The sequence below is a fragment of the Ipomoea triloba genome, chromosome 8 (assembly GCF_003576645.1).
Source record: "Ipomoea triloba cultivar NCNSP0323 chromosome 8, ASM357664v1".
NCBI lineage: Eukaryota > Viridiplantae > Streptophyta > Magnoliopsida > Solanales > Convolvulaceae > Ipomoea > Ipomoea triloba.
Genome location: NC_044923.1, coordinates 13,585,598 through 13,636,897, shown reverse-complemented (window position 1 = coordinate 13,636,897; position 51,300 = coordinate 13,585,598). Strand labels below are relative to the sequence as shown.

Genomic DNA, 51,300 nt, shown 5'->3' with positions numbered 1-51,300 from the left:
GGGGTTTTTTTTTTTTTTTTTTTTTTTTTTTTTTTTTTTTTTTTTTTACATTTTCTAAATTTCAGGAATTGATGAATTACAGCACAAACTTCAACATTGATGAAAGTGGAAATGAGCAAAAACTAAAAAGCCAGCAATTCAGACAAATTAACAATTAACAAAATATCTAATGGATTTTAGGATTCACTCACAGTGATGTTTAGCTTCAGACTACAAATTCATATATGCTACGGAGTATTTGTTTCACAATTAAGCTAAACACAGACAACTTTATCTTTACATTAGCTAATAGCTATGTACAAAAATAGGTTGGTTCAGTTTGTGACGTTAACGATGAGACCATTTCAAGTTTTATATTTAGAGCTCTATTTCCCTTTCATCATCTTTCTTTCTTTTTCAATCTTCACAATCAGTGGTTCACTGTCGTCTTCCGGAGTGGAGCCGTGGAGGGCTGCGTGCTTGCATTGCTAGGACTGGTTCGCTGCGAGTGGGCTGCGTCGCTCTCGTCGTCTTGTCGATCTCAGCCTGCCTGCTCGCCTGCTGGCCTGCTCAGAGTGCTCGCTGTCGGCTTAGAGATTAGGAATTTAGGATTTGCCGATTTAGAGATTTAGAGAAGAGAAGAGAAGAGGTGTTTAACGGCTGTAGAGGACTAAGAGAAGAGAGTGAATGAGTGATTAGGAATTTAGGACTTTTTACTCTTTTAGCCATGTAAATCTGTAATATTTTTTTTTTGAAAAAATGGCATTTTTTCTCCTTATGTTATATGCATATAGCACTTTTTTTTTCTTATGTTATTAAATTGGCAGTTCTTAAACCCTAATGCTGCCTCCTTTTTCTCTCTAAAACCAAACGCCTTTCTCTGCTGCTCAACTTCGGCTTCCATCGCCGGCCTCCGGCCGGAGCTCTAATGGAGCTTTGAGTCGGCGGTTTTGGTCACCTTCTATGTTTGCTCTTGCTCTTCTTCCGCCCCGACCACCGACGCAGCTCCGTCCGCCTCCGACCACCGCCACAGATCTTCTTCTTCCGTTTTCTCTCCCTTTGAATAAAATAATAGTAGGTAGGTATTGGGATTTGTGTTGGTAGTCTTGAACTCCCAACCCTACTTTGACTTTACCCACTTTTTATTTTTTCTATTATTATGTTTTCCTCTCGTTACTTTCACGAGCTTTTCATTTTCATTAGCATAAATCGTTTAGTTTGGTTTCGACAAGTGTTGATCTTATCCTGGGCGAGCAAAAAAGAACGATGACGAAGACCCAGATCTTTGATGAAGCTTTAAGCTCCCTGAAGGAACATAGCTTCATAGTTATGAAACAGTCTGCTATTCAAGTTTTCTATAGCATAGTTAGAAAAGTTGTTTCTATGTCTGACTGTAAGGAATGCTTTACCATTTCATTGATCATTGATGTAAACGTTTTATGTTATGAATTAATAGAATAGTTACGTTCACCTTCAAAAAAAAATTAGCAGTTCTTCCCCTGAAATGTTAAATTGACAATTTTACCCTTAAAAATAACTATTTCATTTATTTTTCTTCTCCAACAAATTATTACTTATATGTATGGATGATCACGATTCGGTTCGAACCTAACCAAACACTGTAGCAATAATTAGATTGACTAATATAATTGTCTTACTAATTGATTTTTATGCTACTATGATTTGTACATTTGAAGACTTTTTATTATCAAGCTAAATATCTGTGTACTAAAAAAAAAGAGTTAAATATCTGTTAATTGTCAAAGACCTTGTGGTCTAGTGGCACCTGGTTGCACCCCCACATGAGAGGGATGGGTTCGAGCCTCAGTGGAGGCGATATTGGCTCTTTGTGCTTCATTTGGTTGAGACAGTAGCTATGACCATACTACATTGTAACATAGTCAATAGTACTTAATAAGATATAATATTATTAAACCCAAATAATTAAAAATAATGTGCCCACAATACAAAAGATTTTATAATTAACTATTAATTTTATTGCTGAATACAAATTGACAATTATTAAACATTATTTGCAGTAACTATTGTGTCTCATGTAATACTAAACCCAAATAATGTGCCCACCATACAAAAGATTTTATAATTAACTTAAAATAAAAATTAACTATTAATTTTATTACTGAATACAAATTGACAATTATTAAACATTATTTGTGGTAACTATTGTGTCTCATGTAATACTAAAATTATTAGGTATTTTTATAATTAAGGTATAATTTGATTAAATCGAAATTATTAAAAATAATGTGTTCACAGTACAAAATAAATTATACTTGCCTTAATAATTAATTATTAATATAATTGCCTAATTTAATTTTACAATTATTAATAATTATTTATGGTAATTATTAGGCATTAAAAAAAGGGATAATAAAGAATAAGAAGAGGAAAACATATAAAAGATGCCATACAATATCTTACTTCGAAATCAAATACATGAAATATTGTAGGAAACATTGATTTTATACACACGGACCCCAATCTTCTTAAATTTTTGCTCATTTGCCTTCTTTTGCTTCATCCACACGGACCCCATTTTTCGGTTCCGCCTCCACTTCCACGTACTCGACATGTGGATTTCCTTTTGCAACTAATAGATTTCTCCTTGCACACCGCTAGATCGGTGAAGACCTTGACGTTCTCGTGGTGGTTTATGGTGGCTTCCTGCTACGACAATTAATTATTACCACAAAGCGATATTGTAATATGATTTAGAGAATTATATTACCAATTAAGTGATGTTGAATAATTTGTTTCCATTATTCTAACAAATATAATGGTTTAATTATTCTCAGAATTTTGTGAATAAAATTTTGTTACCAATTAAGCTTTATTAGTTTTTTTTTTTACCAATTAATTAGTAATATTAGTTTGGGTAGGAAAGTTGAAGTGGAAGATTTTACTTTTATTATAATCTTGGCCCCAGCTGTGTGGACTATATTATCAAAAAATGTACATTCAATACATAAATAATGTATTTTTAATATATTAAAATGTATATTGTATTCAAGAAATGTACATTATTTGAGTATTAAAAGTACATTATTTTATATAATATATATTCAGTACAAAAATAAAGTACTTTTAGTATATAAAAAATGTATTTTTTGTTATGGTACATGGACAATAATTTGCCTCCAAATATCACAAGTACTTATTTTTCTACTTAAAACTTATTTTATAGAGACATCATCTATGTTTTTTGCCATTTCCAAAATGAATATTGGACTAGAGGTTGACCAAAGATCCATTGAGGTTGCTTTTAGAGGTGGACAAAAGATCCAAAATGAATACTGGACTAGTTTGCTAGTATATATAAAATAAGTAATATATTTTTATTTAGTAAATTTTAAAGTTCTGAATCAAATTACTTCAAATTTTAAAATTATTAACTGAAGCAACATAATATATATATATATATATATATATATATATATATATATATATATATACACCATCCAATTTAATTCAATATGAGAAACAAAAGTTCAAATTTCGTATTTAAAAAAATCCTCTACCAATAGTACCATACTACCATAGGAGATTAAGCCTCGGGGGGTTATAAAAAGAATTTAAAAAACAAATGCCAGTAAGTGTGTTAAGCAGAACATATCAACATACACGGATAATCAAGGAAGAAAAAACTAAACAAAAAGGGAGAATCATATAACAGTTTAAAACTTCTAAGTTGACAAAAATAAAAGAATCAGAACATTGAAAATCCAAAACAACTCCTTGCCCATGTAAACAACAAATACAGAAAAGAACGGTAGAATATAAGGCAGTGAATCTGCATCCGTGACTTGATAGGATATAAAACTCATCATCATCAAAATCATTGTTCTTTAAAATTTAGAAGCACTTTCTGTGCACAATTGATGGACCAGCCTCATCATACTCTACCTTGGCAATCCACATCTGCACACACCAATAAAAAATTAAAATATAAAATCACAACAATAAACCTAGTATTACATTGTACAAATCAAATAAACTATTATGGGGTGACCCAGCCAAGATGGTTAAAGATACAAGCTTGTAACCACAAGGTTACAAGTATGAATCCCAGCCTTCTTGGTTTGAGCCGGTCAGTTATGAGTAACCTAGGCTGATTTACCTCCTTGTGTTCCTTTGCCATTTAGGATCACAAGGCAAAATTTACCCAGTGCACAGATAGTGGTGAGGGTTTCCCTTATCACTCAAAATAATTCGGAGTAATAATAATAATAAACTATCGCCACATGAATAAACACACACACACACATATTATATGTATACACACACACACACACACACATATATATATATATATGTATATATATTGTTTTCTTTTTGGGGATGGTTAATGTCAAACCTGTTGGAATGTGCTGAGGGAGGCTAAGATGGAGCCTCCAATCCAGACACTGTATTTCCTCTCAGGTGGTGCCACCACCTTGATCTTCATGCTGCTAGGGGCCAATGCAGTAATTTCCTTGCTCATTCTATCAGCTATACCAGTGAACATGGTAGTACCACCACTGAGTACTATGTTTCCATAAAGGTCCTTTCTTATATCGACATCACATTTCATTATAGAATTGTATGTGGTCTCATGGATTCCTGCTGCTTCCATTCCAATCATCGATGGCTGGAAAAGGACCTCAGGGCATCGGAAACGTTCTGCTCCTATGGTGATAACTTGTCCATCTGGGAGCTCATAGCTCTTTTCTACAGAAGAGCTAGTCTTTGAGGCCTCGAGCTCTTGCTCATAGTCAAGTGCTATGTAAGAAAGCTTTTCTTTCATGTCTCTCACAATTTCCCGCTCAGCTGAAGTGGTAAACGAGTACCCACGCTCTGTGAGAATTTTCATCAAATTATCTGTCAAGTCACGGCCGGCCAAATCAAGACGAAGGATAGCATGTGGAAGAGCATAACCCTCATAAATAGGGACAGTGTGACTGACACCATCACCAGAATCCAAAACAATACCTGAAAAAGAAAAGCAGAAGCAACACCAAGGACCATGAGTGGGCAGACTGTAGATGATTGTATCAACAGAAGTTCAAATTAAGAAAATCTCAAAAATTTTAAGACAGCAGCACATACACCCCTACCCCTCTTGGGAATTTTTCTGTAATGAACAGCTGCTAATGAACTTGAAACACTTCTACAAAGTGAAATCAATAAGATGACAAATAGGTATAAAACTCTTACCAGTTGTACGCCCACTAGCATATAGGGAAAGAACCGCCTGAATGGCAACATACATTGCTGGGGCGTTGAATGTCTCAAACATAATTTGGGTCATCTTTTCGCGATTAGCCTTAGGGTTTAGAGGTGCTTCAGTCAAGAGTACTGGATGCTCCTCAGGGGCAACACGAAGTTCATTATAAAATGTGTGATGCCATATTTTCTCCATATCATCCCAGTTGTTAACAATACCATGCTCAATGGGATATTTCAAAGTTAAAATTCCACGTTTTGACTGGGCTTCATCTCCTACATATGCATCTTTTTGACCCATACCCACCATAACACCTGTGTGACGGGGGCGACCAACAATGCTAGGGAACACAGCCCGTGGAGCATCATCTCCAGCAAACCCAGCCTAGAATTTGATCCAATACAAACCTTTGCAATTAATTGAATTGAGAAAACAGAGCCGCCCAAACTTTACAAAATAATTAAATAACATAGCAGCTCATCAACATATAATAGTAAAATCATTCACTTTGTCCAAACAAAATGAACCTTAAACCAGTACCTTGACCATTCCTGTTCCATTGTCACAGACGAGTGGCTGAATATCCTCTCCCTCTGCCATCTTATGCTACCTCCTGCAAGAAAAATGCAACTTTGATGAAATGGGAAATAAAAAAAGGTAATACAATGAATCAAGTCATATAACTCTAACATCTCGGTGCTCTATTACCAGTCATAAATGTCTAACTAATGTCTAAACTCTTGATTAACTTTATCCATGAGTCCTGAATGGCACAAAAGCTATGAGAGATGCATTGCCATCTTATAAACATATAATGATACTATTAAAAATATACGGAATCCAAATGAATAATCTTTAATTCAAATAAAAACCTATAATGACGAACAGAAACTATGATATCTCAGTGTTAATTGTTAAGAAATAGATATGACTTATGAGCTTTCCGAACTAATGACTGTGTAAGCAAGCTCTTAGTTTTATTTATGAAAATCAATATTTCAAACCATTTAATATCATACATTTCCAGGGAAATCTGAAACCTGTTAGAATGAAATCCAGAGATAGTGCAAGGGCAGGTGCTCAAGGCGTGCATATATTTTTGATAAGTAAAATCAGACATTGAGAACAACCAATCCTTCAGTAATTTTCACTCCAGCAATTAAAAAAAGCTCTTACTTTTATTGTTCTGCTACAAAATTCAAAGACATAATATTCAGAATAATGTCAACACGTACATACATCTATATATCTATATATATATATATATATATATATATATATATATATATATATATATATATATTGGTTCAGGTGCGGCCGTGCTCTCCCCTGCGGTCACACATCACTCAATGTTACGAAACACACCACACAAATATGCACTGTGGTGTGTTTCTTAATATTGTGGTGTGTTTCTTAACATTGAGTGGTGTATTTCGTAACATTGAGTGATGTGTGACCGCAGGGGAGAGCACGGCCGCACCTGAACCAATATATATATATATACGTACATATCACCATGTACCATGTATGCATATAAGACAGATCCGAGATAAAATGCAAAGTTTTCACATAAAAGCAAAGAACTCTAAAGGATGAAAATGATGAGCCACGTTTCATTAAAATTAAACGCCAATCCGATCTAAGAAAACATCATTCAAATCAGAATGCTAAAATTATCATTTTAGAGAAATTCAAAGCTCTCGAGCGTCAAAGCCAAACTAAAAATATAAACATACTTGAAAGGAAAAAAGGAGAATAAAATCTCAAAGATTACGATTTCTGATTCATATCCACAGACCAACATGTCTTAACTAACAATCGAATGTAGGAAACAAAGCGATCCATGAACGGATCAGTGGATCGAAAACGGAATGCAATTGAATCTACCTTTGTGAAAGTGGAAACCGGAGAGAGAAAGACGAGAGATAGACAACGCTGCGATGGAATCGGAGCTCCAAACTCTGCACTTCTCAGAGAGAGTTAGAAGGCGTAGGGATTATATGGAAGAAAAAGAACAAACGTGAGCCGTTGGATGAAGAGGCAGTCTGGATGTACGGACGTGGGAGACACGTCGTAGGACTATCATTAGGGATATTTTAGGAAAATCAATTCTTTCCCTCCAAAAGAAGACTGGTGAAGTGGTTAATAATCATGGGATGTACATAAATTATTTTACTTCACTAATTTATAAAAATAAAGTATTCAATCGAATAAAATAATGTCATGTAAAAATAAGAGAAAATTAGAATGTAACATTTTTGGATGATGAGTAGTATTGCTCCTTACTAAAATACAATAAAATGACGTTGTCGGGGCAAAATAGGTTTCTTTATTTCTTTTATAGGCAAATGTGTTTGATATTGTTTTAGAATATTAAAAAAATTAATTACGACCTTTATTTTTCATTTGAGAAAATATCAAACACATTTTTAAAGGCCATTGGGTGTGGAGGTGGATGTTGAATATTAGCTAATATAAAATTTAAAGAAAAAATCACAATTTTGGTTCCTCAGTTGTTTGCCAACTATCAATGTAGTCCGTAATTTTCAATTTCAACTAATTTGATTCTCGAATTGTTTAAAATTTTGTCAATTAAACCTTTCTAAGGGAACCTAAATGATGATTTTCCATTTTTTTTTTTAAAGATAAACGTAGCTATTCCATTAATTCATAACATAAAACGTTTACATCAATTATCAATGAAATGGTAAACCATTCTTTACGGTCAGACATAGAAACAACTTTTCTAACTATGCTATAGAAAACTTGAATCGCAGACTGCTTCATAACTATGAAGCTATGTTACTTCAGGAAGCTTAAAGCTTCTTCAAAGATCTGGGTCTTCGTCATCATTCTTTTTTGCTCGCCTAGGATAAGATCAACACTTGTCGAAACCAAACTAAACGATTTATGCTTATGAAAATGAAAAGCTCGTGAAAGTAACGAGATGAAAAATGATCGTGAAACTAACGAGAGGAAAACACAATAATAGAGAAAAAAAAAGTGGGTGCGAGTCACGGTACAATGGAGAGGCAGAGATAGATTCACGAAGATATTGAGAGGGCTAGAGGGGTGACTGGGTGCGAGTCGAAGAGCCAGAGAGAGAGAGCGATGGGTGGGTGAGAGCAGCGAAGGGTGAGAGATAAAGACAGTGAGTATGAGAGTGGTGAGTGATGGAGAAGATAAGAGAGAGTAAAAGAGAATTTTATGTCCGAAACCCTAAAATGAATCGTTCCAAAAAAATTACAGTATTTTTTAAAATTATAATGTGATAAAAGTATTATATATTTGGAATTATGCTAAATATTATACTTAAACCTATTGTTTCATTCTAAATTATGCATTTAAAAAATTTAAAAATATTGAAAATTTTCAAAAACTCATATTTAAGCCTACAATTTGTTATTTTACATTTTACTAAATATCTTTTTTATATGTACTTAAAAAAATAACTTTTTTATATTGATGTTTAATTAGGTGTTTTGTTGAATACAATTTTTTATGACTAAATGATAGCACTCAATACCAACAATATGACCATGGAAATATAGTAGAGATCTTAACTTATGATTTTACAAAGAAATGTTGGTTGCAACAAAGAAATATGTATCGTTTTGAAAATTGAGGGGCGACATTTACACACCACTAATAATTCAGGGGTGACATTAATAATTGACATATTATTGAGGGGCATAAATTACAATTTTTCCTTAAAAATTATCTAAAGATTATTATTTTACGTCTCATTTAGATTTGTGAAAATAATTGTGTTGTAATAATGTGTGTTTATTTTAAATAATTTTTAAATTGTGTTGTAATAATGTGTGTTTATTTTAAATAATTTTTAAAAAGTATATTAATAATGTGTGTTTATTTTAAATAATTTTTAAAAAGTATATTAAACAAATGTGTTTATTTTAAATAATTTTTAAAAAGTATATTAAACAAATATTATACTGTGTTAGAGTCAATAGTACTCAAAAATTATTTTTTGAACAAATTTTAAAATTTTAAATTTCTCAAAAATTATTTTTTGAACAAATTTTAAAATTTTAAATTTTAAATTTATAATAGAATTTAATTCTTCGTATTATGTTAGAATATTTTGAATTTATTATTGATTTTTCTCGTATTATGTTAGAATATTTTGAATTTATTATTGATTTTTCTTATTAAAATTATGAAATTATCATAATATTACATGAATTTTATAATATGTTCTATTTGTGCATCACAAATTCACAATATATAAGTGTAATTATGTAGCTTTTTGTACATGTTTTATACTTAATTTATTATTTTTCAGAAAAAAAAAAAGAATTTACATGCAATCACATATTCATATCATTTAGTTAATATTGTATACTATCGCTTAATACTCTTGGAGTATATTCTTATATAATTGATCGAATTAATATTGTGTATCGCACGGGTGAAATTTTAAATACTTTACATTCAACTCTTTTAATATAGTTTATTATTTTAGTAATTAACCACCTTAAATATCAATTTATATTTTAATTACAAATATTTATGTTCATAATTTTATCATATCAAATCAACATAATTTTTAAATAATAAAACTTTATAAATGAGTAAACATCATATTTCCTTATTATATATGAAATTTAATAATATTAATAGTTTTTAATAACATAGAATTATTTTAATATTTCAAATATTTAGTCCGTGCATCGCACGGGTAGCATACTAGTTTGATCAGAAGGACCAAAACTGATAAAAATAACAAAGTTAGACACCAAAATTGAAAAAATTTAAAATTGTGCACAAAAATTGATAAAACTTAAAAGTCGAGAACGACCAAAAGTGATATTAATTCTTTTTTTAACCACAGAAACCTTAAAAGTAAGTTCGTGAACCAAAAATGATGTTAAAAGATTGATGTCAGAATATCTTATGGATTTTTAAGCAACATCAAAGCCACAAGTCCCATATTACATTATTACCATACCCAGGATTTAGTTCTAGTTGAACCAAGGATAACATCTAACAATGACATAATAATGCTCAAATGTGAGAGTTATGAACAAGGATAAAAGTAAAAGACATCAACATAATATCATAACCAGCAATAGTTAATTAGCCTAAAATAGGACATGAAGAATAAAAGAATTCCCAGATAAAACTAGCCACAATATCTAATTCCTCTTCAACATAGAAGACATACTATGTGGAACAATACAATACTATTACATCAACATGGCTCGTCTGCAAAGCCATGGACAATTGTGAAAAACTACAACATATGCTATATTGCCAGAGGTGAGATTACAGAGTCAAATTTTGGAATCAATTGAATTGCATCCCACGTTGAACAATTTCTAAATGAAATAAAATGAATACTCCATCAATATACCAAAGCACAAAGCACCAACACAGCAAATAGTATCACCATTTGATGAATTACCTCTAGCCAGCCAGCCAGAGAGCACAACCAAAACAATGTCTAATCTACCTTCTTCTCTGTTTTCTTGTATTCCTCCAACTCCTTCAACCACAAGTCCCCAAAGTCACAGTCCTTCCATGCCTCAAACCAGGGTCCCCCAAGGGTATAGTGGATTGCCTTGGGAAGAGTATAAGGATTGCCCTCAACAACCCGATTGTGCCCTACAAGGAAATTCCATACGAAAGGGACATCTCCGATCTCGTGATCTTCTAACCACATGAACCTATGAAGAAATGCACCAGACTCAGAATTCACCACCTCAGGGGTTAGCACCTTATTCTTGGGATGTCCACAATTGTAGAGAACCATGGATGACCAGTTCTTCCTCGGATAAACTGTTTGCACTGCCCCATCCATTTTTGTGGTCTCCTTTGGAGCATAATCATGTTGTACACACATTACAGCATACTTATCATCAACCAAATCCCTCAATTCCTTAATGTCACCCAAGTAGAGGAAATCACAATCCACAAACATGGCCCAACCCTCATAATTGGCAAGGTAAGGGGTCAAGAACCGCGAAAAGGAAAACTCAGTGCTCTCCAGTTTCCCTCTCTCACGCCAATAAAGGCCCTTCTGCCTCAACTCAGATTGTTTAATGGGGTGGATTTCAATGGGGATTGAAGATCTTTTCAAAAGGGAATGGCAGCAGACCTCATAAGCAACATCTTCACGGGGATCATAGCCTATGAAAATCTTGAATGGCTTTGAGGCATTGCCATTCTCTGGTTTAGTAGTTCCACTATTCGTATTCATTGAAACTGGAATGGAAGTAGTCTCAGATTTCTTTACCTCCACGCCATTCACAGACAAATCTTGTGCCACGGACGACATTCTAGACCAAGATTCTCAAACCTGCAAGATCAAGAATTAAAATTACATTAAAGAAATGAAAGCAAAAAATAGGAATCCAGATGGTAAAACTAGAAAAGGATGAAAATATTACCAAAGGAGAAAGAGCGGGTAGATCTGGGGCGGACGAAAAGTAAATGTAACTAGATACTACTTTGTTTGATCTCAATGAACAAGCTCAAAATAGCAGTACTACAAGTTCAGCCTATAAGTCTAACATCTTGGTTCTCTATTACAATTCATAAATGTCTTAACTATAGAAGCTTGTGCAACAGTAATGTCTAAACTCTTGGTTAAATTTATCCAAGAGTCCTGAATGAAACAAAAGCTATGACAGATGCATTGCCAACTTATAAACATATAATGATACAATTAAAAAAAAAATACGGAATCCATATGAATAATCTTTACTTCAAGTAAAAACTATAATGCAGCATAGAAACTATGACATCTTAGTGTTAATTGTTAAGAAATAGATGACTGATGAACTTTCTGAACTAATGACTCTGTAAGCAAGCTCTTAGTTTTATTTATGAAAATCAATACTTCAAACCATTTAATATCATACATTGCCATGTATGATCTGAAACCTGAAACCTGTTAGAATGAAATCCAGAAATATTGCAAGGGCAGGTGCTCAAAGCGTGCATATTTTTGAGAAGTAATATCAGACATTCAGAAAAAGCAATCGTTCAGTAATATTCATTGCAGCAATTAAAAAAAAAAAAAGCAATTATTTTTATTGTTCTGCTACAAAATTCAAGGACAATATTCAGAATAATGACAACACGTACATAAATCTATACACTTACATGTACATATGTATACATATAAGACCGATCTGAGATAAAATGCAAACTTGTCACTTAAAAGCAAAGAACTCCAAAGAATGAAAATCAAGAACCACGTTTCATTAAAATTAAGCGCCAATCCGATCTAAGAAAACATCATTCAAATCAGAATGCTAAAATTATCATTTTCGAGAACTTCAAAGCTCTCGAGCGTCAAAGCAAACTAAAATAACAAATATACTTCAAAGGAAAAAAGGAGAATAAAATCTCAAAGATTACGATTTCTGATTCATATCCACAGACCAGCAAGTCTTAACTAACAACAGAATGTATGAAACAAAGCGATCCATGAACGGATCAGTGGATCGAAAACGAAATGCAATTGAATCTACCTTTGTGAAAGTGGAAAACGGAGAGAGAAACACGAGAGATAGACAACGCTGCAAGGGAATCGGAGCTCGTAACTTGCGAGAGTTGGAAGGCGTACGGATTATATGGAAGAAAGAAAACAAACGTCAGCCGTTGGATGAGGAGGCAGTCTGGATGTACGGACGCGGGACACTCGTCGTGGGAGTCGGTGGGACTATTATGACGGTATTCTAGTATTTTACTAAAATAGTTAATTCCATTTTTTATTCTAGATTTATAGGTGAGAGTGCATTTTTAGTCATTTTTTCTAAAAACATTCAGGGTGTGTTTGGTTGGGGGGTTTAGGCATAAGGTATGAGTATCAAAGTGATTGCTAGTGTTTGGTTGATAGGTTTTGTGGATGCTACTATGGGTTTGGAATACCCCATTAATGGCAAAACTCATACCCTTATTAAATAAGGGTTTCATCTCCCTTCATCATTTTTTCCCCAACTATTAATAATCATTCCCATTCCACCCAACTACCAAACATGCTAAATACTTTCACCAAAACCCATTACCATTACCAAGTATTTGATACCCATTCCGATTCCGATTCCCATGTGCGAACCAAACGCACCCTCATTTTTTATCTTAGTATTATTCTGGCATGACCATTTTTTATCCTTCATCAACAAAACAGTTTAAATTTCGCCAAATACAAGAACATTTCAGTCTACAGTTTTAATTCTTTTCAAAAAAAAATAAACATAAAAAATATATCGGGTCAAACTACTTTGTACAAAAAAGATCGAAATGTCATTGTATTTAACGACATTTTAGTCCCTTTTTATAAAAACATTCTCATTTGGTCCTAGTATTATTGTGGTATGAAGATTTTTTGTCCTTTGTCAAGAAAATCATTAAAATGTCGTTCAATACAATGACATTTCGATCTTTTTTGTACAAAGTAGTTTGACCCGATATATTTTTTATGTTTATTTTTTTGAAAAAATATCAAAACTAAAGACTGAAATGTTCTTGTATTTGGCGAAATTTAAACTGTTTTGTTGATGAAGAACAAAAAATGGTCATGCCTGAATAATACTAAGATAAAAAAAAATGGAAGTTTTGAGAAAAAATGACTAAAAATGGACTCTTACCCATAAATCTAGGACCAAAAATTGAATTAACTCTTTACTAAAATGTGATCATATGAAATTGGCGTGTGAAAATTAGAAATTTTATTTTTGGTCATTTTATGTAGTATAGACTTAATTTCTGCGTTATATGTGTGAAATTATCTTTAATCTCTAAGTTATACGCGAAGTAATGATTTTAATTCAGGAGAATTATTCTACAACCAATTTGTCACTTTATAAAGTGGATGATTTGATCTGTCAGGACTAAAATTACCAGTCCACTCGTAATTTAGGAGTTAAAATGGTCTACGCATATAACTCAAGTGCTAAGTTTGTACTACAAGTATAACTTGAGAACCAAAAATGTAATTTTCCTTTTTTTTTTTTCTTTGAGAAGATAAAGAGGGGATACCCTAAAAACACTAGCTCCTCTGGTGCTCATCCAAAACAACCCTTCTAGCTCTTGGTATATCCATCTTGTATTCCGTCGAGATGTTATGTATTGTTCAAGGAGGGTGTTGAAACACACGTGAATTGCCATCGTTGGCCAAGGAGTGCTTCGCCATGGAATCTGCAACCTGGATTTGCTCCCTATTGACATGTACCAAAGTATAAAATGCAGGATACAACTAAGCACAAGGAGTAGAAAGTCATTTCCATTATTTGTAGTTGTTGAGAGCAGTTACTTTGTGGTAGCTTGTATATAAAGGTTGTAGCTGAGCAGAGTTTTATCAATTTCACTTTTTTTTTTCTCTCTGTAATATCTTCTCCATTCTCATATAATAAAAGCTCTCTGCATTTTCTTCTTCATTATGCTGAAATATCCACTGACTTTTCCTGAGTTCTGAAATGGTATCAAAGCGTCGCAATCTGAGCTTTGCGACGGTTCCCTCGGCAAATGCATAATCCAGCAAAGCTCCATAACCACAACATCCTCCATCAATATCGCCTCCGCAATGAAGTGCGAGTTCGAAAGACTATGAAAATCGGTTGTTCATGCATGTGAGTGAGAATCCGAATGAAGTGCTTGTATCTCCTCCATTGATAGCGTCTAATTACAACTCATGGAGTCGATTGATGAGAATAACGCTAGAAGTTAATAACAAATGGAGAATAATTGATGGCTCCATTCCCATTCCAAATGTTGGACAACCTCAATATGTAGCTTGGAGGAGATGCAACATGATCGTAAGTTCTTGGTTATTAAAATCAGTGTCCTTCTATTGCTCAGAGTGTTATCTATTTCAGAAAAGCAAATAACACATGGGAGGACTTAAGAAGGAGGTTCTCTCAAGCAGATCCACACAGAATCTCAAAACTCCATGATGAAATCTACAATAATAAACAAGGAGTTTTGAGTGTTATTGACTACTACACAAGGTGCAAAATCTTGTGGGAGGAACTCCTAGATGTTCATGTGAGCTTGTGAGCTTGTGAATGCACTCATAGATGTTCATGTGATCTCGTGAACAAAATAATAAAGGAATGTGACGATGATAATAAAGGAACAAAATAATAAAGGAACGTGACGATGATAAGGTAATCCAATTTTTGAAGGGTCTAAATGATGATTTTACTAGTATTAAATCAAGAGTTCTAGATCTAAATCCTATGCCATGTGTCTATAAAGTGTTGGAATGGCACTCTAACTAGAAAGACAAATCAATGGCACAAATATTAGATGCTGTGGGAATGGTATATTGCAAGCTAATGCCAATCAAGGTAACCTCACAAAACAAATGAATGAAGAAGTTGTGGCTGTTGTTTCTGGTTCAAATAATACCAATAATTTCAATAACAAAAAAGGTTTAACACTAACATTATATTGGAAGCAATTCTGTAGCAAAATGCACATTTTGTGGAATAAAGGCCACTCCATAAACAAATGTTATAAAAAGCACGGATACCCCCGGATGGATTGCAGGCTATAAGTCCAAAGGGAAGCTAGCAAGCAATAGTTCAGGGACATGTTAATCGGTTAGTAGTTTCTGCAAATGCAAACCAAACTAGAGATACAAGAATATCAAACGAGCAACTCTAGAAATGGATCACACTTATCCATACTTAGATTAGACAAGATTCATCCACTGTTGCAACAGTTTCACTTAGTCTCCCTAGTCCCTACTCCAACTCTGGTTCCAAACTTTAAAGCTACGACAGAGAATCCACTTGAAGGCAAGTTTACTTCTATAGCTCACATTAATTCTATTTTGAAATATGCGGCCACATGGATATTAGACATAGGTGCAACAGATTATATTACCTGCTCTTTGGAATATTTTGATGGATATAGGGTTGTTCAGGGAGTTGTGGTCAACTTGCCAAACGTGGAGACTGTTAAAGTCTCACTTATTAGAAATATTAGACTATATGAGAACTTAAGGTTAAAGAATGTTTTGTGCATCCCCAGTTTTACTTTCAATATTGTGTCAGCCAGTAAATTAGCCAAACATTCAAATTGTAGCTTAAACGTGATAGCAAATGAATGTTTGATCCAAGATGTTCATGAGATGATGATTGGTTTTGCTAAGGAAGATAATGTGTTGTACCTTCTGAAAGATCCTCCAACAAAGAAAATTTCTTCTTTAGTATGTCTAATAAGATACATTGTAATTCTGTTAGTATGGATGTTTGGCACTAGAGACTAGGAATTTTCCCATTACTAAAATGCAAATGTTGTGTGATTTTCATCAGACTTCTTAGAATAATTAAGAATTTAGCTGGTGATGTGTCATGTGTGTCATTTTGTTAAACATAAGAGATCTCCTTTTGCTATTTGTACTTCCACTACTGCAAGTTGTTTTGAGTAGATACATTTGGATATTTGGAATCCCTTTCTAGTTTGCTCAATGTAGGGACAACACTATTTTCTCACAATATTGGATGACTACAGTAGGTTCACATGGCTACATCTGATGAGGCATAAGTCAGAGTCAAAACCTTTGATCAAAGCATTTTACAACTATGTAGTAACTAAGTTTTCTACTAAAATCAAGGTCATACGAAGTGATAATGGGGCTGAGTTTAATATGACTGAGTTTTATGCAGAAAAGGGCATTTTACATCAAAAGTCATGTGTCAACACCCCACAGTAGAATGCAATTGCAAACAAGGAAGCATCAACTGATGTTTTGGGTGTACAAAGTGGAGATTTTGACTGCTAGGGTAAGACTTATGTTCATCTAAATTCTTTTTACCCCATAAGAAACAAAAACATTTTCTCTAAGTGTTTATGTGAAAATCTTTTGCCCTAAAAAAATTCAATTTTGTTATTATTTTTAAATGATTGCTATTTGAGACTCATGATCCTTGTAAAAATTGTGTTATTATGTAAACTATTTGAATAAATATGTATTAGCATGGAATTTAAGTCTGTATATTTGGGTACATGTGATATGATCGTAATTCGTGTATATGTGTGTTTAATAATCCATGTTAATTCGTATGTATATATAATATTAGGGTATGGTATGTTGTAAGGCTATACAAATATACATATATATGATATTAGTTTCTTTGCATTCTACATACATAGTTAGTACGTTTCCCTTATAGTATGTACTAGTTTTATACGCGCATTGCGCGTATGGGTTAATGCCCAATGTTTATATTTAAATAAATATTTGAAAGTATAACAATGCAAGATTATATAGGAGAAGTTTATACATGGGTAATTGAATGTCGATTTTTTTTATTTAAATATCTAACTCAAAGTATATGAATCCAAGATAATATAGAAAATTCATTATAATTATTACTAAAATAAATGTTTGCAACCTTGTAAAATCGATAGTATAAATATTTGGTCTAAAAATGATAGTCTAAATAAATACTACTTTTCATTTGAATTTTTCTAAGTGTTCTTAATTCTCTTTTGAGTAACATTGTCATTGTCTTCATCTTTACTATTTGTTCTCTTCCTTTTTGTTGGTAGTGTGTTATTTGCAATTCGGTTATTGTTGGTAGCATAGATGACAACGTCATGCAATGAGATTATGATATAGGAGCTATGGACTTTCCTTTAGGTGTTCTGCTTGGGGTTCATTTGGTTCAACCATTATTGTTGAATGAGTTATTGTGGATAAAGAAATCCATAGTTTAAGAAAAAAAGATTAAATAAATTAATAAAAATTTGAAAATTTAAAATATTATATATTCTAAAGATATTAAAAGGTAGTTTCTCGCTTCAATTTCTTGGGTAATGGGTTATTTGAGTACTTTCATTGTCAACAAATCCCCCAAGTAGTTAATATGATTGGTTTCAAACTATTCTTTTTTATTTTTTTCATGGTATTAAAGAAATACATATGTATCATTTTTTGGTGTAACTACTAATTTATTTAATTCAATAAGAGTAAAATAGAGCGATTCCGCTTCAATTTGTTGGGTTATTTGAGTACTCTCTTTGTCAACCAATCCCCAAGTAGTTAATATAATTAGATTCAAATTATTTTAAAATTTATTTTTCATAGTATTAATAAAATACTTGGTAAATAAATATATAACATTATTTTATACTATAACTTTGATATTTAATTACAAGATATTGTAAAAATAAGATAATGGACAATGTAATGAATATCAATTGATAAATTTAAATGTAAAGAATCTTTGCATGAGAGAAAATAAAGACAATATAACTAAAGAAATTATTTTTCTTATTTAATTTAATTTTTTGATAATGAATAATTTTTTTTAGAAATACATATTTATCATTTTTTGTTGTATCTACTAATTTATTTAATTTAATAAGAGTAAATAGAGTGAGAAACTTAATTATGTCAAATTTGATTGAGATGAGGTTCGAACCTAAGATCTTTCTTATAGAAATTAATGGGTAAGTTAAAAGTTAACGAAATATTAACGGAGAAGAGAATATTTAACGGAAAACTTAACGGATAATCATAATAGTAAGGTTACGTTAAATTAGGTAATCTCTATTAATAATATTAATCTGAATTATCTTAACCATCTATTTGATTAAATAATTCATCTGAACCATCCATTTGATTAAATAATTTGACCGCCATTTTCTCTACCCATTTTAGGCCTAACTCTCTTTGGCTCTTATTAGTATAGTAGATAATATTTAGGTATATAATTAATTATATTTAATTGCATGTTCGATTATTTATATATATCAACTTTAAGAGTTATATATTAGATTAAAATGTTTGATTAGTATGTGCGTATTATAGTAATATAGTATATGATTGATTTGTACGCTATTTAGTATGTGATTATGTATTTGGTCTCTCACGTTTGGTTATGGATTACTATGATATACCGGTGTGGGGTTGGTCTCTCACATTTGGTTATTCATTATTATTATCTAAAAACATAATAAGTTTCAATGATGATTATATCCCTTATTTTTGTCCCTTTTTTAACTGCTTACTTTCTTGTACATTAGGTTCTTAATGTTGTACACTACATTTTTATGGACAAGAATGTCCAACATATTCTGTTACTGTTAAAGTTGACTAAAGAACCGTTAAAGTATAAATTCATTTTCGTCCACTCATTTTTCCCCTAATTCTTCCGCTTTTCCTTCCCTTATTTCCCCTAATCTTTCGCTTTTTCTTATTTACCCAGAGGAGGGATCTGCAATTTCCCTACTTCCCCTAATTCTTCCGCTTTTCCTTCCCTTATTTCCCCTAATCTTCCGCTTTTTCTTATTTACCCAGAAGAAGGATCTGCAATCCACCATGTTACGAATCTTCCACCTATTTCCTCCGCAGATTCCTCCCATCATTAATCTGCTGCTTTATATGAGGATTTACACGCTCAACAGCTAGAAGAAGAGCTGCAATCAACGGCATTCAATGGATATGAACATGAATTGCGCTCAATATTTAAGCCAAGGTAAATTCTTTAATATTTTTGTTAATTTTATATAATTAGATGCTGGTTGGTCGATTTGGGGTAGCTCCTATTCTCAGCTTGTACTAAAAAAGATAGGAAAATTAAAGGGATTCAATGGGTTTTCTAATTGTATTCATCAAATGTACATTTATGTTTAATTTTGTTAATTTATGATAATGTCGTGATGGTTAACTGCAGATATTTAAACCCTAAAAGAAATTATGAATAACTGTACACTCAAATAATCTAGACAAATAATTTTTTATTGTTTATTCTTTGGAAACAGAGAAATAAATTATTTGGTTGGTCGTACTTGTATTGTAGAAATAACTCTTAGAAGATGATATATATATTTTTTATTCAGTACTGTATTGGTATACTTAATTTCATTGTGATTGCTAAATTAATGTTATTTCTTTCTGAATTTGTATTTTGTTTTCTGAAAAGTTTCTTGATTTATCTCTTTTTTCTTTATTTAATTTTGAAATGTTGCTTGATGTTATGAGGTATTGATACACATGATTTTATACCTTTATTTGCCCCACGATTCAGGAGTTTTTGTTGCTTATTTCCTTTACCTTGATACATTTAAGGCTCGTTTGTGTGTTACATTTGATTAATCTTAGTTTATTCACAAATGAAGAGCAAAGGAAGGAATTTCGGTCATCTCGGACTAGTTTTCGAGACATAAGGAATCTACCCTGGGACGGAAAAGAGCAACGGAGCACGAAAGGAGTCAGAAGAGGACTAGGGGGCCGCATCACGGCCAGCCTCACGGCCGTGATACCGGCTGTGATTCCCACCGCGGACAGCAGCTGGCCACGCCACATCACGGCCCCGATCCCGGCCGTGATGGTGGCCATGACCCGGCTGCTGTCCAGTATTTATTCTGCGTTTTTTCTGATATTTTGGGGATGTCAAGCCCTAGTTTAGTTTAGTGCAATTTTTCCCTTCTTTAGAGTTCTCTATAGCATAGAATAGAGAAGATTTACATCATTGAATTCGGTTACAAGCTTGGAATCATTGTTTGGATTGGACTTGCTCTCAAGAATTTTTAGTAAAGTTTTCCTTTTTATTCTTTAATTTTGCAGCTATGATTTCAATCTTTAATTCTTGCTTTGCTGTGTTTACTTCAATCATGCGTGAGTAATTCGCCTATGGGTTTCGATTAGGGGTCCATTGTTAATCTTGATGTTCAATTTGTGATTATTGCATAAAGGGATTGAATCTTTTACCTAGGGTTTATGTTGATTTGGGGATTTGCTTTCTACTTGTTATTGATTGATGGCCACAATTAATTACTAGTCTAGGAGAGGGATTCATTACAACGAAAGTTGGATGGAGACCTCGAGCCTTACCAATTTCAACCTAATTTTCCTACTATGAGAATATGGGTAATTTTGGGGGTTTACAATGCTTAGGTGCTTAAGGTTATGATTGATGCATCACGACAGTGGGGCAATTGTAGCCTAATTCTGTTTATTGATTACGAAAATAGCTGAATTGAATTCTTATGTGCATTGCCCGTAAATCCCTAGGTTAATTATTCTTTCCCTAATTCTGAGATTGTTAGAACATCAAGATTACAATTCCCCTAATCTGACCCATTCCCTTATCATACAGTTAATTCATTAGCAAATTTATTTCTTTTTCTTTCATCATTCAGTGATTAGTTGCTTGGATTCTATTTGATTCGCATACTCTAGTGCCTAGTACTCTTAATTCATACAATTACGTGCCATAACCCCAATCCTCAACGGAACGACAATTCACACCCATATTTTCACTCCTATTTATACATCATCACATTTTGGCGCCGTTGCCGGGGATTGGTTTATTTGGTTTTAATTGTGTGATTAATTTCTTGCTACCATTAGAGTTAGTGAATTTTAGGAGATCAAGTTTTATTTTATTCAGTATTCAAAAAAAATGAAAAAAAAAAAGTATATTTGCACTAACCCGTAACCCATTTCTTCCAAGAGTGTTTGTGGTTGTGTTTGACATTAGGTTTCCCTCCTCTTATGCACACTAGATCGAAAGGGAGCACGAATCTTCGTCTCTACGATCCAAATCTTAAGAGGAAGTTAAGGAGGGAGAAGAAGGCGTTACGTGATTGGCTTCGAGAGTTTCAGAACTTCGAAGTAGACATGGAGACCGGAGACAGTAGCAATACCGGGCAGCCAGCCCATACTGGTGTCAACACACAACAGCACCCAAGGCAGAGAGAGGTAGCTGGGGACAACCCTGGAGTTCGTGCCGATCCTCCAGTGCCAATTGTTCAGAATCAGGCACAGAACTTCAGGGTCGATCCAAACCCGAATGTCTATGTTGGGGGAGGATTGGGAGCTCCTTTTGTACAGCAGCAGCCTGCATATCAACCGCAGGGCTATGGGTTTGGGATGCAAAATCTTCTCCATCAGATGAATCCCAATTTGGTCCAGCAGTTTGCCCAGCAGTTCCCACAGGCAAATCCCATTGCAGCTCACTTAGCTCCTGAGTTCAGTGAAGAGGATTGTATTGTGTATCCAGGAGTTGAGGCAAATAATTTTGAGTTGAAGACTGTTCTCATTCATATGGTTCAGAATAATCAGTTTGGAGGAGCTCGGGTTGAGGACCCGAAAGCCCATGTTGTGCACTTTGACCGAATCTGCCAGACCGTCAAGATGAATGGCATTCCTAGTGATGCCATCAAGCTAAGATTGTTCCCCTTTTCCCTGAGAGATCAAGCACTGAGTTGGTTGAATTCCTTTCCAGCCAACTATTTTATTACCTGGGAGCAGCTCTACAAAGCTTTCATGCAGGAGTACTGTCCTCCTTCCAAGGCTGCCAGGCTAAAGAAACAAATTCAGAATTTCCAGCAGTTTGGCAATGAAGATCTTCCTGAGGCTTGGAAGCGGTTTAAGGAGTTGAGGAGGCAGTGCCCGAAGAATTTGATGACTTCAGGTGATTTTATTTCATCATTCTATGAGGGGTTGGCTAATCGGTCGAAGGTTATTCTAAATACCTCATCCTTTGGGGGTATTTTTATTGATATGGGCCCAAAGGCTGGAGAGCAGTTGATTGAGAGGATCACCTCTAACAACACTTACTGGTACACTGAGGGGGATGATATACCCAAGAAAGAGAAGCCAGCTGGGATGTTTGAAGTTGAAGAGAAGATGGCAATGTAAGCTCAACTGGATTCCATACAGCACATGCTAAAGCAGATAGTACAGGCTCCTACTCAGAGTGTCCAGGCTGTTGCTCAACCTCCACTAGGACCACAGAGTTCTTATGTTCCAAATCCTTATTCTATGCCACAGGTGCCTCTTGCAGCCTGTTGTGCAATTTGTGGTGGCAATCACGCCTCTTAGACATGTTATCTGTTAGACTCTGGTAGCCAAGTCCCTCAGCCTAATGTGGAGCAAGTTGATCTCATTGATTATTCTAGACCACAAGGACAGGGGCAAGGTTATGGGAACTATCAGTAGCAAGGGAGAAATCAGTTTGTTCCCTCTTGGAACAATCAGGGAAATCAAGTGAGGAGTCATCCACTAGGTTTTCAAGGTAATCAAGGGAACAGAGGTGGCAATCAAGGAACTCAGTGGAGAAATAATTAGAATCCAAACCAAGGGCAGTTCCAACAAGGGAATCATAATTTCGGGAACACTCAGGGTAAAGGTTTCTCTAGACCATCTCAGGATGTTGATGTGCAGACTCTCATGAACCACATGATGGCTCAGACGACTCAGATGAACAAGTTGCAGGCAACCATAGAGTCTCAACAAGCATTGATAGAGAGCCTCACGGCTCAACAGCAAAGAGGTAGTAATCAGTTGCCTAATCGAGCCTCATCCTCGAATGGTAGACTGCCAACAAGCACAGAGAATCCAAGGCACCAAGTGAATGCAATCACCACTAGAAGCGGATTAGCTTTGAAGGATCCCCCTTTTCCTTCGAATGATCCAGTGCTTGGGAAAGCTGATAAGAAGGATGAGGGCATTCAGGTTGAGGATGTTCCTGATGAGAGTGAGGAGGAGTCTGTGGTGCAGAGAGATAGTTTTGAGGGGAAAGCTCCTGAGCAGGATGAGAGTGTCCCTAGCAAGAAACCTGGGAGGAACAAGAAGGCAGGTGACTCAGTTGTACCTTGCAACCTGTTACCATATCTATAGAGGTTGTGGAGATCAAAGGAGTCCGATAGAGAGAGCAAGTTCTATAAGATGTTAGATAAGTTGGAGATATCCATGCCTTTTGTTGAAGCAGTGACTCAGATTCCATCGTACAAGAAGTTTCTGAAGAATATCTTAGACAATAAGAAAAAGCCCGAGAAGAGTGCGGTGGTGGATCTGAGCGAGGGAGCATTGACCTGTGCAGTTCTTCAACATAAACTGCCTCCTAAACTGAAAGATCCAGGTAGTTTTGCCATTCCTTGCATCATTGGTGGTTTTGTAGTCGGTGGTGCCCTGTGTGATTTGGGTGCCAATATTAGCCTTATGCCATATTCTCTATGCAAGAGGCTCAATCTGGGCACACCAAAGCCTACTTCCATGACCTTACAGATGGCGGATCGTTCCATTAAGCGGCCAGTGGGGATTCTTGAGGATGTCCCGGTCATGATTGATCAGTATTTTATACCGGGAGATTTCGTTGTGCTAGATATAGAGGAGGATGCCAAGGTTCCTATTATACTTGGTAGGCCTTTTATAGCTACTATTGATGCTCTAATTGATGTGAGGAGAGGAAAACTCGTGATGGAAGTGGTTGAGAACAAGATCGAGTTCGACATATTCAAAATGACAAAACACCAGCCCTCGTATGTTGATGAATGTTACTTGATAGATAGGCTGAGAGAGTGCACTGATGAAAGTAGAAAGATTGAGTTAGGGGACTTGCATGTCTCCCCTATTGATCCTGACCCTCCTGAAAAGTCATGTGTGCTGAAACGAAGGAAAAAGTTCTTTGGTCCTGATGATTTCTACAAAAGATGGATGAGGGAGCTGTCTAAGTTCAAGAGGCCACCAGATCGTGTGGTTCCCAATCCCACCTGATATCCATAAGGTTGAGTCGAGCTAACGACAGTAAACTCAGCGCTTCATGGGAGGCACCTCATGCTATCCTTTACTTTTTGCACTTTATTTTACTACACTTTTCTTTTTATTTTAGTTCGGAGTAGAGTTAGGAGTTTTTCTTTGTTTACGGGGTGTTCCTTGGGTTATTTTTGGTGTGAGATTTGCACTATTTACTTTTGAGAGAGTGGGGAATAGTTAGATTTAAAGGCTTAGAAGTGCTTTAGGGAATATTTTGGACTAACTTGCAGGTGAAACCGAGGTTGGGCGCGAAACGAACAGAAGTGCAAAAAGAGAGCTCTGGATCACGGCCAGGCTCACGCCCGTGACCCCAGCCGTGATGCCTGGGCGTCGATTCCAGTAGCCACAGAGCAGAATAGGGCTCTGGGTCACGGGCCACGTCCCGGCCGTGACAGCCGCCCAGAAATTCCAGTACGTACAGGCCTATTGAGGGCTCTAGGTCACGGCCCGCATCCTGGCCGTGACCCTGCCCGTGATGAACTCCATGAAATTCCAGTGCTGAGAGCGCTTTTGAGGCCTCTGGGTCACGGGCCACATCCCGGCCGTAACCCAGGCCGTGGTGAAATTCCATAATTCCAGTGTGTAACAACAGTTTAGAGGCCTTTGGGTCACGGGCCACGTCCCGTCCGTGACACCGAACCGTTTTAAAAAAAAACGTATTGCTTTCTAGTTCGTTTTTCTCTTTGCTTTAGTTCGTGGGGCTTTGGTTGTCCGTTAGGGACGATGTCCAGACTAAGTGTGGGGGTGCTATTTCTGATAAACTGGTTAAAAATTGAAATTTTTGATGAACTTTGCTTGAAGGATTCAATTTGCAGCTTAGGGTAGTATGCTGTCCTTGTGTTGTGGCTGTGACCACTTTCCTTTCTGCTGGTTTGTGGTTTGTTTGGTGGTACTTGTGCAGCCTAGCTTGTCAGGGATAATTCAAGGTTGAGATTGTGTTTAATTCAGTCTCTTGCCAATAATTGGGTTAACCTCTAACCTAAATGTTTCCCATGTGTGTTATGCATTGCTAGTAAAGGCTTATGTGAGATTCCGGTGATACCTGTTCTGTCATAGCTTGTCTCAGTGCTCTCATAGTGAAGTCTAGAATTTGCATGCTTTGAAGTGATTTAGGCCATTGTTGTTAGCCCAAGCCTTTAAACCTACCCTGTGTTACGATTGTTTTTCCCTTTGAGCCTTGTTTTTGTTTAATAAGTGCAAAGCACTTAACCCCGTTCTTTGTATTGTTTTTCTTGTTTAGCCCTATCATTTAACCCTTAGCCTTTAGCCATATATTTTCCATTCACCCTTAGAGAGAATGTAGCATTTGTTCTTTAATTTAGAGGAGATTTCCCTTTTTGAGCTTATTTTTGATAGAGTTATTCCTGTTATCTTTGTTCTAGTGTGGGGGTGTGGTGAAGGAATTGATTGGTTGTTTGAATTGAAGGAAAGAAAGTGTCTGTTGGTTGAAAAAAAAAAATTTGTTGTTAAGGAAAAGTTTGAAAAAGAAGGTTGAAAGTGAAGAAAAGGTTGTGAAAAGAAAGAAAAAGAAGGATGAATAAAAGTGCAAGTCAAGTTGCTAGAATAATTGTCCTCATCCCCACTAGTTTAGAATACTCTTGTGTTTCCAATTATGTTTTGCTCTCTTAATTCATATTCTCCATGTCTCCTCTAGGTTTAGTTGTGAATAGGTGTGAAATTCTCTTTCTTTTGTGCATTTTTCCATACCCTTTCTTTGTTTAGCCACTCACCCTTAGCCCCATTACAAGCCAAATAAAGACCTATTTGATCTTAGCATGCAGTTTTAGAGTGATCTATGTGAGTATGAAGGGCATGTCTATGGGAGTTCATCTTAAGCCAAGTCTTGCATAATCTCAACTAAGTACATGTGCATACAGGGTTCTAATCTACCTAATTTCAGGTGCCCGGTTATTGGCCTGAGAGGGGAACTCACTTGTGATTCTGAGATGATTCTTGAAGCAGGTTAGGTTGTACAAGTTGGTTGGTGGAATGATTGGTTGAGCAGGAAGGAAGTGTGATCAGTTACAATGCCTGGAGGGTGGATTATCCTAGGTAATTGCTTGAGGACAAGCAAAAGTTCTTGTGTGGGGGAGTTGATACACATGATTTTATACCTTTATTGGCCCCACGGTTAAGGAGTTTTTGTTGCTTATTTCCTTTACCTTGATACATTTAAGGCTCGTTTGTGTGTTACATTTGATCAATCTTAGTTTATTCACAAATGAGGAGCAAAGGAAGGATTTTCGGTCATCTCGGACTAGTTTTCGAGACATAAGGAATCTACCCCGGGACGGAAAGGAGCAACGGAGCACGAATGGAGTCAGAAGAGGACCAGGGGGTCGCATCACGGCCAGCCTCACGGCCGTGATACCGGCCGTGATTCCCACCGCGGACAGCAGCTGGCCACGCCACATCACGGCCCCGATCCCGGCCATGATGGTGGCCGTGACCCGGCTACTGTCCAGTATATATTCTGCGTTTTCTGATATTTTGGGGATGCCGAGCCCTAGTTTAGTTTAGTGCAATTTTTCCCTTCTTTAGAGTTCTCTATAGCATAGAATAGAGAAGATTTACATCATTGAATTCGGTTACAAGCTTGGAATCATTGTTTGGATTGGACTTCCTCTCAAGAATTTTTAGTAAAGTTTTCATTTTTATTCTTTAATTTTGCAGCTATGATTTCAATCTTTAATTCTTGTTTTGCTGTGTTTACTTCAATCATGCGTGAGTAATTCGCCTATGGGTTTGGATTAGGGGTCCATTGTTAATCTTGATGTTCAATTTGTGATTATTGCATAAAGGGATTGAATCTTTTACCTAGGGTTTATGTTGATTTGGGGATTTTCTTTCTACTTGTTATTGATTGATGGCCACAATTAATTGCTAGTCTAGGAGAGGGATTCATTACAACGAAAGTTGGATGGAGACCTCGAGCCTTACCAATTTCAAACTAATTTTCCTACTATGAGAATAGGGGTAATTTTGGGGGCTTATAATGCTTAGGTGCTTAAGGTTATGATTGATGCATCACGACAGTGGGGCAATTGTAGCCTGATTCTGTTTATTGATTACGAAAGTAGCTGAATTGAATTCTTATGTGCATTGCCCGTAAATCCCTAGGTTAATTATTCTTTCCCTAATTCTGAGATTGTTAGAACATCAAGATTACAATTCCCCTAATATGACCCATTCCCTTATCATACAGTTAATTCATTAGCAAATTTATTTCTTTTATTTTTCATCATTCAGTTATTAGTTGCTTGGATTCTAGTTGATTCACAAACTCTAGTGCCTAGTACTCTTAATTCATACAATTACGTGCCATAACCCCAATCCTCAGCGGAACGACAATTCACACCCATATTTTCACTCCCATTTATACATCATCAGGTATTTTGCTATTTAAGCACTTCATGTAAAGTAGAGGTAGGCACTCACCACAGAATAATTGTGAAATTTTATTTATTTTCTTCTCTAAAATTTACTCTGTTACTCCATCTATCTCTTCAAGTCCACCTTCAGATTCTTACTTCTTCTCTCTTTATATTCCCGTTGTCAAAGCATAATTGCTTCATGTTCTGCTATCTTGTTAGAGAATGTTTTTCTTGTAGATTAATATACAATTGAATGTGTTGTGTGTATATATATTTGTTCTTAATGGTTTTTTAGCTTACTATAGCACTTTAGACTTGATAGGATGATGACACACACACAACTCTCAATTCTCTACCTTGTATTGTTGTCTCATTTGTCATTCTGCACAATGCTACAATAATGCTTTGCTTTAATATGATGTTTTCAATAGGGCTGCATTTGTTTGGGTATATTTGATGGCAACGTAAACCCTCTTTAATATGATGTTTTGAATAGGGTGGCATTCACTGTGTATATTTGGTGGCAATGTAAATCCTGATATCACATGAATAGAAGATTGGTGATAATATAAATAAATAAACAAGCAAGAACATGGAACTTGCTTGTTTCTCTTTTTTTGTAAAGATTTGATAGAAGGGATTTTGAGAGAGCTAGAGAAGAGACAAATGACTACTAATTTGGTGGTATTTGGTGTGAATTTGGGGAGGAAGAAGTGAGGTGGCGCATTTTTTGAGGGAAGACTGGAAACTCAAAAGCAGTCAGTAGAGCGTTTTTTAGACGAACCAAATTCACTTCTTCCAGTAGTGTCAAGCTGTTATTGATAACCCCTAAAAGGCCTGTTTTTTATCTATGTTTTGATGTCAACCAATTTCAAGGGTTTAGAAAGTGTCCATTGATAGAAACAAACTATTCTCCATCTCTGCTTTGATTCATATGTATATATTTGTTTAGGGTATGTATGATTTCTATTATTGATTTTTGGTGAGTTGAGGTGATATCCACCATCTGCGATGAACACAGCCTCCTCCAAACAACCATCCATGCACTCCGATGACTGCTCAGACTCCAGCTCAATTATATGCTAATGAGAAATTACTCTTATCTGCTACTGCAATAGTACTGTACTTCCGTGGCTGCAAGACCTGCCACTAACGACGTCAACCTGCGACAACTATTAGGAGGACGACGGCACCACTCCAGGCCTGCAACCTGCGAATGATAGGACTCGCGGTGAGGATGCGCTTTAATTGCTTGAATTATTTGTGCTTTACTATCTTGTTGTTTGTAGTTTGCCTTGTGGCTATTGTAAGTTCTTAATCGCTATTAAATAAGTTACTTCATTTTGGATTTGCTAAAGAGCCTGATTTAGACTAAGAATAAGAAGTTGGGCGTCTATTGATGCGAAACGATGGGTAGCATCGTATGCGTCTAGATAATCAGAATATTGGGCGACTCAATGAAGAAGACTAATCTACTCGTGGCTTGAAGTCATCGGTAGTAGTCTACGTTCCCCGGGATTGACATCTTCGTGTGTGTAGCATCGTCTGCAAGGTCTTCATCAACCTCAAGACTTGAAGGATAAATTTCGTGCAGCTGAAGTTCGATGTGAGACGAAGAAAACGATTGGAGCTAGAGGACTGAAGACTCGAAGACCCTCGGCGGTGAGGGAACGGCAAGAGCAGATGCTGACGCATCCAGAAAGAGTTAACGCACGCCAAGTAGGAGCTTTCGAATCAGTGATGAAGTGTCTCGTGCCTGGGTGATCCGCAAGTGTACTGGTGGTATAGGTTGACGGAAGGAGGGATTCCGCTGGGTGGCCCCGTTCTTTCTCACGAAAGGGAACGGCGGACCACGGCGTTCCGCCGAGGTGTTCCGTCAGTTGTGGCGGTCCAGTGTGTTCTGCCAGGTTGTTCCTTCAGTTCATTTCTTAGTTCTGTACCAGTGATTGTTTTGTGGTCTATTGACTCTGTTGTTCCACCTTTGATTCTGGAATATATTCTGAATGTGTTGTTGAGTATATAAGTATATTACCTTGCCTATTGAGTATTGATTCATGACACTTGGTCAATTATATTAGATTATTGGTGGAGTATTGTTTTTTTATTCTTTGGGTATTGTTCTGAGCATGTCCTATGTCCATGTTCTGAATCTGAGTATTGTTGTTATGAGTATTTCGTTGGGAATGAGTATGAGTTTGGTGTCTTGAGACCTTGAGTCCTTGTGAGTAATTCTTTGGCTTCTTGATTCTTGTGTACTCTTTGGGAGGTGGTTAATTGAGATATGACTCGACTTGTATTTGTTGTTATGAGAGGAATTGTATGGGTTTTGTGCTTATGTGGTAATGGTCTTCGTGCCTCTGTGGTAATGGGCTTTAAACCTCTGTGGTTGGGCAGTATGCCTCTGTGGTAATGGGCTTTATGCCTCTATGGTTGGGCTTTATGCCTCTATGGTCGGGCTTTATGCCTCTGTGTGGTGACATGGGTGTGATGATTTGGTATTATGGTTTGGTGGTTGTTGTGTGGATCTTATCCTATGTACCTTGGTTTGGAATCACTCTAAGGAGTGATGTGAGGTTGTGATTGGTTGGTTTCACTTGAGTTATTTAGTTGGGGTTGTGCTTTGGTTGAGTATCTAATTATAGAACTGTTGTATTGTTGTTTTATCCTTTGTTCGTGGATTCGTTTGAAGTGTCCTTGGTTTGTGATTCATTCAGCCTGTTGTTGTTGAATCATCAGGTTTTAAATAAGGAATAGTTTCGTTGGTGCATATATTCTATATGCGTGTGTAAAACCTATTTACAACCTATGCTATACTATGTATTTCTCACGAGTGTGAGTGGTTGATTGCTTAGCATTTCTTTGCTAATATTTCTATCTGTTTTTCAGGTACGGAGTAGAATGAGCCGTGAGAGCGCTAGCAATAGATCTACTTCGCCCTATGCCTAGTCTAGTGATCTGTTTGGTTGGTTTAGACATTTCAGGCCTACGCGCCTTAGACTCTGATTATGTATTGACTTATACAGTTATGTTTACTTTTGATGGATTAGATTGTGGATTTTGGCCTTAGCATCTAGGTGTTGACTTACCTATATGTAGCATGACACCCTTTGAGTATTATTATTGCTTCCGCTTTATTCTGTCTTGGTTCTGAGATTTGCTAGCTTTTATATTAAGTATTTGTCTATCTCATCGTGAAAATTTAGGGTGTCACAGTATACCTCTGTGTGGTTGGGCTTTGTGCCTCTGCGGTAATGGGCTTTATGCCTCTGTGGTTGGGCACCGTGTGTCTCTTGGTAACGGGCTTTTACGCCTCTGTGATTGGGCATTGTTTGCCTCTGTGGTGTGGTATTGGTAATATGGTTTGGTGATTGTGGTTTGGGTTTTATCCTATGTACCTTGGTTTGGGGTCACTGTTGAACTTATGCCTTGGATGAGTATCTTATTATAGAACTGTTGTATTATGGATTCGTTCCTTGGTATTGGATTCACTTGGAAGTGTCTTTGGTTTGTGATTCATTAAGCATGTTGTTGTTGAGTCATCTGGTTTTTAAATAAAGAACAGTTTCGTTGGCGTGTATATTCCATAGCGTGTGTAAATCTATTTACAACCTATGCTATACTACGTATTTCTCACGAGTGTGAGTGGTTGATTACTTAGCATTCCTTTGCTAATATTTCTACTTGTTTTCCAGGTATAGAGTAGATTGAGCCGTGAGAGCGCTAGCAATAGATCTACTTCGCCTTATGAGTAGCTTAGTGGTTTGTTGGTTTGATTAGACATTTCAGGCCTGTGCACCTTAAACTCTGGTTATGTATTGACTTATGCAGTTATGTTTACTTTTGAGGATTGATGGATTAGATTGTGGATTTTGCCTTAGCATCTAGGTGCTGATTTACCTAGATGTGGCGTGACACCCTCTGAGTATTAGTATTGCTTCCGCTTAAATATACCTTGGTTCTGAGATTTGCTAGCTTCTACATTAAGTTTCTTGTCTATCTCAACGTGAAAATTTAGGAGTGTTACACAGCTGTTATAAATACTAAATAGAAAGATTATTTCATAGATGGGTGGTTGAGACTACAAAGATTGATCCACAAATTAAGGCTGATTGAGCTGAAAAGAAAACTTGACGAAGTCTACCTTTGATTTAAGTTGTAAGTCTCGCAAGAGAATATGGGCACGTATTCACTTTGATCAAAGTGCGGAGTGTGATGTGCTGCTGTTGAGGGGGAGCCTTAGCACAAGTCTATCTTGACAACTCTTCAAGGCAGAACTCGAGGGATGGTGATTTGAAGAATATTCGAGAGTTCTCCGCGTGCAGTCAATAAACATTGTCGGTACAATCTTTTACATTGATTCAATGAGGAGTTGGGCAAATCAGAGTGATGCCCCCCAGACATAGGAACTACATTCTGAACTGGGTTAACAAATTCCTTCGAGTCATTACTGCTTTTATGTCTTTTATATTCCTTGCAATTTGAACACTGAACTACGAACTGAACCATCTTAACTATAGTTCACTTTTGTTCTCAAATGCAAATTGATTAGTCTGATCCTACGGAACTTAGTAAATAGGTTTACTCCGTAAGAACACGGCTAAGCGCATCTAGGAGTATTGAAATTAAGCGCATTTTCACCTTCCTTCATGGAGATTTAGATGAGGAGGTATAAATGGTCCTCCCTCCTGGGTTTCAAAGTGACAAGCCAAGCAAGTATGCAGGTTGATAAGATCACTCTATGGGCTTAAGCAAGCTAGAAAACAATGGAATGCCAAGTTGACTGCTGGTTTATTAAACATTGGTTTCACACAGGCTAAAGTTGATCCTTATCTATTTACTAAGGATAATGGTAAATATTTCCTTGCCCTCCTTGTCTATGTAGATGATATTATTGTGGCTAGTAGTGAACTAGAGTAGATAACTGATTTGAAGCAGTTTCTGGATTCCACCTTCAAGATCAAAGATCTTGGCAAACTTAGCTATTTTTTGGAAATATAAGTTGCTAGATCATCTTATGGGCTTAACCTTTGCCAGAGAAAATATATGTTGGACATCTTACAAGAATGTGATTTTCTAGAACCCAAACCTATGGATACTTCAATAATCCCAGGATAAAAACTTATGCACAATGATGGTCCTCTACTTGAATATGTTGGTGGGTATAGAAGGCTCGTTGGTAAATTACTCTATTTGACACCCACCCGACCTCATATTGCATATGCACTGTAGCAATTGAGTTAATTCATTTATGCTCCTACTGAAAAGCATCTAGCAGTGGCTCATAGAGTGTTTAGGTATTTGAAAGGTGCACCAGGAAAAATGCATCTTTTATCCCTCAAGTTCAGAACTACATTTACAAGCTTTTAATAGCTCCGATTGGGCAGCCTGTTCTGAAACTAGAAAGTCCATTTCAGGCTTTTATATTTTACTTGGGAAGTCTCTCATCTCCTAGAAAGTAAAGAAGCACCTTACAGTTTCTCATTCCTCATCTGAAACTGAGTATAGGTCTTTGGCTATAACAGACTTAACAGTGTGCGAACTACAATGGTTGTGGTACTTGCTGAATAATTTGCACGTTATTCTTGACAAGCATGCAATTGTTTTTTTGTGATTATAATTCAGTTGTAGCCATTGATGAAAACTTTGTGTTTCATGAAAGAACGAAACACATTGAAATCGATTGTCATATCGTTCACCAAAAGGTTCAACAAGGTCTTATTAAGCCCTTGTCTATTTCTTCTGCAAATCAGATTGCTGATGGATTAACTAAACCACTGCCTTTTTCTCAGTTTGACAAGTTTACTTCTAAACTGGGCCTCAAAAATCTATATGCTCTAGCTTACAGGGGGTATCAAAGTATAAAATGTAGCATACAATTGAGCACAAGGAATAGAAAGTCTTTTCCATTATTTGTAGTTTGTTGAGAGCAGTTACTTTGTGGTAGCTTGTATATAAAGGCTATAGCTGAGCAAAGTTTTATCACTTTCATCTTTTCTCTTTGTAATGTCTTTTCCATTCTCATATAATAAAAGCTCTTTGCATTTTCTTCCTCATTATGCTGAAAAATCCAATGACCTTTACTGAGTTCTGAAAACGTGTCAAATCTTCACTTGCCATCTTCTATTAATGAGTTGTTTGCATTTTTGGATGATGTTAGACAATATATTCTACTTCTCCCATTTTAGCTGTTAGGAACCCCGAGTTGTTGATTTTGATGATACCAACTATCCGAGGAGACCCATAACTTTTATCTTGTCTTTAGAATAGGTTTATGTTTTGTATCTTAGTCTTACAAGTTAACCGAATCCTTATTAAAATCTATTCATTAAGGATCCGAGTCCTATATACCGAAGACTTGAAGACTCCAACCGAAGAGTGAAGTACCGAGGAGTTGAAGTTCTAAAGTAATGAAGACTTGAAGAACCGAAGACTAGGATCATAGGCCGAAACATGGAAGGGCCAAGCTTTTATGACCGAGTAATCAAGAGTGTGATTGTCTCGAGGAGATTAAGAGGAATGATAAGGTCAATCATTCTCGCACAACCAAGGCAAAGACATTCTCTGATAAGTTGTCTTATCTACTGCCTTGAGAATGGGTATAACTGAATGTCATTTTGGGTCCTATGCAACGATCCCAATGAGCATTTAATGATTGTCAACTTTTTAAGAGACAAAAGACAAATTGTCCTTGCACAAAAGTGGACAAACGGCTAGTAAGTACTGACATTCTGAAAAAGATGAAAACACTACCCATTGGATATTACACACTGGACAATAGGTTTTGAATTTCATTTTCCCTCCAACGGATCTGAAATTCCACCTATAAATACCCTTGTCCCATCTCACCTTGACAAGGTTCAAAAAAAAAAACGCAAAATATTGTCTATCAAGTGAAAAACTCTCAGTGTGATATTCATAAGCTTACAAGTGATATTCAGACTTCTTTGGAAATTCTTGTGTGATTAAAGAGATTTTCAAGAACACTAATCACAAGGATTTCAAGTTGGAGAATCATCACAATCTTTCAACCATCTCTACAAGTGAAGTAGAAACAGGCGGAGTAAACTTGGAAGAAGTTGAAAAACCTACAACGACAAGGCTGTCAGGCTTAGTGGTCAAAGGAGCTTGTTGTAACGAAGATCTACTATACTAATAAGAGCCAAAGAGAGTTAGACCTAAAATGGGTAGAAAAAATGGCGGTCAAATTATTTAATCAAATGGATAGTTCAGGTGAATTATTTAATCAAATAGATGGTTAAGATAATTCAGATTAATATTATTAATAGAGATTACCTAATTTAACCTTACTTTTATGATTATCCGTTAAGTTTTCCGTTAAATATTCTCTTCTCCGTTAATATTCCGTTAACTTTTAACTTACCCATTAATTTCTATAAGAAAGGTCTTAGGTTCAAACCTCATCTCAATCAAATTTGGCATAATTAAGTTTCTCACTATATTTTACTCTTATTAAATTAAATAAATTAGTAGTTACAACAAAAAATGATACATATGTATTTCTTTAATTTAGAATTATTTGTCTAACTTTATTTGAAAAAATGATTCATTATCAAAAAATTAAATTAAATAAGAAAAATAATTTCTTTAGTTATATTGTCTTTATTTGCTCTCATGCAAATATTCTTTATATTCAAATTTATCAATTGATATTCATTACATTGTCCGTTATCTTATTTTTACAATATCTCGTAATTAAATACTCCGTATCAAAGTTATAGTACAAAATAATGTTATATATTTATTTACCAAGTATTTTATTAATACTATGAAAAAAAATTTAAAATAATTTGAAGCTGATTATATTAACTACTTGGGGATTGGTTGACAAAGAGAGTACTCAAATAATAACCCAACAAATTGAAGCAGAATCACTCTATTTTACTCTTATTGAATTAAATAAATTAGTAGTTACACAAAAAAATGATACATATGTATTTCTTTAATAACATGAAAAAAATAAAAAAGAATAGTTTGAAACCAATCATATTAACTACTTGGGGGATTTGTTGACAATGAAAGTACTCAAATAACCAATTACCCAGCAAATTGAAGCGAGAAACTACCTTTTAATATCTTTGGAATACATAATATTTTAAATTTTAAAATTTTTATTAATTTATTTATTCTTTTTTCTTAAACTATGGATTTATTTATCCACAATAACTAATTCAACAATAATGGTTGAACCAAATGAACCCCAAGCAGAACACCTAAAGGAAAGTCCATAGCTCCTATATCATAATCTCATTGCATAACGTTGTCATTTATGCTACCAACAATAACCGAATTGCAAATAACACACTACCAACAAAAAGGAAGAGAACAAATAGTAAAGATGAAGACAATGACAATGTTACTCAAAAGAGAATTAAGAACACTTAGAAAAATTCAAATTAAAAGTAGTATTTATTTAGACTATTATTTTTAGACCAAATATTTAGACTATCGATTTTACAAGGTTGCAAACATTTATTTTAATAATAATTATAATGAATTTTCTATATGATCCAGGATTCATATACTTTGAGTTAGATATTTAAATAAAAAAATTCAACATTCAATTACCCATGTATAAACTTCTCCTATATAATCTTGCATTGATATACTTTCAAATATTTATTTAAATATAAGCATTGGGCATTAACCCATTTGCGCAATGCGCGTATAAAACTAGTTGTACTATAAAGGGGAATATAGTGCAAACCTTCACGAGTTGTGAAGAAGAGTGGAGTAGGCTTAGTTAACAGCCGAACCACTATAAAAACTCTCTCTCTCTCTATCTCTCATCTATTTATTTTACGTTTTGCATTGCATATATCACTCAAACATAATACATTTTACAAGAAAAACCTAAGTGCAAAGTAAAGCTAAAATTTGATATAACCTTTCCGCTGCGTTATCTCTTTAAAAGAAAAAGTTTTCAAAAACCTCTTGTGAGTCTATTCAACCCCCCTTCTAGACTCACATTGTTACCACCAGGACCAACATTAGTCATTTTATTTCTCTGTTTCCTGTGGCACATCCAGGGAAGTTTGCGTGAACTTCCTCCTCGTCGATACGTTCCGTTTCGACCGCTTTGAGGGGTGTGTCTCAACAATCCGCCATTCTTCCCAAAAGTTGGTATCTCTTCCATTCCTAGTAACATGCCTCATGCCTCTGTTTAGCATATTCACCCCGCAACAATATCTTTCCATGCATTGGAAGGTACCTTCTTCATGGTAATCTTATTAATATTACACGCACCTCCCACGTATTCATTTCTAATGACCCTCGACCAGAGGGGGCTCTTCATATCTGTCAAAATTCTGCACCCGAGCTTTGCGAGGAAAGCCGTATTCTTATCTCGTGTGGAAGTTGAATGAGGCGGAGTAAAGTCGGTTGAGTTGAAAAACCTAGACACTCAAGGCCGGCTCTGTATTCAAGGGTTGAGTGGTCCTCTTTGTACTAAGGGATATATAGTGGAAAACCTTTTTAGAAGTTCCCAGGAGAAGAGTGGAGTAGGTTGAGTTGGCTGAACCACTATAAATCTCTCTCTCTATTTACTTACTATTTTTATTGCATATCATCATAACGATCAAACCTAATAATTTTTACAAAAACAAATCTACGTGCAAACTTTAAAAAGGATTAAGATATATTTCCATTGTGCATTCTTAAAGAGTCGTTGAAGTTACCTCTCGATTACTTGAACGAAACGAAGTTTACAAAAATCTTACAAGTCTATAATAATTTGACGACCACGTGTTTTTTTATGAGATTTTTTTTTAATCGTAAATACCACCACGATCACACTGAAATATAATTGTAGAAATTTTTTCGAGACCTTTTGATCATAATAACATATTCGAGAACTCGGCCTCTCTTTAAACCCATTTAATTAAATCTTCGCGGACATAAACGCCTAAAAAAAGGTATTGGAATTAAAAATATTATTTTAATAATATTAAATTAAAGGGAAAATGGCATCTTTAGTCCCTGGGTTATTACCATAGTACAAACTCAGTCCCTAGGTTATAACCGTATCCGAGTTTAGTCTCTAAGTTATGACCTAAGTGGCGTTTTTAGTCCCTGGCGTTAATGTTGTATTGACAGTGTTAATTTAAGGGGTAAAAAAGTAAAATATTAAATAAATTACCCATTTTTTTTATTAGAACCCATTCCCCCCAAAATAAAATGCATTCCCATGTTTTTGAGATAACAATCAGCGTGTTCCCACTTCCCCCAAATTTATGAAACCTAATTGCAATCTAAGAAGAAGAATTCAAAGCTTAAGCGAGGAAGGAAGCGTACTTCGTAGTTCAGAGGAAGAACAAATCCTACACTACAATGACTTCTAGAGTTTTGTTGGGCACAAATCAACCACCCACTAGTAAGTGTTTTTGTAAAATCAGAGTTTTAATAACTTTTGAGTTTGTTTTTTTATGTGTGAATGTACTGGGTCCATGTTTCAATTTTTGTGTTTATGTGAATCAGTGAATGGTTTTGAGTTTGTTTGTTTTTTTCTTTTTTTTATGTGTGAATGAACTGGGTCCATGTTTCAATTTTTGTGTTTATGTGATCAGTGAAGGTGTGGTCATATGAGGGGGGATGATTATTCTTTTATTACTAAAGCAATTTTTTTCTGTAAAGCAATGTATGTATGTCTGCCAAAAGAAAAACAATTTGGAGAAAGCAAGTTAAGCAATTTGTAATGGTTTCTTTCAGTTGAAGAGCAGAATGTGGCTAAAGAGGGTGATTTTGATTGGCTAGATGAAGATGGTGATTTGGAGTTACATTGGGATGATGAAGTTGATGATGTTAATGTAAAAAATACAGATGAACTAGTTAAATGGCGTGAAATTGAGATATCAACTTCTGTGGGAGAAGATTTTTCAGAGGCTATTAGTGATGTATTAAATCAAATTGATCTAGAAGGGGAGAAAGACTTTGTGGAATCAGAAGATGAGCTTAAGAGTATTGGGTCAAGCTCAGATATTGAAGGTGAAAATAGCTTGTTGGTTTATAAGGAAGGGGATGAGAAAAAGCATGGTTTCCACTACAAAGTTGGCATGATTTTCAGCAGCAACTCTCAATTTAAATGGGTTGTAGAAGTGCATGAAGCCGTTAACAACAAATCAATTAAGTTCACTAAGAATGACAAGAGGAGAGTGCAAGCAAAATGTAGAGTAAACCATTGCAATTGGGCCATTTTTGCTTCAAGGAGTAACCCAAGTTGTCCATTTACCATAAAGTCATTTGGTAAACATACTTGTGGAGCACAACAAAAGAACAAAACTATAAATTCAAGGTTTTTGTCTAAATATTATAAGGAGGAATTCAAAGATAATGAAAATTGGGGTAGGAGGGAATTCCAAAAGAAAGTGAAAAGGACATTTAGATGTAATGTGTCTAAGTATCAATCTTATAGAGCAAGGAGAAATGCCAAGAAATCATTAATTGGAACTCAATCAGAGCAGTTTAACATGTTATGGGATTATTGTGAAGAGCTTAGAATAAGCAATCCAGGTACAACTGTAATGATGAAGTTGGACACAACTGATAGGGAAGGTAGTAGGTGCAGATTCCTCAGATTATATGTCTGTTTTGCAGCATGTAAACAAGGCTTTTTGGCTGGATGTAGGCAATTGATAGGAATTGATGGTTGCCACTTGAAGGGGTTCCAAAAAGGAGGGCAACTTCTAGCTGCAGTAGGAGTAGATGCTAACAATTGCATGTTTCCAATAGCATTTGCAGTTGTAGAAAGTGAAGCAAAAGAGACATGGAAATGGTTTCTTCAATTCCTTGCATCTGATTTGGAAATTCATAATAACCCTTATGGCTGGACATTAATATCTGACAAGCAAAAAGGATTGGTTCAAGCTGTGGAAGAGGTACTACCTAACGTTTCACATAGGAATTGTGTAAGACATCTTCACCAAAATTTCACCAAAGATGGATTTGGGGGTCAGGTATTGAAGAGAGTATTTTGGGCAGCTTGCAAAGCCACTACACAACCAGAATTTAAACAGCACATTGAGGCAATGCAAGTGTTAAATCCAAAGGCAGCTGAGTGGGTTAGTGAAAGGTCTCCACTCCATTTTTGTCGAGCTTTCTTTGATACATCTACTAAGTCTGACATGTTGTTGAACAATTTGTGTGAGTCATTCAATTCTTCAATCTTGAATGCTAGAGACAAACACATTGTAACCATGGTGGAGTGTTTAAGAATATATCTTATGAAAAGAATGCAACATAATAGGGATACGATGAGGAACAATCATGTGAAGATTTGTCCAAAGATTGTAAAAATCATTGAACAAAACAAGGAGAAAATATGTGGCTACATTGCTTATAAGTCAAATGATGAATGGTGGCAAGTTGAGGATGATGATTTGAAGTTGTTTAGGGTGCACCTAACCACTTCTTCTTGTTCATGTAGAAGATGGGACTTGACAGGCATTCCTTGTGTACACGCAATTTCTGCAATTTTTGAAAATGGTCAAGATCCTATAGAGTATACAAATTGGTTTTATTCAGTGGAGGCTTATTTGAAGAGTTATGAACCAGCTATTATGCCCATCTCTTCTTCAGATCAATGGAGAAAAACAGGAGCACCACCACCCTTGCCTCCGAAATATAAGCCCCAGCCTGGAAGACCTAAAAAGTTAAGAAGGAAAGATCCTATTGAGAAGGAACATGTGCCAACTAAACTTGGAAGGATAGGAGAAAAGAAAAAGTGTGGACTTTGTGGCCAACATGGACACAACAAGAGAAGATGTAAGGCATCCAAAGAGGTAAAAAATCACTTTGTTATACTGCTAAGAATTCACTTTGCTATGTACATTTATTATAAACTTTGAATGTTGAATGGTATGTACATTTATTATAAACTACAACTATATCTAATGTTGAATGGCTTAACCAGCAGCAACAACAAGAACATGTGCAACAACCTTTGAATGTACAAAACAATATGAATGTGGATTCCAGTGTGCAACATCTTGTAGAAATGGTTAGTTGAGATTTCAATAATACATTAAATACATTAAATATGTCATCTAATATGTCTATTTGATTAAATAGGCTATAAGGACATCTCAAGCTCCTCCACTTGATACTGAGAGCACACAAGAAGCAAGTACATCAGCTACAAAAAAAAGAAGTAGGAAACAACTCTACCCCAAGCAAAAACTGAGAAAGCAGTAGGATGGATGATGGCCATCATTTTGTGGTGTTTTGTATATCGAACTAAATGGTTGACTGTGATAGCCTTCTTTTTGTAGTCTTTTGTATATCAAACTAAGGTGCTATCATTGTTTTTGTTTGGAATGTCAGTATAACATGTCAAATATGGTCTACTGTAAGTATAACATTTGCTAACCATGTTTTGCTGAACATCTATTAATATAACTATTTTTTGGATTAATATAACTATTTTTTGGATTAAATTGGAATTCGCCTACTTTACTTCATTTAGTAGTACTGTATACATATGGATTAGTTCAACTTGAAAGCAACTTTAATTTCACTTGAAGAATTTAAGAATTCAAAAGTTGGGGAAGAAGAACACCTTAGATTGTAGAAGAAAGAAGAAATGGATGACGCTGCGTGAGGGTTTGGATTTAGGAAAGGATTAGAATTTTAAATTCCAAATTTACCCTTCAATTATTAATTAATTTTTTCAGTTTTCCGTTAAATCTAACAGAACATTAACACCAGGGACTAAAAACGCCACTTAGGTCATAACTTAGGGACTAAACTCGGATACGGTTATAACCTAGGCACTGAGTCTGCACTATGGTAATAACCCAGGGACTAAAGATGTCATTCTCCCTAAATTAAATAACTATTTAAAAATTTAAAAATAAAAATACTTTAAAAAAAAAAACAAAAACAAAAACAGAAACCCCTCGCCGGCTTGTTTTTCTTTTTCTTTTTTAATGTTTTTATTTTTAAAATTTTAAATAGTTGTTTGGTTTAATTTTATTAAAGTAATATTTCTAATTTCAATACTTTTTTTTAAACTCTAATTTCAATTCTTTTTTTTTTTTGAACTCTAATTTCAATTCTTAATTTTTTGTGTAATTAAATTACATTTGACCATGGTGGTGTAAATAGTCATATTTATACTCTAATTGCTATTTACACCACCTATACAATTATTGAAATTTGTAATCTTTTTAGAATTCCAAGATTATTTACACTAAAGGTGGTACAAATAGCAACACATCTTTCAATACATAAACGTGAGTGAGACTTGCCCGTAAGGGCAGTCTGAGTGGCAAGACCAAGACGCTCGCGGCTGTGAGGTCCTGAGTTTGAAACCGTCTATGGGCAACCTAGGCTAGTTAACCCCCTTTGCGAGGGTTTACTCACATACTCGGAAGAGGAGTGGGCAACCTAGGCTAGTTAACCCCCTTTGCGAGGGTTTACTCACATACTCGGAAGAGAAGTGGAGTTTGCCTCGATAAACCCAATAAACTGAGTGAGACTATAAAAAGTGAAGTTTTAAAGCTTTACGTATTTTCTCATTAAATTTATTCCTTTAGGGCAAATTATACTATGGACCATGGTCCACATTACAATGTGAATCATAAATAAATATTATTTTTAATATATTGAAAGTTCATTATTTGTGTACTGGAGATTCATTATTGATAGTACATCAAATAATGAACCTTCGATACACAAATAATGTATTTTTAAAAAATGAACATTCAATGTATTAATTAATAATAATAATAAATGAACATTCAATGTATTAATAATGCAATTTTAATATACTCTATTTATCCCATTTGTTTTGTCTGGTTCATTTGACCATGCTTGACTGAAATTATTTTTAATTTAATTTTTTATAATACTAATTTTAATATTAGTATATAAAATTTATATATTTAAAAACTACATTAAAGTATTATTAAACACACAAAAAATCAAATTTAAAACAATTAAAAATACTGAAAAAAATAAGCAATAAAAAAATAATTGATTTGACCAATAAATGCAAAATGAGATAGACTTAAATAAAATGGCAATGCAAAATGAACGGGGTCCACCTTATAAGGTGGATTGGTATAATGATTGCAAGTATTTATAGGGAAAAAGAAAATGGCAATGCACTAATCCCTCAAGATAGGTGTCTTATTTCTTGTAGGAAAACTACATATTTTTCCTCTTTTGATTGCCCAATAGAAAGTACACAACATTTTCAACTTTAATTAGAAAGGTAATATGAGAAAATAAAACTATTTATGATATTTACTTGGAAGAAAAAAAAAATTGGGAGGGACTAGGGAGTCATCATCTGGCATTGAGATCCAAGGATGGTGTGAAAAACTTTTCTCATCTCAGTTGTGGCATCACCAGCAAGTTCCGACTTTGTGCGCCAAGCAATATGCTCGTCGGGCCTCACTAAAATGGCTCCCCTGTCTGTCATCTTGCAGACACCCCACCAAGACGACGAATTTGGTGGTCTCTTAACTTCCAAAACGTCTACGAAATTCTCCCAAGGTAACAATGCAGCTTTGCTTCTGTTGGCTCCCGCAATAGTTTCTCCTGGCCACATGACGCATACCTTTAAAGGAACTTTACAGTCCTCAGCAACCTGGAATGCCGCTAGAGCCAAATGGTAGGATGAGTCCACTGGTGCTATAATGAGAAGAAACTCGACCTTCTCTGCTGATACAAGGTCCAATGTAGAAAATGTTTCCTGCACATAATATCTTATCCCATAAGGCATGTGTTGAAATTGAGGGATTGAAAGGCTGGCGGGTGGAGAATAACAACCATCCGCTAGTTAGGTGAAAGCAAAATATGTGAGAAACCAAAGAAAAAGAGAACAAAAAGAATATATTATAATGAAAGATTACAATAGATTGTCTCTCTGTGTATTCTCTAGTTCTATCTATATAAGGATCCTTAATAGGAATAGAAAGCTAAGACCACTCCTACTAAGAGTTTCCTAATATTCAACAAAGGTTTCCTAATATTCAACAGTATGTAAAGATGAAATAACCTCCATTTAAATGTAAACGTGTGAGAATTTTATAAACTTCAAGAGCCTGAATTTCCACATCTTGCATTTAACAAAGTTAAACCCACCCCTCCCAAATGCCAATACAAGCTTTCCCTTAGGAATGAAAGAAAAGACGTTATTAAGAAGTTAAAACAATACCTTGCTAGGTGGATTTGAAAATGGTCTAACATTTATGTGTGGCAACCTTGATCCCGGATCCGCTGAGGGCACAAAGTCCCTCCTTCGTCCTGTGGGTGCTTCAGGTTCATGCAACAGATTATCACCATTAGACACCAATGCTCCTTTGAGATACCTAAATTAGAGGAAGTAAATTAACAGAAAATTCAGTTACCCACAAAATTAGGCTTGAAATAAAGAACTATAAGCATTAGAATTTAGAAGATGCTTGAATTTGGAGTGAATAGATAAAACAAATTTGTTAACTGGATCAACTTGATATGCATAAAATCAATTCAATATAGGTGTCAATAGCACTACCTGAAACCAAGATCCTCAGCTGGGAACTGGAGCTGAAGGCTCTGTCCTTCCTCAAATATTTCTCTTAGTCTGGCAAGCCTAGCAGATCCAAGCGGATTATTCGGATTTAAAACAATATCAGAAAGCTGTGCACGGCCTATGCTAAAAATTCCGTCTAAAATAGTCTTTTGTACTCCAGATGGTAAAATGGAACCAACGGTGTTATTAAGAGCTTGATGCACTGCAAGGATATTGATACATTATCATGATTCATGACTATATTACAGAGTAAATTAGCTCACATGTATTTAAAATGAAACATGAAGCATCATGCATTTTACCTGCATTTGCAATAGTTGGATCAAGACCAAGTGCAGCAGGAACTCTCATTGCTGCTTTAAAGTTTTGAACGCTAAGTATTGTATTAAAAGTTGCAATCTAAAAGTTCCAAGTATTAGTATATGAAAACCACTAAACCAGAAGTAAAAACCTATCAAATTGCAGAATGGTAATGAAACCACATGTCCAAAGGTGGAGGGTGAGGGAAATTTAAAGAACTAATTAAGAAGTCAGAAAAGCAATACCTGTTTACGTTCTGCTTCATAAGTGGAAAGAAATGATGCAGGAGCAATACCCTTGCTAACCAAAGCTAATTTCCAGGCAATATTATGAGCATCTTGAATACCGGTATTCATTCCTGAAATGGTAGAAAGAATCTCACAGTGGCTCCCTTTCATCATATTGACAATATATATATATCAGTCCGCATCCTATTGTGGTTGCTTATATGGATATCACGAAACAAAGCTTTAAACAAATATAAATTGATCAAGCATCATCACCATAGGGAGAGTATGGTTTTGGTTTTGGTTTATGTTCATTGGTGTATTTACCCTCCACATAATAGACACAAATGATTCAAGTCTCTTCTATTATCTCTCTAAGATTATGGTTTTTACACTCTGCCTGAAAAGAAATGTGAACCTGCCCTACTGCTGATTCAGTCCAGAAAAAAAGGAATCTTAACAATAATGATTTGAGCCAAATTAAATAAGGCTAATTTTAGTAATCCAAAACCTTCACAACCTAAATGGTACCAAACAAAATTTGGCAGGCCAACCAAAAAAGACAAACTGATACACGAGAGCAGTTGCCTACCAAAACCTCCAGCAGGAGGAAAACGGTGTGCAGCATCTCCAGCAAGAATTATTCTGTTGCCACAGGACAGAAACTTCTCAGCAACTTCAGCATGCATTACCCAGGGCTTTATGTCTATCACTTTGATGTCTGCAAGCTCTTTACCAACCAAATCGTAAATTATTTTATGCATCTGCAGCAGTATTTTATAAGAAACCAAGTATCCTTAAAATTTCATAAAATGCAACTAGATATTGAAAGAAAAAAAATAAAATGTTGTGTATGATTATTTTAATATGTCCTGTGTACAAAACAACTCAGCAAGCAGAGAAGCATACCTCAGAGCTGAAGTCTTCAAGCCTTTGCTGAGGTGGATAAAACGGTATCTATGAATTTCAAATAGAAGTACAGTAAGTTTCCTTCTTCTATACATTAGAATTACAAATATCACAACAATCCCATTTTGATACATACCTGCAACACAAATTCCCCCTGCTCAAGATTATGGGCTACAAGAACACCTATAGCTTTTTCATTAAATATGAAAAACAGCATCCCAGGTCTCTCATTAATGAGATATTGCCCCAGTTCTTGGCTCATAAAGTGGACACTGATAAGTTTTTGTAAGTTCTTTTCCCCTTTCATATTTATTCCCATAAGCTTTCTGGCTGTACTTGCAGCACCATCTGTACCAACAAGGAACTGACACCGGATACTTTTCTCTGAAGACTTTCCTTCCCCAGGGAAAGATGCAGTCACAGTAATAAAATGATTGCTAGGATTTATTGCTGTGCACTCATGCCCCATAAGGAGCTGCTTCTCCGAAATAAAGCCATCATTCATGCCAAACCCTTCATAGTTCCTGATATGAAAATCAAGTTCCTTTAGCTGCTTAAGCATCAATCTGGTCAATTTGTACTGTGAGAAGTGTGCAACAGAGACAGGGCTCACAATATGATCGAAATCTGAATAAAAGAGAAGTATATGAAACTAGCACAACAAATTGCAGTCTCTCAAGCAAGCATGTAAAAGAACTGTCTTCCACCAAGTTACTCATAGATTATGTGACAAAAATCAGTTCAATGAAAATTACATCAACACACCAGTTGCAGCATTTGTGCTTGTTATTCGAATGCAAATTAGGTGGTTCGGTACTATATTCTACCTTCAGGTTGCATATGATCAACTGAGCCAAGAATAGGACCCGTGAGAGATGTACAGTATATGAACTTCCTCCAAAACTCTACTGGTGGTTGAGAACTCAGAATCTCTTCTGCTAGGCCATCCATTTTGCGAAACACCTATCAAGAAATTCTACCATCAAAACAAAAGTTCCATTTATCCCATGAATATTCGATAGAACACATTCCACATAACAAAAAAACCAACCTCCATTGATCGATTGTTAATAAAGTGAGCTTGAGGGTGGGTAGAAAAGACCTTGCTCTTCTCCAAGACTGCACATTTCACACCTTAAACAGAGAAACGAACAATGTAATTTGTTATAAAAAATAAAAACCCAAACACCAAAAACCAATAGAAATGGAATTTGGGTTCACACAATAGAGAAATCTAAGAGCATTGAATACACAGAATTTTGCAAAGCTCCAAAGGGACAGTCAGAATGGTGATTTAAGATAAGTACCCAATTTAGCGAGGAGTATAGAGAGAGCGAGCCCAACTGGGCCGGCACCGATTATCAGAACGGGCAAGATTGGATCTTCGCCGTTTATTGAATGCGAATTGGATAATGCTCTTTGTTGAGTGTCGTTGTGCTTGAAGGACAGATAAGTGATTCTTGTACGGGCAAGGTAGAGATTCCGTAAGCTTCTTCTCCCTGCAAGTCCCAGTAAAAGAAGGGAGGTCGATTGGGCCATGGCGTTCTAGGATCGTACAACGCAAGCAAGCATAGAACAGGTCCTACAAACTAGGTTTAAAATGGTTCGCTAATCTCGCCGACAAGACTGCTTATCGTGTGTCTCCGACTCCGATGCTCAAAGATGAAGAGCAGCCGAAATGCTCCGAAGGTCAGCGACAGCTAGCCAGCCAGACTTTCCGATGACTTCTCTTTCTATGTTTTACTACCGGGGGCGGGTAGCTTAAGGCCCTGTTTGTTAAATAATCCTCCAATTAGTCAATTTTGACTTAACAACGAGTTGTTTAGTTAATAAGCTTTTTGTAACTTAAAATACTAAAATTGAAACATGGCCTAAATCTGAAAGGTTGTTAAAATGTTATTAACTATAAATAAGAAATATTCAGATATACAGTACTCTACTAGTGAATGTAATAATAAATTAATACTCTCTCTGTCCCATTTTACCTGTCCTATTTACTATTCATTGGTCAAATCAACTCTTTCTTATTTGCTTATTTTCTTTAGTAATTTTTTATTATTTTTAAATTTAATTTTTTTTGTTTAATAGTATTTTTAATGTAGTTTCTAAATATATAAATTTTATATATTAATGCTAAACTTAATATTATGAAAAATTGAATTAAAAATTACCTCAGTCAAGCATCGTAGACAACCATTATGGGACGGAGGTAGTAATAAACATACCAATGACTAAACTAATAATACTAATCTTATCTTACTATCTTATCTTATCTTATCTTACTATATACATCTTATCTTATCTTATCTTACTATATACAATAGCAAAAACTTTTTGCCAATGATTACTTCCCGCCCGCCTAAATAAAACGGCAACGTTTAAAGACTAGAAGAAGCTGTTATGACTTTTGCTTTGTTCTCTGATATTGTTATTAATATTCATTGGAAAATGTTCACAGCCGAATCATCATTTATTTAAAATTCATTGTCTATTCATTCCCAATAATGAATTTATTACTTTGCCTGTTCATTCCCAATAATTAATTTATTACATTATATTTATACATATATTTGAATTCAAATGCCTATCAGAATATAGGAATAAGAAAAAAAGATATTAAAAGAAGATTAAAAAAAAGGATATGCACAGTCGCACCAATTAATGGGAAACACCTGTACAGTTCACTCTCCAATAAAAATTAATACATAGCATTTAATACTGTAGCTATCTAATTATCTGGCTATAAATAAATCGTGCAAACTGATGAAAACAAATTGCTCAAACGATCTGTACTGCTAAGGAGAGCAATCCAAGTTAGGCTGGTCAGAACATATGAAGTTCATGAGATCCGTGGAAGCACCCCAAGCAAGAGCAAAGAATGCCTTTTTTCACGACAATGAGGTGAAGTTATTATCATATTTTCACATATATTGTTCCTGGATCCTTATGATCTATAATTCTATATTGTTTTTTTTTTCTTGAGAAAAAAATAAGCTTGAGAAACTGCAGAACATTAGATATTCACTACCCATAAAAATATGTAAATCCAAATTCGTGGGCAAGGAAAAGAAGCTTTAAGGTACCATGAAATAATACATGTTGCTTTAGCTTTAAACTTCTTATAATGCATTGACTTTGGTTTTATTTTTTAATGATTTTGAGCTCTGCTTTCCTTATGTGGCTAACTGCTGCAGTACAAACAAAATCAGAGACAAAGGTATGTTATATCAACTTTCCTTTCTACATAAAATCTAAGTAAAGATGTTGGAGTGTATGAAGTGTATTTTCACATGTATTGTTTCTGGATCCTTATATGATCTTTATTGTTTTTTTTTCTTGAGAAAAAAGTAATCTTGAGAAACTGCAGAACAGTAGATATTGACTACCCATAAAAATATACAAATCCAAATTCGTGGGCAAGAGAAAGAAGCTTTAAGGTACCATGAAATAATACCTGTTGTTAACTTCTTATAATGCATTGACTTTGTCTTTATCTTTTAATGATTTTGAGCTCTGCTTTCCTTATGTGACTAACTGCTGCAGAACAAACAAAATCAGAGACAAAGTTGGTTATATCAACATTCCTTTCTACATAAAAGATAAGTAAAGATGTTGGAGTGTGTGTGATGTGTCCTTACAGCTAAGGATGGATTCAATTACAATGTATGTAATTTTATTTGAGTTTTAGGTAGGTTTTCAGCATATTTCAGGATATATGCTATGTAATTGATGGATATGTGCTTTATAAATGATGCCTCCCATCACCTTATTTGGTTATATATTAAAGTGTCAATTTATTTTAGTTTTCTAATTGTACATTTTCAAATGAAAAAATAAGGTGTTTGATATATGAAGAGTACCTTATTTGTAATTAAAACTATAGGTTAATGATTTAAAACTATTTAGGCTTTATCCTCATATCCCCATCTGTTAAATTATATGAATAATAAATTACAATCTGGCTAAGTTTTTTTATGCATTCACCATTAGGTTAAAGTAATTACATTATTAGTTTTTTTTCCCTCTCGCCATTATTAATTAACATGCATAATTTTGGTTTTTGGTTTAATATATGTTGTAAGTTAGCAAAAATAATTTCTATATAAATTGATATAATTTAAATTTAAATAAACAACCAATTTATAATGAAGATCATACTTAAAATTATTTATAAGAATTTTCTGCATGCAATAAAAGTACTCATTAACAGGGAAATGCACAAATGGATTTTCTGCATGCAATAACAGTACTCATTAACAGGGAAATGCAGAGTAGCAACTATGTTGACAGCTATTGGAAACCATTATTTATATTCTAACAATTGAAAGCAAGGTGCTGAACAAACTAAAAATACATAAATATTTTGCTTATAAATTTTTGGGTTGAGAATTACCATTAAAACACAATTTACAAACTAAACATAACAGATAAGATATGTTATATTTTGACTAAACTAAAAACAGATAAATGGAAGAGACATAAGAAAATCGAACATGAAAGTGATGAGGGCAGAGAGCCGTAGACGCCGACGCCGATGTCTGTGGAGCGGAACCGGTGATGCTACCATACAGAGAGATTATTCATCGACGGTGGAGAGCGGAGTATACCGAGAGTGGAGAGCCGGACACCGGCTTGGCGGAGAGCGGAAGATGCTGAGGGCGGAGAGCGGAAGCGCAGAGGGCGGAGTATACCGAGAGTGGAGAGCCGGACACCGGCTTGGCGGAGAGCGGAAGATGCTGAGGGCGGAGAGCGGAAGCGCAGAGGGCGGAGGAATGGAAACGGAGAGAGTGCGAGACAGGGAGAGACGATGACAGGGGTGAGAGGCGGAGAGAGTGCGATGGGTACGGGCTGCGGACCGAATGGCTTTTAGGGTTAGATCCAGAAATGTTTGTTTGGGGAATTGGGGGTGAGGGTAGCAGAGAGAATGGGTGTTAGTTGTATATATATATATATATATGGCTTAACATATAATATTTTGTAAAAATTTCTTTTTAAAACATAGGATAAAGATTATCGTTTACATTTAATTTAGTTTTTTATAAATAATTACTTTATAATAATGTATGTTTAAATTAATTTGAGAACCGTCATTAAAAGTTTAAATTTAATTGTAAAATTTAATTATTTGTATTACGATTCAATATTTTAATCTTAATCAAATGTATTATTCATTGTACATTTTAAAATTATCATAATATACTTAATTAAAACTTTTAAAGATA

General features: G+C 35.2%; 4 protein-coding genes across 11 annotated transcripts; 1 reads left to right on the top strand and 3 right to left on the bottom strand.

The window, feature by feature from the left end:
• Positions 1-3,539: 3,539 nt before the first annotated feature.
• LOC116027367 (actin-like) lies at positions 3,540-7,177 on the bottom strand. Its single transcript, XM_031268949.1, has 5 exons — positions 7,091-7,177; positions 5,744-5,816; positions 5,194-5,587; positions 4,355-4,968; positions 3,540-3,918 (listed from the first exon to the last, which is right to left on the bottom strand). The coding sequence occupies exons 2-5, from the start codon at positions 5,801-5,803 to the stop codon at positions 3,853-3,855; spliced, it is 1,134 nt and encodes a 377-aa protein (XP_031124809.1). The 5' UTR covers positions 5,804-5,816; positions 7,091-7,177; the 3' UTR covers positions 3,540-3,852.
• Positions 7,178-10,263: 3,086 nt separating this feature from the next.
• Positions 10,264-12,801, bottom strand: LOC116026594 (protein CDI-like). The gene is made up of 2 exons (XM_031267915.1): positions 12,706-12,801; positions 10,264-11,525 (listed from the first exon to the last, which is right to left on the bottom strand). Exon 2 carries the CDS (start codon positions 11,502-11,504, stop codon positions 10,671-10,673), a length of 834 nt encoding a protein of 277 aa, XP_031123775.1. The 5' UTR covers positions 11,505-11,525; positions 12,706-12,801; the 3' UTR covers positions 10,264-10,670.
• Positions 12,802-38,338: 25,537 nt separating this feature from the next.
• LOC116027130 lies at positions 38,339-41,536 on the top strand. 3 transcript variants are annotated; one of them, XM_031268561.1, is made up of 4 exons: positions 38,339-38,498; positions 38,834-40,902; positions 41,037-41,120; positions 41,192-41,536. In XM_031268561.1, the coding sequence occupies exons 1-4, from the start codon at positions 38,456-38,458 to the stop codon at positions 41,312-41,314; spliced, it is 2,319 nt and encodes a 772-aa protein (XP_031124421.1). In that variant the 5' UTR covers positions 38,339-38,455; the 3' UTR covers positions 41,315-41,536. The 3 variants fall into 3 exon arrangements, with proteins under 3 accessions (XP_031124421.1, XP_031124420.1, XP_031124422.1); XM_031268560.1 differs by having other exon boundaries at positions 41,034-41,120; XM_031268562.1 differs by lacking the exon at positions 41,037-41,120.
• A 1,610-nt stretch (positions 41,537-43,146) lies between these two features.
• On the bottom strand, positions 43,147-51,007 carry LOC116027200 (2,4-dichlorophenol 6-monooxygenase). Of its 6 annotated transcripts, none has more exons than XM_031268676.1 (13): positions 50,572-51,007; positions 49,533-49,615; positions 47,386-47,847; positions 47,130-47,212; positions 46,906-47,041; positions 46,215-46,705; positions 46,079-46,126; positions 45,762-45,933; positions 45,188-45,300; positions 44,945-45,041; positions 44,625-44,844; positions 44,286-44,439; positions 43,147-43,820 (listed from the first exon to the last, which is right to left on the bottom strand). In XM_031268676.1, the coding sequence occupies exons 3-13, from the start codon at positions 47,615-47,617 to the stop codon at positions 43,401-43,403; spliced, it is 2,166 nt and encodes a 721-aa protein (XP_031124536.1). In that variant the 5' UTR covers positions 47,618-47,847; positions 49,533-49,615; positions 50,572-51,007; the 3' UTR covers positions 43,147-43,400. The 6 variants fall into 6 exon arrangements, with proteins under 6 accessions (XP_031124536.1, XP_031124537.1, XP_031124538.1 ...); XM_031268677.1 differs by having other exon boundaries at positions 49,533-49,612; XM_031268678.1 differs by lacking the exon at positions 47,386-47,847.
• Between the last annotated feature and the right edge of the window lie 293 nt (positions 51,008-51,300).

Coding starts and splice junctions, on each gene's coding strand:
- LOC116027367 (XM_031268949.1), bottom strand. CDS start 5,803: ATGGCAGAGGGAGAGGATATTCAGCCACTCGTCTGTGACAATGGAACA. Junction 5,588..5,743: donor ATGGAACAGGAATGGTCAAG/GTACTGGTTTAA, acceptor ATCAAATTCTAG/GCTGGGTTTGCTGGAGATGA. Junction 4,969..5,193: donor TGCTAGTGGGCGTACAACTG/GTAAGAGTTTTA, acceptor TTTCTTTTTCAG/GTATTGTTTTGGATTCTGGT.
- LOC116026594 (XM_031267915.1), bottom strand. CDS start 11,504: ATGTCGTCCGTGGCACAAGATTTGTCTGTGAATGGCGTGGAGGTAAAG.
- LOC116027130 (XM_031268560.1), top strand. CDS start 38,456: ATGACTTCTAGAGTTTTGTTGGGCACAAATCAACCACCCACTA. Junction 40,903..41,033: donor GATGTAAGGCATCCAAAGAG/GTAAAAAATCAC, acceptor TGGCTTAACCAG/CAGCAACAACAAGAACATGT. Junction 41,121..41,191: donor TGCAACATCTTGTAGAAATG/GTTAGTTGAGAT, acceptor TTGATTAAATAG/GCTATAAGGACATCTCAAGC.
- LOC116027200 (XM_031268676.1), bottom strand. CDS start 47,617: ATGGCCCAATCGACCTCCCTTCTTTTACTGGGACTTGCAGGGAGAAGA. Junction 47,213..47,385: donor TATACTCCTCGCTAAATTGG/GTACTTATCTTA, acceptor TCTCTGTTTAAG/GTGTGAAATGTGCAGTCTTG. Junction 43,821..44,285: donor TTTCAAATCCACCTAGCAAG/GTATTGTTTTAA, acceptor TATTATGTGCAG/GAAACATTTTCTACATTGGA.